This window comes from Sceloporus occidentalis, unplaced genomic scaffold (genome assembly GCF_023333645.1).
Source record: "Sceloporus occidentalis isolate IW3139 unplaced genomic scaffold, rSceOcc1.0.p SCAF_8, whole genome shotgun sequence".
NCBI classification, from domain to species: Eukaryota; Metazoa; Chordata; class Lepidosauria; order Squamata; family Phrynosomatidae; genus Sceloporus; species Sceloporus occidentalis.
This window is the reverse complement of record NW_028316988.1, coordinates 26,837,232-26,909,320: the sequence shown is the minus strand read 5'-3', so window position 1 is coordinate 26,909,320 and position 72,089 is coordinate 26,837,232. Positions and strand designations below refer to the sequence as shown.

Genomic DNA, 72,089 nt, shown 5'->3' with positions numbered 1-72,089 from the left:
ACAGTCCAAGCCTAAAGTAAACAGAACTCAAGTGAGTGGAATCCAAGCCAAGTGGATGGTGTCCAAGTATAAAGTGGGCAGAGCCTAATACAAGTGGGTGGGGCCAAAGACAAGTGGGAGGAGACTAAGCCCAAAGTGGGCAGAGCCCAATACAAGTGGGTGGAGACAAAGGCAGGTGGGAGGAGACTATGCCCAAAGTGGGTGGGGCCAAAGACAGGTGGGTGGAGCCCAAGCCCAAAGTGGGCAGAGCTTAATACAAGTGGGTGGAGACAAAGACAGATGGGAGGAGGCTAAGCCCAAAGTGGGCAGAGCCCAATACAAGTGGGTGGAGACAAAGGCATGTGGGAGGAGACTATGCCCAAAGTGGGTGGGGCCAAAGACAGGTGGGTGGAGCCCATGCCCAAAGTGGGCAGAGCCTAATACAAGTGGGTGGAGACAAAGACAGATGGGAGGAGACTAAGCCCAAAGTGGGCAGAGCCCAATACAAGTGAGTGGAGACAATGGAGACTATGCCCAAATTGGGTGGGGCCAAAGACAGGTGGGTGGAGCCCAAGCCCAAAGTGGGCAGAGCCTAATACAAGTGGGTGGGGACAAAGACAAGTGGGAGGAGACAGCCCAAAGTGGGCAGGGCCCAATACAAATGGGTGGAAGCAAAGACAGGTGGGAGGAGACTAAGCTCAATGTGGGCAGAGCCCAATACTAGTGGGTGGAGCCAGGCCTGAAGCAGATCAAGTGGTTGGAATGCAATACAAGTGGGTGGAGCTAAAGCCCAAAGTGTGCAAACTGTGCCCAAAGTGGGTGGAGCCCAATCCCAAAGTGGGTGGAGTCAAAGTCCCCAAAAAGAGTGCTCTCAGTAGAGTGGCAAAATCCACCTTCAAAAATCAAAGTATAGATTTTAAAAGCAAGTGTCTGAGCACTTAAAAGAAAAATACCCTGAAGAGCCCAAAAGACCAGTCATCCCAAAAATGCACAACACCTGTTTCTTACCCTTTGCAATAGTGAACCAATGGGATCCTTTATTTGTCATCAGGATTTCTACATTTTGTTTGCGCAAATCCCATCTTTTACATGAAACAAAGTGAACACAGGCGGCCTGGGCAAAAAGACCAGCTGATGGATTGAAAAGGTAAAAAGCATCCATCTAATCCGCCCTTTCAAGCCATCGATTTTACATTCCATGCAATGAGGCAGCAACAGCAATCCTAATTTGTGGGGAAAGAGTTTGCGCCATTCGCAGCGAAAAAGGTTCTTACAAGTGTGAACACACAAAGAACCCCCAGAACGGATGCTGTCTTTTCACCATTTCACAGGACAGGTCAAAATTGGCAAGACTTTCCGTTAGAAAGAATGAGGAAAACGTGGATCTGAATCCCTATTATAATAAATGCAATCACATTCTTTCTGTTAGTGACACATGCGTGTGCAACAGACACATTCTGCGGAAAGTAGACGAAGCCGACTTAGTCGCACAGCAATGGTGCGCATTCTACGGATGAAATAAAGGCACGTATTTATCTGCTATTTAAAATTGTCTGTATGTGAACCATTTGTGACAGACATAATGCAATTGCAGAATTTTAGAGCTGGAAGGGACCCCAAGGGCCATCCAATCCAACCCCTGCCAGACAGGAATACACAACAAAAGCTTTTTTTGTACTTATGTTACTTGTAAATCATAATCCCCATATACCACTGAATGTGATGCTAATACATCTGACATAAACAACTAGCAAAATCAAAACTACAGTTGGCCCATGGAACAATTGGGGGATCCGTTATGGACCCCCTCGCAGGTCCCAAAACCCGTGCATATTCAAGACCTATAGGCTTGACTGGGGCACATGGGGCACACACCATGAGTGCCTCCCCATTGCTGTTAATGGTTGTCCCCCTCCTCTGTGGATTTTCAAGTCCTCAAATCTCAAGTCCGCAGACTTAAAGGGGCGACTGTATACCTTCAAATTACAATATCATATGCACAACCTAAATGCATGTACATATACACAGTGAAGATGTGGTTAAAATGTGATGTTGTGGGCTAAAATGATGGATTTTGCCATGACCCATGGATAAGTTGAGGGCAAAACTTAGGGGCACATAGCAAAGGATCTAAAGGATGAAGCAAAGTAAAACAATGTCAATGAACTTACAAAATTCCAGCAGACATAACTCTATGTGCTGAGCCTTAAGGCTGGATGGATGAGAGAATACAGAGGGAAAATGCTTCCAGGACAGATTATACTCCTGCTTTTCACCAGAGGATGGTTCCTTCTTTAAAATAAGAGTTAAGATTAAGATGCTTACATTGACCCATGGATAAGTCAATTCAGGTTTTTGGGGTCAATTTTTTTGACCTAAATTTCTAGACTTATACATGAGTCTATACAGTAAGTGTGCTGGGTTGAGTCCCTTCCAACTGTAAAAGTCTATGAGTCTAAGGAGTTCATCAGACAAGGGAAATTGGAAGTATAATCCAATGGCAATCTGAACGCAATCATGCGGTTTAACGTTATTGCGTGATAGACTACCACATGCAATTTCGGGCCATGAGAAGTCAGTCCGAACGCAATAATGGGGTTTCACATTATTGTGTGATAGACTGCCACACGCAATTTCGGGCAATGGGAAGTCAATCCGAATGCAATCATGGGGTTTCACATTATTGCGTGATAGACTACCACATGCAAATTCAGGCAATGGGAAGTCAGTCCGAACGCAATCATGGGGTTTCACATTATTGCGTGATAGACTACCACACGCAATTTCAGGCAATGGGAAGTCAGTCCGAACGCAATCATGGGGTTTCACATTATTGCGTGATAGACTACCACATGCAAATTCAGGCAATGGGAAGTCAGTCCGAACGCAATCATGGGGTTTCACATTATTGCGTGATAGACTACCACACGCAATTTCAGGCAATGGGAAGTCAGTCCGAACGCAATCATGGGGTTTCACATTACTGCGTGATAGACTACCACATGCAATTTCGGGCCATGAGAAGTCAGTCCGAACGCAATAATGGGGTTTCACATTATTGTGTGATAGACTGCCACACGCAATTTCGGGCAATGGGAAGTCAATCCGAATGCAATCATGGGGTTTCACATTATTGCGTGATAGACTACCACATGCAAATTCAGGCAATGGGAAGTCAGTCCGAACGCAATCATGGGGTTTCACATTATTGCGTGATAGACTACCACACGCAATTTCAGGCAATGGGAAGTCAGTCCGAACGCAATCATGGGGTTTCACATTATTGCGTGATAGACTACCACATGCAAATTCAGGCAATGGGAAGTCAGTCCGAACGCAATCATGGGGTTTCACATTATTGCGTGATAGACTACCACATGCAAATTCAGGCAATGGGAAGTCAGTCCGAATGCAATCATGGGGTTTCACATTATTGCGTGATAGACTACCACACGCAATTTCAGGCAATGGGAAGTCAGTCCGAACGCAATCATGGGGTTTCACATTATTGCGTGATAGACTACCACATGCAAATTCAGGCAATGGGAAGTCAGTCCGAACGCAATCATGGGGTTTCACATTATTGCGTGATAGACTACCACACGCAATTTCAGGCAATGGGAAGTCAGTCCGAACGCAATCATGGGGTTTCACATTACTGCGTGATAGACTACCACATGCAAATTCAGGCAATGGCAAGCTATTTTCAGGCAATGGGAAGCCAGTTTGAACACAATTCGAATTCACATAAATTCGCTAAACTAGCAAATTCAGGTGAATGCCTTCTGGCCCCACTTTCTTTTCATTCGAAATGAAGAGAAATTCCTCCAGTGTGATAAACTCCTAAGACTTTGCCGAAATTTGCAGATTTCTCTATGCATATTCAGAAAGAAAGGTCTGAAAAAATCGGAACCCAGGAGCTCACAAAACTGGCCTTTTTTTCTTCTCACATCTACATGATGCTGTTGCAAGAAGATGCAATCTCCTACATGTCTACTCAGATGTAAGTCTCATTGATTTCAACAGACCTGAATCCCAGGCAGCCTTAAGGATGTGATAAACCTGGCTATAAACCCCACTGAACCCAATGGCACGTTCCGACGAGTAGACGTGCGCAAGGTTTTTTCTTTGCAGTGTAAATGTAATGTAATGTAAATTACTCCAATTAACAGGCTTCGTATTCCAGCATTAATTTGCAAGAATGAGACCAAAGCAGGGGGGAATCAAAGCGTACTATTGTAGAGTTTTAAAAAACCTAAATTTGCACGCAGGTCTGCTCAGACAGATCTTTTTTTTTTAAAGTGTCTGGTTAAAAAAAAAATTAGAGAAAGAAACACCAATGTTTGATCTCACCACGTCCGCTCACCTTTATTAAGGTCATTAATTTAAGTTGTTCACAATAATTCCTTAACCTCTGTTTAATTACTCAGTAGAACAGCGATGTGTGTGTGTGTTTTTTAAAAAAAGGACTCGTTTCCTCTATGAAGTGAGTCCTTGTTTCTCAGGGCATGGAGACTGCTCCTCTCGCAGGCGAGCATGAGCCATTGCGCACTATGTTTAAATAAAACATACATGAGCTTTATCACAAATATCGGTGAGAGAAATGAGGTGGGAGGATCAAAGGAAGGAAAACTGGGAGCCTGATCAGCTTGCAGAGGGTTCAAAGCGCAGTGTCGGAGTTCAAACGGTAGCAAAATGTCCCCCGAAATACCATAAAACAGGAGGAACCGGACTTTTGGGGTAACTGCAAAGCAGGGGAGACTTCTGAGATTGCAAACAGAAGTTGCAAAATTGGGAAACAGTGAACCTTTGAAAGGCAGTGTGTTTGCTTTCCGTGCCCCCATTGCATATGGTTGCGCTGTGGTTTGTTTTTCAAATAGCATTTATGTGTTGCTTGCCAATCAAGTCCTTTTTGTGGGCAGTTTGGGGGCCTCAGTTTATATTGTGGTCTTAACCTAAAGGATGTACCGAATCATGAATTCCCAGTTTTCATTTAAAAATAGATATTCCGTTCAGCTATTCAGGTCACAGCGGTGATATGTCCCATCGTCCGTGGTGATGTTTATTTCTTTCTGCCTCTAGTTTTACGTTTGGTGACATCCAGTTGCCCATTTTGTTCCCAATTATTATTATAGACAATGTGCTAGACTTTTTTGTGTGCTTGTGGTTGTTCAGTTAATTCAGTTTTTAATTGTTGTACGCTGCCTTGTGTCCCCCCACCTGGGAAAAAGGCAGGATATAAATATAATGTAGTGCTGTGGTGTGTCTTTAGGTTTCCAACCTATAGTAACTTTAAGGTGACCCTATCACAAGGTTTTCTTGCCGGGGGGGAGGGTTGCCTTTGCCTTCCTCTAAGGCTGAGAGAGTGTGACTTGCCCAAGCAATGATGTTCCTAGTAACCATAAGGGTGGTATAAAACAACAGCCTAAATTATCTTTGAATCCAGTATGGAGTAGATCTACTGAATCCACTAGATTTATCTACATGTTGACTCAACATGGAACAGTTGATTGGGTGGCTTTCTACTCTGGTTGTAACCTCGAATATGAAGATCTAAATGTAGGAGCTAGATACAAACTGATGTCGGATTTGTTGTTCGTATTTGCAATCAAGTCATCTTTGACACATGGCAAACCTATGAATGAGAGACCTCCAAGAGACCTTGTTATCACAGACTTCTAGAGTTGGAAGAGACCCCAAGGGTCATCCAACCTCATTCTGCCATGCATCAAAGTACTGACAGGTGGCCATCCAGCCTCTGTTTGAAAACATTCAAAAATGGAGACTCCACCACCCTCCAAGGCAGGGTCTTCCATGTCCAAAAGCTCTTACTATCAATACGTTCTACCTAATGCGGAGGTGGAATCTCTTTTCCAGGACCTTAACTCAATTGCTCTGTGTCTTTGTCTCTGGAGCAGCAGAAAACAAGCTTGCTCCATCCTCAATATGACATCCCTTCAACATGAACAGCCCTGCTGAGGTCCTCCAAACTCAGGGCAACTAGGGCTTCCTTGGTTGAGTCAATACAGCTTTCATGTGTTCTCCCTCTTTTCACAGAGTTATCGAGTTGGAAGGGGTTCAAGTCCAAACCCGTGCCTTGTGGGAATACCCAACTATGGCATGGCCATAGAATCATAAAGGGGGAAGGGACTACAAAGTACATCAATCCAAGCCCTTGCCACATAGGAACACACAACTAAAGCACTCCTGAAAGATACCTATCCAACCTCTGCTTCAAGACCTCCAAAGAAGGAGAGTCCACCACTCTCCAAGGCCATCCGTTCCACGGTCAAACAGCTCTTAGAGTCAAGAACCTCTTCCTAATGTGAAGTCTAAGACTTTCATGTCTGGCATCCATAGTTTTTGTGGGTTTTTTGGGCTATGTGGCCATGTTCTAGAAGAGTTTATTCCTGACATTTCGCCAGCATTTGTGGCTGGCATCTTTAGAGATCGTCCGTGGCTGGCATCTTCCTAATGCCTAGGTGGAATCTCTGTTCAAATTCCAAGGAAAGAGAGTGGAACGGACTGCCTTGGATAGTGGTGGGTTTGTCCTTTGGAGGTCTTTAAACAGAGGTTGGATGAACATCCCATGCTTTAGTTGTGTGTTCCTTCATGGCAGGGGCTTGGATAGATGGACTTTGTGGTCCATCTATGAGTCTATGGCATTGTTTCCTTGACTGCGGAACAGTGGGGTTCATGATCCCCCTCCCCATTTCTCCAAGGTGCCTTCAACAAGTTGTCAAGCAAGGTGCTCCTTGACCTCTGTGTTGTAGACAAAGCCTCCGCCACTGTACCACTTACACGAGAGGTCCATGTCCTTCCGGCCCGACCCGCGCCTCCCTCGTTCACCATCGCCGTGAGATTGGCAGGGTACAAGGCTCTTTCCCACAAGGGGGCACCCGGAAATGCACTCTTCGCACCGCGTGGCAGGCATAACATGTCAGCTCTCATTTGCACCTGTCAAACAGCGGGCAAATCTCAGAAGGGGGGCAGAAGAGGCGAGATCAAGGGGGGGAGGTAGGATGGGGGAGACCACAAAGCGGCCCACTGTTTTTGAGCTTGGCTCGGACTTAGCTATACATGGCGACGGGTTCAAAACTCAACAAGAAAGTCATATTCTCCAAGCAATGCCATTGGGCAAATGGAGGAAAAGATGGAAACGTATAGCTGGATAGATGCAATTGGAACTACAAAAACTACAGATAAATACTTTTTTTAAAGAGAAGAGAAGTCTTCCTCTCTTTCGGCCTTGTCAGAGCAGTGTCCACTGTCACTCATGCACCCTTCCAAATTCTCCTTCAAGTTGTCATAGCGAGACGGGTGGGGATTATGCTAACTCGGTGTCCAGAATTGATTCAAGTGGAACGCATGTTTGACTAGCGGAACCGCGGGTGTGAGCGCAAAGCGTTGAGACCCACAATTTTCCCACCTTCCCGAAACAATTCCGTATTGTTTGGTTCCAGACTCGGTGAGCTCTGTCCCGGAGCTCTGAGTGACAGTGCTTTGAGGCCTGGGCAAAGCTACTTTGAATTTCTAAGCATCTCTCAGGAAGTCCCCATGGACTCTCCTCTCCCTTTTGACTCCCCCTCGCCCGCCCTCCTGCCCCGTTTATCCTAATTTCAAGGCTTTAGATCCCTAACATACTTTTCTCCCCCCCCCCCAACCCCCGGCCCGGCCTTCCTTTTCTCTACCCAGAATTTCAATCTCCTCTCTGAGGTCGATTGCAGAGATTCTTCTCAAAGAGAAAAAAAGAGAGAGAAAGTGAGAGGGGAAAGATGGAAGGCCAAAAATGTTCTCTTGGTTCTTTCCTGAAAACGGCAGATTCAATTTTGTGTCTTTCTGTTCATCTATGGCTATAACTATATTTCTCTTTGTGCATGTGTCATTCATATACATATACATATATGAACAACATACATACACAATACACACGGAGTAGGCCCTCCATATCCACGGATTCTTTATCCACAGATTCAAGAATCGATGGCCTGAAAAAATATTCTTAAAATACCGGTATACATTCTAGAAAACAAACCTTGATTTTGCCTTGTTATAAGGGACAACCATTTTACTGCGGTATTGTATTTAATGGGACTTGAACATCCATGGATTTTGGTATCCACCAAAGGATACTAAGGGCCCACTGTGTGTGTGTGTGAGTGTGTGTGTGTGTGTAGTAGCAGATCTTGAAAGAATAGATTAAAACTAACATATAGTATTTGAACCGGAGCTTAAAAAGTACAGTGGGCCCTGGGGACTGAGTCCAGGAGCCCACCATGGATAACAAAATAAATGGATGCTCAAGCCCTCATTATACACAATGGCATAGTAAAATGTAGTGTCCCTTGTATAAAATACCAAAATCAAGGTCTGCTTCTTGGATATACTTTTTAAAACTATTTTCAAGTTGTGGATGGTTGGATCCATGGATGCGGAATCTGTGGATATGGAGGGCTGATTGCACTATTATTGCTGCTATGACTATGATGATTATGGTGATGATTTTGGTCTCATACTGGGAGAATGGTGGGACAGAATTTAGATAAAGGGAAAAAATGTTGTTGTTGTTGTTGTTGTTGTTGTTGCTATTATTATTAATATAGCCCCGTACCGGGAGCAAGGTGGAATAGAATTCACATAAAGACAAAGTAAATACATTTTAATTATTATTTTTGAAAGGATTTAAATACAAAATTTTAAATACAAATTTAAATACAGATAATAATAATAACACTAATGGATGATGGGGATGGTCCTATGAGATCCCATTTGGCACAGTGGTTTGAGCACTGGACTAGGATTCTGGAGGTCAGGGATTCGATTCCCCTCCTGGTAATGGAAACCCACTGGGTGACCTTTGGCAAGTCACACTTTCTCAGCCTCAGTGGAAGGCAAGGACAAACCCCCTTGGAAGAAACTTCCCAAGAAAACCTCATGATAACAGCTGCCGTGAGTCAGAAACGACTTGAAGACACACAACAACAACAACCTTAAACTGGGAGAATTATGAGATAGAAATTAAATACAGGTGGGAAAACATAACTGGCATTGCTGAAAGGTAGGATAGGATTTAAATAAAGAACCCATAAACAAGAGCATTGGTACAGTGAGCCCTTGGTGTCCACTGGGATCTGGTTCCAGGACCCCCGTAGATACAAAAATCCGTGGATGCTCAAGTCTCATTATATACAAAGGCATAGCAAAATGGTGTCACTTATACAAAATGGCAAAATCAAGCTTTGCTTGTGGGAATGTATATATTTTAAAAAATATTTTCAAGCCATGGATGCTTGAATCCATGCCTAAAGAATCTGTGGATACAGAGAGCCAACTGTATGATTATTTAGTGGCATTGTTATTCCCTTGCCCCACTTTGAGAGGGCATTTTCCACAGAAGCCCAGGTGGCAGGTCTTGTGCCAGTCCCTGCCAGTTGTTTTATGTTTCCTGAGATGGATATTGCCTTGGTGTGCCACTGATGCCAGAGGAGCTGAGACATTTCAAGAGCCCTCTTCTTTTCCAAGCTGGAGTCCTCTGTCCCTGGGCAGGAGAGAACCCCACTAGTGCCACAGGGACCAACATCCCTCCTTTAATCTCGAAAGGGGCAAAGAAAAGAACGAAAGAGAGAAATATTGAAAATATCCTGTCTCCAGCTCTCCAGCAGGATCAGCCTTGCAGTCTCTATCTCGCCTTTCCTGCAAATATATATATACTGTAGCTTATAAATATATGAATTTATTGGTGGAGAAAAATCCCTTTTTTACCTGGAGCGAAATGCTAACAACACAAGAGCCCTTCTTGCACTGCGGCTGACAACAGATCCAAAGTGTTTTGAGTCACAGGCTGAGACAACTCACTTCGAGTCAGGAAGAGAGAGATATATAGAAAATCCAGCGGATGAAAACACGGCAAGAGAGATATGATGGCGGAAAATAATCTTGCCTAGTGGGCAAAGCCGCTGGTTCTTTGCTCCCTGGAGGATCACAAATCATTCTTTGAATACCTGGCCTACCTCCTAGGGCTGTTGTTAGGACCAAAACGTGGCAGACCCAACTTGATTGGATCAATCAATTGGGATATTTAAGATGTTTTTAAAGAGAAGAAAAGTGGGATAAAAATTGTAAGAGTTTTTTGGGTGGTTGGTTGGTTGTTGTTTTTTTTGCATTGCAGTGCCCAGAATCCCCAGCCAGTTTGGCTACTTCTGTCTGGGGGACTCTGGGAGCTGTAATCCAAATAATAACTTTCCCAAGCTCCAAGCAACTTAAATTATATTTCCTATTCTGCTGTAAGGGCTTTTCTTATTATTTCCAGCAAAATGACTAACCTAACTACTTTTCAAAGATGTCTTTAAAAGAGAAATTGACCACATCACCTAGAGACAAGCCTACCAAAGTCAAAATGGGTCTTCTATAGTCAGACACAGTCTACCTTGGACAGAGTGAGAGTAACATAGTCCCTTGATGCTACAGCTATTCGAGCGCAAATTGGAAAGTTACCGTAACTTTTTTTTAAAAGGAATAAGTTACATGCATAATCCAAGGTCCTCCAAAATAACTATACTCTGCTATAGTTACACATTTTTAAAAGTAACTTGAACTTTTATGCTCTCAAAAGTAACTATAATAATAACATCTTTAAAAGAGGAATGCTCCAAAATTCTGGTCTGTGGTGTAAAGCATGCTCTCCTGCTATTCACCACATTGACACCTCAACACAACACAAAGTAATAGTATGGGTCTGCATTCATGCATTGGGTGATATTTCTCCTCCACCAGTGAATGAAAGCTACACCACAAAAGGAGCGAAGCTCTCCATCATTAATTGACAATAGTAATGTGACTTAATATGTAACAAAAAGGAATTAATTACAAGTAAGTACTTGTTTGTAATGAAACCACAGCCCCCAAATCACGTTTAAAATTGATGTGATTATGTATTTGTTTTAAATTGATTTTATTGTAAGCCACCCTGAAGGCTTCAGATATAGGACAGGAAATAAATATTTTAAACAAACCGAATCTGGCAAGGCAGAGCCAAGATATCAATATCAAGGCCCTGCGTCTCCAGTTTATCTCTGGGCAGGAGATAAGAGTACAAGTTTTCCAATTTTGAGAGGGCTCAGTACTGGTCTGGGTGCAGATCTTCAGCTCTTGCTAAATTTGCAAGGCTTCACATACATCCCTGCAACTTGCAAAGGAGCCATTCTATTGCCATTCTATTCCCTTGTGCCAAGCAGAAAGAGTCCTGAGTGTTACACTCATCCCTCCATATTTGCAGCTTTGATATTTGCAGATTTAATTATTCATGGATTTGATTAATATGTTCTCTCGAGGAATATCTAGGTCCTCCAGCACAACTCTATTGTCAACTTGAACCAAAAATCACACTGAAAGACCTAGAGATTCCAAGAGAGAACACTCCACTAGGCATTTGTAGCTCCGCCAGCGCAATTCTATGGTCAGTGTCTGGCAGATGCTGACCACAGAGTTGCACTGGAGGACCTAGAGATTCCTAGAGAGGTGTTCTCTCATAGTGTTTTTGTTATTTGTGGTTTTTCCACATTCATGGGGGTCCTGTGTCCCTAACTCCAGTGAATGTGGAGGGACAAGTGAAATCCTCTTGTTTCCTCTTGATCTGGGAACAGCCCTTGAATTTAGATTTCTGTCTCAATTTCCAAACAGGGCATTATGTTCTCTCTGTGTATGTGGATGTTTTCAATAACACACTTGAGAAACTGTGGTGGGTATCTCATCAAGGTGTTAGGTTTTGCCTTGGAAACCTCAGGGCCTGGAATGATCCTGAACTGGCAACGCTGGGGCATCATTAGTGTTTAAAAAGGACCAGTTCAGGTTTTGGAAGAATCTCTCCATTCCAAAATATGTGAGAGAATTCAAGGACCAGATTCCAGTTCATTGTTTGCATGCATAAAAGAAGGGTGGGCAACGGTCATGTTCCTAGTAACATCCCAAAGCCCTGAGACTTGCGAAGGAGGAACTTTGCCACTTTCAAGCCTAAGAAATAAAGAATTGAGGAGCAAGTGATGTCACAAGAGGGCCTTGGTAGTGTCATAAGACACATCATCATGAGAGCATAGTCTCTTCGGTATCAGAAAATCTGACATCTGAGTTTGGACTTTCCAGTTCTTTCCATAGCATGGGGATTCTGCTCCCATCCACTGCCATTCATGGTTGGTCATAAGGAGATTAATTCTAACCTTCTAGGCATGGTTTCCTTTGAAAGGTGGAAACGCTCCTGAAGCCAACTTCAATGGCCACCAAGATCTTTGACCTCATGCGCAAACTTGGCTTGGGGCTGGTAGCTGCTGGCGGAGTGGCTAACCTGACTCTTTATAATGTGGATGCAGGCCACAGGGCGGTCATCTTTGACCGATTCCGAGGTGTCCAGGACGTGGTGGTAGGAGAAGGGACCCATTTTCTCATCCCTTGGGTGCAGAAACCCATCATTTTTGACTGCCGTTCTCGCCCACGCAACTTCCCCGTAACCACCGGGAGCAAAGATCTCCAGAACGTAGACGTCACACTTCGCCTGTTGTTCAGACCAGCGATGTTACAGCTTCCCCGGATTTACATGACCATTGGGGAGGACTATGATGAGCGAGTGTTACCGTCCATTGCAATGGAGAGCCTGAAGTCCATCGTGGCCCGTTTTGACTCCGAGGAGTTGATCACCCAGAGGGAGCTGGTCTCGGGGCAACTGAGCGCTGACCTCACCGAAAGAGCCGCAACCTTTGGGATCATCCTGGATGACGTTTCCTTGACGCACCTGACATTTGGGAAGGAGTTTTTGGCGGCCGTGGAGATGAAGCAAGTGGCCCAGCAAGAAGCGGAGCGGGCCAGGTTCATGGTGGAAAAGGCAGAGCACGAGAAGAAAGCCACCATCATTGCCACCGAGGGAGACTCAAAGGCAGCGGAGCTCATTGCAGAGGCCCTGATTTCAGTGGGAGATGGGCTGGTAGAACTGCGTAAGCTTGAAGCAGCTGAAGACATCGCTGCTCAACTCTCGCAGACCCACAATGTCACCTACTTGCCACTGGGACAGGCAAAGTTTCTTCCTCCATCCCAATAAGCCTCCTTCCTCCTTCCCTGTTCCCATTTTTCATCACTAGCTGAAGTGGGGAATGTCATGACCTATCTAGCTAAAGGGTGGAATACCATAACCTATCAGAGTGGAATGCCATAACGTAATAAAGACAATTGATCGCTCTCATGTTCTGTACATAGACAGAAGGATAGAAAGAGGATGTTGTTGTTGTTGTTGTTGTTACCTGCCCTCAAGTTGACCTCATGGTGACTTAAGACATCTCCAAGACCCACCTCTCCTTTGAATCCCGATGTAGCCATATAAACCAGCTGAGTGACCTTGGCCAAGTCACACTCTCTCAGCCTCAGGGGAAGCCAATGGCAAACCCCATCTGAAGAAACCCTTGCCAAGAAAACCCTATTATAGGGTCATCTTAGGTGGAAAATGGTTTGAAGGCACACAACAACATCATCAACAACAACCTAATCTTATTATTTCATTGCTGCTCTCCCAATTCCTAGTCTTCTTCTGATTCCTTGACTCCCATCTCAGTTCTCAACAATGTTTGATCCAAGCCACGGGAACTCTTAAATTATTTCAAGAAAGGAGATCCAAAGGAGCTCTGATGGCGCAGTGGTTAAATGCCAATACTGCAACCACAACGTTGTGACTTTGATCCCTAGGCTCCAAGGTTGACTCAGCCTTACATCCTTTCATAGGTCGGTAAAAGGAGTATCCAGCTTGTTGGAAAATTGACTAACAGATTGTAAACTGCTTAGAAAGTGCTGAGTTCACTATGAAGCGGTATAGAAAAGTAAATCCTATTGCAACTGATTTCATTCGAGTTTATCAGACAAGGGAAATTGGAAGTACAGTCCATCCTTGCCTTACGTGGCGGGATCCGTTCCGGATCCTGCCGCGTAAGGCGAATTCCGCCTATGCTCGAGCCCCATTGGAAACAATGGGGCCCGTGCGTGGCGGTGCGGGAGCGCGCGGGGCGAACGCGCGCCCATTCAATTGAATGGGATGCGCCTCCCCCTCTGCCCCGCGCGCGCCCTGCGGCTTGAGCACATATGCTCAAGGCCGCGTATGGTGAGCCCACGTATGGCGCGGGCGCGCTGTATAATCCAATGGCAATCCGAATGCAATCATGGGGTTTAACGTTATTGCGTGATAGACTACCACACGCAATTTCGGGCAATGGGAAGTCAGTCCGAACTCAATCATGAGGTTTCGCGTTATTGTGTGAGAGGAGATCACATGCAATTTCGGGCCATGGCAAGCTATTTTTGGGCAATGGGAAGTCAGTTCGAATGCAATTCGAATTCACGTAAATTTGCTGAACTAGCGAATTCACGTGAATGCGTTCTGGCCCCACTTTCTTTTCATTCGAAATTAAGAGAAATTCCTCCCATGTGATAAACTCCATTGTGACTGGTCATCCCCATGTGTATGCAAACTGCAATGATGCCACTGTGCTCTTTTTTGCCCAGTCATCTCCTAGTGGCAACCTTCTGGTGGTGGTTGAGCCTCTCCATCTTTAGCCCCCACACTGGTGCCCAGATGGCACACACCATGAGAGCAATGTCCAAACCTCTACCAATCTGGGAGAAGCTTATAGAGCTTGATCTCCACTGGTGTAACCTTTGAGAGCCCAGGCTCACCTCCACACCACAATGAGATGGGATTGAAGATTTTATGGAAGAGTCGATCGATAATTGGAGCAGAAGCTGCAAAGATCTGAGGAGCTGGTGGTCTGAGGCTGTGGTACTTAGGGTGGTAGGTTGACTCAATGCTTTCCTGGGAGTGCATCTGAAGGGCTGTTAGAACACAACAGAAATGCCACCCTGTCAAAGGAGAGGGAGATCCATCAGTGGAACAGCATGCTCAGTGGTAGGCATCCCTACCCACAAAGCATGGTTCTGAAGAGCATCACTACTGTCAGTGTTCTGCCAGCAATGCGGAACGGGATGGCCCTTGGGGTCTCCTCCAACTCTATGATTCAGTGATTCAAACCCTAAGCCTCATTCCTCCAGCATGTCTGCAGATGTGCCTGGATGCCAAATTTAGACCAAGGGGGACAAAGGACATGAGGGTATGACACAGAAAGATCCACACACCTACACTCTCTCACACATATACTCCCTATGTATAAACCTCCTACAAGTCAGAAGGACTGTGACTGTGGCAGTTCCTCTCTCATTGTACCATTATTTTCTTATACCCTCCAGTTTGGCCAGGGCTTGTTGGGTGAGGCCTTTGGGAGATAAGGGTTCAAATTCCCTGCTCACCCATGGAAACCCCATTGAATGGCCTTGGGCAGGTCCCACTCTCTCATCCTCAGAGGAAGGCAATGGCAAACCTCCTCTGAAGAAACTTTGCCAAAAATCCTGAATTCACTCTCAGCACAAAAAAGTTAATACATTAAAGGTAACTCATTTCCAAGCTCTGGTGGTTTCTACAAATCCGTCTTGTTCTTGCACCAAGGATTTTGTCTGGGGCAAACAGGCATTTCTAGTCCTCAGGAAACAAAAACCTCCCTATAGCAGGATCTTTAGAAAACTTCTGAATATTTCCTCATATCTGAGACGACGCGCAGCTTTATTGATGTTTCCTGCCAAGCAATAACTCCTTTCAAACAGACAGAAGCTGAATACATTGACTCTTCTGTTTCGCGTCCTTCCAATGTCCTGTTGAATCCTTGAGATTAAAGCTGGCTTTGCAACTGGTCAGTGGGGTTATTATGGGATGGGAGGAAGAGGAGGAGAGAGGAATAATTATTTATCCCGCTTTCATCTTCATCACCAGGCTTGCCGGTTTCTTCAAAGCAAAGGAATAAAATGCATTTAAACAGAAGATGCTGCTGGCATGGTTTGCAAACAAGGAAATTGCAGCTCTATTGTCGCTTTTTCACAGTTCTGTTTTTGGGCCGGGAAGCAACGATACGCTAGCATTGCCCCTGAAAATGAGAATTCTGCCCTCCAAATGAAATGTTCCTTCAGTCCTTAGATTTCTAGCAGAGAGTGAAACACTGTAAACTGTTTACACCTTGACTTAGAAGCTGGCGCATGATCAACCCACACCCTCAGGTTTCTAGGACAAGACCTGAGACGAAAAGGCATGTCATTTATCATCATATCATTTATATAAACCATGTATAAATATCTCATGTATGTGTGCATTCAAGTGTATTGCCTACAAGTCCTTTCTGACTTATGGCGACCCTAAGGCGTCTTTCAGGAGTGCTTCTGTCTTCTTGCAAGGCAGAGGATCAGTTTAGATGACCCTTGATGTCCCTTCCAATTCCAAACGGGGAAAAGTTGTATCAAACTGGTCCTCTGTCTTTTGCAGCAGTCCATTCCATCCAAGTCAACTCAAGAGGCCTGTCTCTGTCCTTGGAAATTACATTTACCATGCAAGCAACCTCTGAGCTAAAAAGACTCACTACACAACAACACACATCCCTTTTCACAGCTCAGTTGGCATAAGTGGCTGAGCGCCAAGCCGGTGTCATCTCCTAACCAGATCTTCCTCCTCCAGGGAAGACCGCAGCATTGTGGGACCTGAGTTCCAAGTCTTCAGCCCAGCAAAAGGGCACAGATGTAACATTGCACCATTGTGCGACAATTGCGAGGAGGACGACAGGAAGAACAACCACACAGGTCGCAAGGCCTCGGGTCTCCAAAGTTTGGTCCGTCCACAATCAGCAGAGATCTGGAGAAGGCAAGAATCCTTTCTCCTCGACTCCTCACTAGCCAGGCGAAAGAAATGGAGCATGTTATTAAAACCCCATTAGCATGCATCTCGCATATTCAATATCCCGAAATGCTGTCAGAGGACCCCGTGGGGCAGCGTGACCTCATTCGCCGCCCCTGCTGGATCGCTAATTTCCTCTCTTGTCGGAACAAGAGAAAGAGCGTGTCGGAATGCGTCGCCGGCGCAAGGACGGCCTTCGCCTGTGGGAGCCCACAAGCTGACCCCCCCACACACAGGTGGCACATGCCCTTGCGTGGTGGAGAATGCTAACACTCTCGCTTCATGTGTGCCAATATAGCAAATTTCAAAACCTACACACATACACACACAGAGGCAGGACAGGCTGAATTAAGATGGATGCTTGAGGCATCAAGGATGAATGTTATACCCACCAATGGTTCCGATTTTGCTGGGACACTTGCAATTACTCCTCTGCTGTCCCACTTTTTCAGCTGCTTTTAAAATGTCCTGGTTTCTCTCTCTCCTCCTCCACCTTTGTCCTCGGTTTATTTCAATTGTTCCAAACTGGGTTCGCAGAGCAAAAGCAGTTGGCGCTCAACATGGCAGGAACTGGAAGGAGAGAAGAGGAGAGGAGGCAGAATTGTGCCCTTGCTGGTTTGTTTTTCTTGTGTGTCTTCAAGTTGTTTCCAACTTGTGTAGTGTTGGACTAAGACTCTGCAGACCAGGGTTTGAATCTTGGCTCAGCCATGGAAATCCACTGGGTGACCCTGGGCAAGTCACAGCCTCAGAGAAAAGAGATTTCGGCAGGCTGTGTGTATTTGCAAACATTAAAATTTCCTTTAGAAATACACTTACACAGATGTCCATGTTACCAAACCCAACAGGGCTTATGTCTGAGTAAGAAGAAGTGCCCTGTTCACCGGTTGTTTCTGTCTACTTGAATTCTTCCTTTATTGTTTCTTTTTCCCAGGGCTTTCTAAAACTGCCCCCCCCCCTTTAAAAATATTAACGTTGTAAATAAGAACTGAGAAAACAAAACTGCATCCAGAGCATCATTAAAAGAGTAACAGTGCTGTAAGGAGGGTAATGTTGACTTACTACAGTGACATTTGTTTGGTCTGTTTTCTTTTGGCGTAAACTGAAAGGGAGAAATGCTGATTTTGTGCAAGTTAGTGTATCCAGTGGCTTGCAATTCCTAGGCCTGTCCTGGATTTTAATCCAAACTTTAATGGTGCTATCCAATGTGTGTTTGTGTATGTGTGCCTTCAAATTGCTTGTTGATTTATGGTGACCCCATGCATTTCTTAGGGTTTTCTTAAGCAAGGAAGACTCAGAGGCAGTTTTGTCAGTTCCTTCCTCTGAAATACAGGCCATCGTTGTTGTTGTTGTTGTTGTTGTTGTGTGCCTTCAAGTCATTTCCAACTTATGGTGACCTTAATGGGGTTTTCTTGGCCAGACTTGTTCAGAGGGATTTGCCATTGCCTTCTCAGGCTGAGAGAGTGGGACTTGCCCAAAGCACCCAGTGGGTTTCCATGGAGGAGCTGGGATTCGAACCCTGGTCTACAGAAATAATAACTTTCCCCATCTTGTCCACATTCATGGAGGGGATGTCCCAATGTTGCAACGTTGGGGCCTTCATTGCACAATGGAAGCCAGTGGAATGAATGATGTGCCACATTCTGCTGTGCAAAGGACACCAATGCACATTGAGATGCTCCCCAGTGCATATTCTGACACCATGTGCCCCATATGCATCAGAAGTGACTCAGGTCTCATCTGAAGTATCCACTGTGCATGAAAAGTATCCAATGTGCATCAAAAGTATCCAGTGTGCATGAAAAGTGTCAAAACTCTCATCTGAAGTGTCAATTGCGTACCCAATGTGCATCAAAAATATCCAGTTCTCATCAGAAGTGCCTCAATTCTCATCTGAAGTGTCCCCTGTGTATCAAAAGTACCCCAGTGCTCATCCAATGTACCCAATGTGCATGAAAAATACCTAATGCACATGAGAAGTGTCCCCTGTGCATCATAAGTGCCTCAGTTCTCATCTGAAGTGTCCACTGAGCATCAAATGTACCCAATGTGCATCAAAAATACCCAATGTGCATCAGAAGTGACCCAATGTGCATCAGAAGTGCCCCGATGCTACTCAGACATGCCCAATGTGCATCAAAAGTATCCAGTGCATATCAAAAGTACACAATGTGCATCAGAAGTGACCCAAAGCTCATAAGAAGTGTCCACTGTGCATCAGAAATAGCCAATGCACATCAGAAGTGCCCAATGCGCATCTGTGCAATTCACATCCAGAGTTTCCTTACACTTCTGTGACATAGCTATGGGTTTGTGAAGTTACAAAAAATGGACTGTGTTGTTAGCATCTCAGCCCATATTTCTATGAACTGATTTGTACAAGTTGCTCCTGTTTTGCTAGTCCTCTGAGCATCCTTGCTGTGAGGGAACAGACTTCACCAGAACTGTTTACCAAACTCGCCTCTGCCGTGCTGCTTTAAAAACAGGACATGTCTTTATTTTGCTGTATGTTTGCCTTTTACTATAAATTGCTCAGATTATTATTCAAACAGAAAAGCTAGCTATAAATAATAATGATATTTTTTTTAAATTCAGGTTTCACTCATCTGGGAAAAAATACTCCTATATTTATAAAGAGAGCAATAGCTCCACATTGTGTCCAAGAGCTGAAATGACAAGTGGAGGTCCTGAACTGTTCTATAAGAGCTCAGGTCCATTATGAGGGATGTTGGGCAAGTCACACTCTCTCAGCCTCAAGAGAGGACAAAGGCAAACCACCTCTGAACAAATCTTGGCACAAAAAACAAAAACATAATAGGATTGCCTAAGGGTCCCTGTACGTCAGAAATGACTTGAAGGCACACAACATACACACACACACAAAGATTATCTTAGAATCATAAAGTTGGAAGAGACCCCAAGGGCCATCCAGTCCAACTCCGTACCATGCAGGAACTCTCCATCAAAGCACCCCGAACAGAATGCCATCCAGCCTCTATTGAAAAACCTCCAAAGAAGGAGACTACCACTCTTTGAGGGACTGTGTTTCATTGTCGAACAGCTCTTCCCATCAGGAAGTTCCTCTTAGGAATCTCTCTTTTCCTATAGTTTGGATCCTTTGCGCCAGGTCCTATTTTCTGGAGCAGCAGAAAACAAGCTTGCTCCCTCCTCAATATGACATCCCTTCAAATATTTTTAAAAGGCTATCATATCACCTCTTTACCATCTCTTCTCCATCCAGGCTAAACATCCCCAGCTCTCTAAGTCGTTCCTCATGGGGTTTTATGGTTTCCAGACCCTTCACCATTTTAGTCACCCTCCTTTGGACACATGGCTCCAGTTCTCAATATCCTTTCTGAATTGTGGTGCAAAGAACTGGACACAATATTCCAAGTGAGCAGAATAGACTGGCGCTATGACTTCCCTCGATCTACACACTGCATCCCTACTGATACAGCCTAGAATTGCATTGGCTTTTATCTGGATTTCAGCAAAGCATTCGATAATGTCCCCCAAAATATTTTGATCAGCAAGCTGACTAAATATGGAATAGATGGCAACACCATTAGATGGATCCATTGTTGGCTGGAAAGCCATGTTCAGAGTTGTCATCCGCTGCTGTACTTTAAAACTGAAGAAGGTATCAAGGGGAGTGCCATGGGGTTCTGTCCTGGCGGGGAGTCTCCCGTTCAGTTCTGGGTGCCCCATTTTAAGGATGGAGACAAGTTGGAGTGGGTTCAGAGAAGGGCAACAAGATGGTAAGTTGTGGAGGGCTCTCTTTCCCTAAATGTCTTTAAAAAGAGGCTGGACAACTACTTGCTGGGGATTCTCTAGCTGGAGATCCTGCCCTGAGAAGGGAGTTGGATTGGATGGCCTCTGGGATTGCAACTATGAGTCTATTTAATTGGATTTTAAACAAAACGTTTATACTATAATATAAGCTACTAACTGGATTTTTCAATGACTGACTGGTCAAACCCAGACACTGCTCACCAATAGTTGTTGTTCATCCTGGAGAGAAGGGACTAGTGGGGTGCCACAGTGTTCTCTCCTGGGCATGGTGTTGCTCAACATCTTTATAAATGACTTCAAGTGGATTAAAATTGTAAGGAAAGAGAGCATTAGAAAGAACCTCTTTACTGTAATAACTGTCTGACTGGAACGGATGATGGAGTCTCCTTCTTTGGAGGTCTTTAAGTTGGCTGGGCATCTTTCCAGAGTGCTTTAACTGTGTATTCCTACCTTGCAGGGGGGTTGGATTAGATAGCCTTGGAGTGCCTTCCCGAGCTTTTATTCTAGGAGTCTAGATTTGGAGAAGGGGGCTGACATCTGGAACTAAAGATCTTTCTATATCTAACTCCTCTGCATCCAATTCCTCAGAGTCGGACCCCACAGGGTGAGTTACGACAGGGCCCCCATCTCAGTTTACATTCAGCCCTGATCCAAACCAGACATGATCAGCATTAGCCCAAATCAGTTTGGGTTTGGGCCAAATACATTGCCATCCCATCTCAGAAAACTGAAGCCTCGTGCTTTGAGCATTGGACTATGGAGACTGGGGTTCAAATTCCAGTTTATGGAAACCCGCTGGGTGACTCTGGGGAAGTCCCACTCTCTCAGCCTCAAAGGAGGGCAATGGCAAACCTCCTCTGAACAAATCTGGCCAAGAAAACCCCTTAAGGTTGCCATAAGTTGGAAAGGCAAGCAATGTTTGAAATTTGAAAGCAAGCAATGATGACAACAACAATTGATGGGTTGTGGAGAAAACCTACAGATTAATGAAAGGAGATTTGCAGAAGCAACAAATAGAAATAGAGAAAACCACCCTTAACTGTGAACCAGACTCTCAGTCCATCAGGTCAAAGTGTTTGGGCTCCTGGATAAGTTATCCATTCAAGGCCCACCTCTACTTGGCGTCTGGAAACAGACAAGATCAAGTGAGTTCAGGGTGGTATGGAGGATACAACTCCCATCATCTGTCATATCTTTGGACGACAACTCCCATCATCTTTCATATCTTCCATCATTTAACAGATCAAAATGGGGACACTGTGTCAGAGCATGGACAAGGTGGAAAAAGTGATTAATTGTGGAGCAGTGTGATACTGCAGCGAGGAAGGCAAACAATATTTTAGACGGCATTAATAAAACCATAGCATCAGAGAGAGCATAGTGTAGTGGTTTGAGCGTTGGATTCTGGAGACCAGGGTTCAGCTCCTGGCTCAGCAGTGTAAACCCACTGGATGATGCAGGGCAAGTCACAATCTCTTAGACTCAGAAGATGGCAATGGCAACCCTCCTTGGAAGAAACTTGCCAAGAAAGCCCCAGGACAGGGCCACCATAAGTCAGAAATGACTTGGAGGCACCCAGCGACAACAGTGCAATGACTGATCCTGCTTAGCTTCCAAATGGAGAACTATGGTCCAAAACACACTGCAGAAATCATTCTGTTTGAACCCACTTTAACTGCCCTGGCTCAGAGCTAGAGAATCCTGGGAACTGTAGTTTATTAAGGCACTAGAGCTCTCTGACAGAGAAGGCTAAACGTCCCACAAAACTACAGATTCCCAGAAATCTCTAGCATTGAGCCAGGGCAGTTAAAGCGGTCTCAGACTGGATGATTTCAGCCGTGTGTTTTGGGCCTACAAATGAAGAGATGGATGAACAGACAAGTAGGCTCTCCATCCTTCCCTAATGGATCAAAAACAAACTCAAGCAGAACTGAGCATGCTCAGGAGTTATGAATACTGTTATGGTGTGGGGGGGAGTATACAAAACAGGGAAGGGGATGGAAGGGATGATACTGGGGAAAGGCCTATCTCTCCCACTGGCCACCAGATCCTGAAAACAAGAGCATGCTGCTTCCTGAGAGGTGAGGGGATGCTGCCACACATTTGGTTGCAATTTTGGCAGAGCATCCTTCCAGGTACTGTACTGCTTGCTGGAGGGAGCTGCAGTTCCCACTCGCGCCCGTTAGGTGGCAGGAGCGAGCCAGGTTTGAAAGCCAGGTTGGCAGCAGAGCATCCTTTTCCCAAATAGAGGTCACTGGGAGATGTGGGCTGCCTGCCTCCCTTGGGTGTGGTGGAGGCTGTGTGGTCCCAGCATCCCCTCCATCCTTTGGGAAAGCCACTGAAAGAGGCTGCCACAGGAGGAGGGAAGCCTGGGCTTGAGGCCGATGTGCAATTATTGCAAGAGCCCAGCCTTCCTAGCATTGGAAAACAAAGGCATCTGGATGCTGCTGCATTGATTTCTCTGTAAGCCTAGGATGCTCTGTTTGTATCACTCTCCTGATCCATTGGAAACCTGAAGCCAAGAAGGCCCAAGCCTTTGGACCTCACCAAGCCGGACAGATCAAGCCCAGATCTAAAGATCCAGAAGGAAAAGAAAAGGAGAAAGCAGAGACAAAGGAGATTTTGGGCCTGTGGTCCTCTTTGCTGAGGTGGCACAAGGAAAGTGAACGCGTGGCCTGCCCTAACTTGCGGGGTTTTTGTTCTTCTGGTGCCAAGGCAACACCTGGACATCTATCGGGAAAAGGCAGAATAGAAATAATAATTATTATTATAATTATTATTGGACAAGGTGGTCCTTGGCATGAAGCGAATGCCAATTCTGGAGAGAAGGGGGCACAGCCTTCAACCCCAGACCATTTTGTAGGCAGTCCCCCCTCTTTCAAGAGGATTTCCCTCGTGCCATGAATGTGGTGAGCATCGAATAGGGGGTCCATCACCATGAGAAACAAGTGATGTGGTAGCTTTTTGCATTTTGCCAGGAGATTTGGGTATGTTTTGAGCCTCCACAGGTTGCCACTTGTCTCCAAAAAGAAGACAGGACTTGCCTCTGGACCAGGGTCGTGTGTCATCCTTATGCCAAGGATGCCCACCACCAAGCCTCCTGAGGAGGAATATTGGATCGAAGGCTCCCGGAAGGATTCATCTCTCCAAGATTTCTACCTTGTGGGTCCTGAGTTGGGCAGGTACGGTCAGGCCGAGTTTTTCCTATCCTCTGTCCCATCATCCCCACTCTTCCTCTTTTCCATCCCTGGGCATGCCAAAGACACTGTTCCCCCAGTATCCATGGAGTGGAGGATCCCAATTTGAAGTTTAAAGGTGTTCCACAAGGGTCTGAGCTCTGTCGAATGAACCTCATTAGCCAAAGCCTAATGATTTAATGCAGTAACTTTAATTTCTGATTTCTTTCCCCCAAATGCTTTGTGTCGGTCCATGAAATTCAGAGTGAAACCAGGAGCGGATGCAGCGTTCCACTGGCATGGAAGCTGCCAGCTGCCAGGGTGGGCATGGGGCTTGGCAAGGCTGCATCTGCACTGCTGAAATAATCCAGTTTGACACCACTTTAACTGTCATGCCTCAGTTCTGGTGAATTTTTAGAACTGTAGTTTATTGGGGCACCAGTTCTGACAGAGAAGATTAAATGTCTCACAAAACTAAAATTTTGTGAGAATCCTATAACATGGAGCTATGGCAGTTAAAGTGGCGTCAAACTGGATTATTTCTGCAATGCGGATGCAGCCAAAGTAACAAGGAGTGGAGTCTCTATCTACTCCAGAGAGCTTACAATGTAAAATTCAACACATTTGATTGTGTTGATTTTGGCCATAAGCAACAAGGGAAAAGGCACAGAGCTTTTAGTGCAAACTTTATATATATATATATATATATATATATATTTCAGATTAAAAGTGTAATTATTCTTCTTGAATAATCCATTCACATTCTACATATCCAACATACATAAAAATTAAGATACGGTAGACAACATAACATACATATTAAAGAAAAAACATACGTAAAGGTTAAACATGTTATATACTTCTTCCTGTTATAATATAAAATTATAACGTCTGTCCTAGCATAATTGGAATTCTTCTTTACCCCCAAAGATAATCATATTTTGAATTGACCTAAATATTTACATTTATTACTCCAAATGACTTTTTTGCTGCTTATAAGATGGTAAGGATCTCTGCCCTTCTTTAATCTTCATCCTCCATTAATCATACTTTAATTCTTTCCATAATAATAATTTAGTCTCCTTCTTCTCCATTCCTTTCTCAGCGCTTAATTTAGAAATCTAGAGTTCATTATTATTATTATTATTATTATTATTATTACAGTTGGCCCTCTGTATTTGCCAATGTAGCTTTTGCTGATGTGATTATTCACGGATTTGATTACTATAGTCTCTCTAGGAATCTCTAGGTCCTCCAGCGCAACTCTGCCAGAAATTGACCACAGAGTCACACTGGATGACCTACAGATTCCTAGATGAAACACTTCTTTATGCATTTGTAGGTCCTCAAATGCAATTCTGTGATCATAGCCATAGAGTTGTGCTGGAGGACCTAGACATTCTTAGAGAGGTTTAAAAATTGCTTTTTTGTATGTGGGTTTTTCATTTTCCCAGGGTCCGAAACCCCTAACCCAGTGAATGTGGAGGGCCCACTGTATTTTAGTGTGGACTTTAAAAACATCAAGATGTGGCTTCCTCTAAAGCAAAATTATTTTATCTGTAAAGGTTAGCTATAACAGGTTGTAGGGCAACTATGCTAAATCAGAGGGGATATGTTTTTGCCCTCCCGGGGTCCATGGGAGGCTATACAGATTGCCCCACAAAACACAGAGTAACTAAATGTTTTGAAAAAGGAATATTTGAAATGTGAAACAATGGCCCTCTACTCTAAGAGTGAATAAAAAAAGCATTGCTGCATCCTGATGTGGCTAAGGCTGTATCCGCACTGCAGAAATAATCCAGGTTGTCACCACCATGGCTCCATGCAACAAAATTCTGGGAATTGTAGTTTGTTGTGGCATTGGAGCTCTCTGACAGAGAAGGCTAAATGTCTCACAAAACTACGCATCCCAAAATTGAATAGCACTGAGCCATGGCAGTTAATGTAGGGTCAACCTGGATTATTTCTGCAGTGCAGATGCAGCCTACGAGAAGAAATTATGTCTTAACTTTTGGCTGGGGGGAAAAGGCAATCTGGGGATTTAGAAGCCACAGAATAAGTTCCATTTATGCTGTATTCTGTTTTCATAGAATCTCAGAGTTGCAAGGGGCCACAAAGGCCATCTAGCCTCTGAGCAGGTTCAAAGAAGGGCAACAAGGATGATAAGAGATTCCACTCAAACATTAGGAAGAACTTCCTGATGGTAAGGGCTGTTCAGCAGTGGAAGATGTTGCCTTGGACTATGGTGGAGTCTCCTTTGGATGGCCATCTTGCTGGGAATGCTTTGATTGTGTCTTCTTGCATGGCAAAATGGGGTTAGTCTGGATGGCCCAGGGGTCCCTCCCAACTCTATGAGTCTATCTATGGAAACAGACCATATGAGGATAAGTGAAAGGAGCTGGGTAATGGATAAGGGAGACTCAACTTGTACCTTGGTTTCGCAGTCTACCAGGTGTTAAGAAGGCAATTGCTGTTATAAAAATAACGACAAGTTGGAGCAAGTTGGAGTTCCTCTGAGGCTGAAAGCATGTGGCTTGCCCAAGATCACCCAACGAGTTTAATGGCCGAGCTGGAAATCAAACCCAGGTCTCCAGAGTCGTAGTCCAACACTCAAACCACTATGCCACACTGATACTCTCCAACTATCCCAGTTTGGCAGGGACAGTCCCGATTAATGCTCTGCCATTTCACTTTCTCGGCTTCTTTTGAAATGCCCTGTTTTCTCCTCTCACTTCCCCCTTTGCCCACAGTTTAATTCGGCTGCTGTAAACGGAGTTCAAAGTGCAAAAGTAGTTTTCACTCCATTAACTCAGCAGGGATGGGAAGGAAGAGGAAGGGGCAGAGTCTTGTCCTCCCCTATAGGCTCCGGCAAAAGCGAACTCTGCAGCCCCTTTGAGCTTGTCTGTTAATGACTTTTGCCATCTTGACCGCACTCGGATGTTGTGACTGGGTCCCCTGCGTTCTGGTTGTCATCTATCTATGCAATGTTGGAGGGTGTGTGGTTATTCTAAAAGAAATGAGAAAGTTTGTTTTGCTAAGTGGAGTTTTGCAAGACGTAGGTAAAGCATGGGTTTTACTGCTCGGGTGTCAAACACACACAACTACCTTCTGCTGAGCAGAAATGATGAGCCTTAGTTGTGAAGCCGAAGGCTTTCATGGCTGGCAACCATAGTTTTTTGTGGGTTTTTCGAGCTATGTGGCCATATTCTAGAAGAGTTTATTCCTGACGTTTCGCCAGCATCTGTGGCTGGCATCTTCAGAGAGTGAAGAAAAGGAAAAGTGTAGGTGTTCAGGATTACGTGTGTGGGATAAAATCATCACAGTGATCATGATAATTTCTATGAGTCAGTTATAACTATTATTATTATTATTCTACTATTTATTTTATTTGTAGCCCACATTTGTGTCAGTTAAAGAACGAAGTGAATTAAGTCAGTGCAGGCTAAACCATTTCTAATACAAAACTTTCCATTTAAAAACAACCTACTAATAAGTAAGCAATTTTAAAATGATAATTATTGTTACAGGCCAAGTCTCCCTTATCTGTAATTCCAGAATACTCCACAATCCAAATCCTTTTCATGAGCGGCTGAAAGAGTTACACCTTTGCTTTCAGACGGTTCAGTGTCCACCAACTTTGTTTCATGCAGAAAATTGTTAAAACATATTATGTAGCAAATCTCTTCATGTATATGTGTATAAGGTATATGCAAAATATAAATGACTGTCATGTTAGACTGGGAAGGTATTCCAGATGTTATGGAGCAAAAATAGTTTAGAGGCCACATGTGGCCCATGGCTTGGGATGTTGTAGGTTGGGACTACGCATGGTCAACAGGGTTGCATGTTAGCATGGGTCACATGTGGCCCATGAGTCAAAGGCTCATGTGGTTGTATGCTCTGCTGTAAACAGAGGCTGGATGTATATCTCTTGGGGGTGTTTTGATTGTGTATTCCTGTATGGCAGAGGGCTGGGCTGGATGACCCTTGGGATCTCTTCCAACCCTAGGATTCTGTGCTTCTATGCATTTCATGTTTTGGGAGAAACATCTGTGGCCAATGAATTGAAGCCCTGTAAGTGGCTCATGACTCTTAGTGGGCCACATGTGGCCAGTGGCCCAGTGAGCTGTGTCCAGTGTTGCCCTTGGGAAGCTAACCAAACTCCCAGCTCAAAACTTCAGCATCTTAAGCAGGGAGAGGGATAGGATTTAGCTCACTAGCATGTCTGTAGCAAAAGCGGTGGTTGTTTAATCCAATCCTGATCATTCACAAGTCAGCAGTCAGTCTGGTAAAGCAGTCCAAAGAATAATCTAAAAGAATACTCAGCATTCAAAGCAACAGGCAATCGATGAAGGAACAAGACACCAGTGTGGCTTTCTCCCAAGGAAGATGGATGATTGTCAGCCATTCTAGACCGAGAGAGATGCTGGCATCTTTATAACTCATCCTAATCTTGCAGGTGGTCCCTATTAGCAGCCTGCCTCTTACTTAATCCCTGGGAACGTCGGCTTCTCTGGTTAAATCTGGCTCTTTGTCTGTGGGATTGTGATTGTAATGCACTTTGCTCCTGTGGTTGCTGGTAACACAACCCCAGTGCTTGCTGCAGTTCATCTCCTGGACTGCTGCAGTCCTCGCCTGTCCCTTAGGCTCTCAGCCTCTTCATCAGAGCCTTCAGATGCTGAGGACAAGCCTGGATCTGGGAGGTAGGGCATAACAGGCTGCATGTGGCCCATGGCTCAGTTGGATGCATGTGCTTCATGATTCAGTAGTCCATATATGGTCCATAACTTGATGGGCCACATGCAGCCAACAGCTTTGTGAAGCCCCACACATGGGCTGTAGTTCAGTGGCCACATACAGCCGGTGGCTTGGGATGAATAGAGTTGCCCAAGTCCCACATTGCACAAAAGTTCTGCCTTATAGTTCTCTGTGGTGTAGTGGTTTGGGTGTTGGACTTAGGGCTCTGGAGACCAGGGTTCAAATTTTGGCTCAGCTGTGGAAACCATTGGGTGATCTTGGGTAAGTTGCACTCTCTCAACCACAGAAAATGATAATAGCAAACCCCGTCTGATTAAACTTGCCAAGAAAACCCTATGATAGGTTTGCCTTAGGGTTGTCATAGGTAACAAATGACTTGGCACACAACAACAACAACAACAACAACAGCAACAGGTTCTGCAGTGGGAAGAGTAATTGCTTTCCCATTTCTGCTTCCTTTTGCTCTTCTTTCAGCAGGTGTCCCACACCGAGTGCTGCCTATTATGGTTATTAATTCATCCTTGATTTATTATTCTGATTTATTTGACTTAAACTTTGTCTTTCTCCCAAGCTTGAGATGGCAAGGCGGATGTACGATGTAATTAAAAAGGTCCCAGTAAAAAACACTATGCACTGTAGGCACTGAAATGCAAATTAAACCAGGTATGCTATTAAAAACCAATCCAAACAGTTTAAAAACACCCGGCGTAGAATAAATAAGTAGGGACATAATTAAAAAGTTCAGCCCATCCCTTTTCAAATGTCAGACCACTATTATTAGGCAATTCACACATTTTTATGTCCCTACCGGTGAGCTCAAAACAAACGGCAAGCGGCTGACAGTTAAAATAGAAAAAGCAAGGAAGGCTTTATTATATGTTATAAATGATGCATAAATTATAATGTTAAACACACACACCCCAAAAAAGCTTTGGAAAGTCAAAATGAAATCTGTTCATTAGCCCTGTTAGCTTGTTCTAATAAAAAAAGAAGCCAGGTTGCCATGGATGACTGACTATTTGGGGACCAAAGGTATTCTTTGCATGCTCAAGGGCACGCAGATCCATCATTTTAAGAGTGTAGAAAAACAGGATACAGATTTCTAGCAACCAACTGAGAATCTTTCCTTCCATTTTTGTAACCATTGGTGTTCTGTGCAGGTTTTATGAATCTCAGGCCTGTTACAGACTGCCAAAATAAAGCTGCTTCAGGTCTCTTTGGAGGTATGCTATTTAAATGATGCATGGGTCCTAAGAGTCCAGAGGTCACACCAAAGTCACACTCCATTCCTAAGCACTGGAGTGCAGCTTTGGTGCAGCTTCCAGATTCTTAGGATGCATGCATCATTTAAACAGCATACCTCCAAAGAGACCCGAAGCAGCTTTATTTTGGCAGTCTGTAACAGGCCTCAATTTCTTTTGTAAAGGGTGAGAAATGGAACCTTTCTCTATTTTGAAGTTGGTTCACCTAATCCTTCCTATTCATCCTAATCTGATGCCAACTGCAAATTTGCTTTTGAAGATGTTACTGTAAGAGATGTCCAACAGTAGAATGGACAGCCCCAGAAGGTTGCGGACTCTCTATCTTTGGAGGTCTTTCAGCAGAGGTAGGATGGATGTCTTTCAGAAGTGCTACAGTCAAGTATTCCTGCATGGCAGAATGGGGTTTTATCTAGATTGCCCTTGGGGTCCCTTCCTGAACAACACCAGACCCAGGACAGAACACAATCCCTATTACTCTCCTGCCAATGTCCTACCATCTCTTTTCACAGAACTTTTTCACTGTTGCTTGTGTTTCAATTTTCCATCCCTCGGAGACTGACCAGCCGGGCCGATTTTTATGGCTGGCTAAAGGGCAGAGAAATAAAGAGAGAGAACAACGGTCACATTTCTTGGAGGTATTAAAGAGACCAAAAAACTCTCCAAGTTCTAGTAACTGTCAGCAAATTAATATTGCGATGTGCAGTGTTGGTAGCAACCTTGCATTGCTTTTTGCTGTTGTCAATTGTCATCATGTCAGCTCCGATTTAGGGCCACCCCTGGAATAAAAGACCTCAGAAACCTGTGGGCATCTGCTGCCCTGCTCAGATCTTGCAAAGTTAGGACAGTCGTGGCCTTTCTTGACTAAATCCCTCCACTCTAGGCCAAAAGCAGAATTGTCGTTGTTGTCGTGTGCCTTCAAGTTGTTTCCAACTTATGGCAACCCAAAGGCAGCCCTATAATAGGGTTCTCATGGCAGGTTTCTTCAGAGGGGGGTTGCCATTGCCATCCTCTGAGTCTGAAAGAGTATGACTTGCCCACGGTCACCTAGTGGGTTGATATGGCTGAGCCAGGATTTGAACCCTGGTCTCCAGAGTCATAGTCCAATGCTCAAACCAGTACGGCTAAGTTCCTTTTCTTTATCTTTTTAGCAGTCCTGGCATCTGTTGAACTCTCTTCTGGCACCACATTTCCAGCGAGATGATTTTCTTCCTTTTCCAGCTATCTTGACTGTCCAGCTTTCACATCCTTACTTTGGAAATCGGAAACACTTTGACATAGATCACCCTGATGTTGGAATTCAATTATACCTCTTTTCCTCACAAAGTTCTTATGTTCTTCCTTCATAGCTGTCCTTCTGAGTTTTAGCTTTCTTCTGATTTCTTGACTACGGCTTCCATTTTGATATTGCCATTGTGCAGAAAATCTTTAATAATTTGGATGTCAAATAGCCTCGGTCTACTCATTTTGGGAGAGTTCAGGCTGGATTTGCTCTTGGACTGTTTAGTAGTCCATGGTATCTGTAGCACTTTCCTCCAGTGCCACAGAATCATAGAAACACAGGATCTCAGAGTTGGATGATCCAATCCAACCCCATTCTGCCATGCAGGAATACAGAATGAAAGCACCCACAAAAGATGGCCATCCAGCCTCTATTTAAAAACCTCCAAAGAAGGAGGCTCTACTCTTTTCCTGGAGTTTGAACTCACTGCTCAGGGTCCCAGTCTTTGGGGCAACTAAAAGCAAGCTAATCTAACATGGCTCCAGAGTCACTAAGCAAGCTTTGGCATGACTGAGAGGTCTTAGCCTGTGGCCACTCTGACAACTGGTTTAGGAGCCAACCTGGTGTAGTGGTTCTACAGTCACACTACAACTCCGGAGACCAGGATTTGAATCCCTGCTTGGCCATGGAAGCCCACTAGGTGTCTTTGGGTGAGTCACACTCTCTCAGCCTCAGGGGAAGGCAAGGCAAATCCCTTCTGAATAAATCCTTCCAATAAAACTCTGCCTTAGTGTAAGGGTCACCTTCTGAGAACCAGAGTGGCATAGTGGCTTGAATGTTGCCCTATAACTCTGGAGGCCAGAGTTTAATTCCCCGCTCGGTCATAAAACCCACTGAGTAACCTTGGGCAAGTCACACTCTCTCGGCCTCAGAGGAAGACAAAGGCAAACCCTCTCTGAACAAATCTTGCCAAGAACACACCGTGACAGCTCCACCTTTGGGTCAACATATGTCGGAAACGACTTGAAGGTACACAACAACAGCAAAGTATTGATTGATTGATTGACTGACTGATTGGTTTCATATATATTCATCAATATTTCTTAGTAGCAGACACAGGTGTGCAATTCTATTTTATGTGTCCATAAGTCGCTTTTTAAGTTAACTTTTCCAACAGGGTCAGAAAAGGAGGGAGAGGGGGAAAAGGAAATGTGGCGGCAGTTTTAAGACTAACTGGCTTTTATGTTTACGGGAGGATTTGTGGATATAAACCACTTCATCAGACGCATTACTGAGTGGTATTAAGGCCTAAGGTATAAAGCCTATTTATGCAATTGTGGTCCTTGAATGAGGAAATTTCAGAGGAAGACTAGGAAAAGAAACTGCTAGTTTGAAAAGGGTCATTATTTGCATTTGGATCTGGTTAAATTCCATCCCATTCCCACCACTGTGCAAATATGTTTTGTGCCTGACAGCCAGCATGATGTTGTGGTTTGAGTGTTAGACTATGACTCTGGAGACCAGAATTTGATTCCTTGTTTGGCCATGGAACCCACTTGGTGACCTTGGACAAGTCACACTCTCTCAGCCTCAAGGAAAAGCAATGGCAAGCCTTCTCTGGACAAATCTTGCCAAGGATAGGGTCACTGTAAGTTGGAAACAACTTGAAGGCACACTACAACAAACAACAACCCTCCACTGGGTATTACATCCAAAGAAGTGGGTTTATATCCATGAAAGCTCATGCCAAAATAAAACCCAGTTAGTCTTAAAGGCCCTGCTACATTTCTTCCTTTTTTCTCCCCCCTCCTTCCTTCCTCATTTCTATGCTGCAAGAGACTAACATGACTACGTCTTTCAAAACTATCCCAACAGAGTGCTGACCGATATTTTTAATGGATTAAAACCATTTCAATTTTAACTTTTAAAATCCGTTTTTTTAAAAAATGAGAAGCCATATGGAATAATCCGGTTTTGAACACCAGCCAGAAGCTCAGCAAAGATGGACCCAGCTTGATTTCCCTTGCGGGGGCGTTCTGTAAGAACTATAAGCCAAGGAAGACAGATGGATGTTAAAACCCTCGGTAGGCAGGCAGAGATGGGCTCAGGCCAGATAGTTCTCAGTTAGAAATTCTTTAGGATAGGGAAGGATTGGCACAGAGGAGACGTCTTGTTTCTCTTGGCAATGCTTGGAATAATGGGCCCGCCATTATAGTAGTGTCCCCTCCAGGTAAAGAAAGGGTTAGTGATGTGTTGGGTTCAAGTTACATTTCGTGGAGGTCAGTGTCCCAACTCAGCCATTAAACCCACTGGTAACCCTGGGCAAGTCACACACTCTCAGCCTTAGGGGTAGGTAATGGTAAGCCTCCTTGAACAATTCTTGCCAAGAAAACCCCATGACATCCAGAATCCACTGGCAGCGTGAGTAGAATAGGACATGTTTTCTTAGACACATTAGGGAAATTATATTTATTTCTAACTTTGGCTGACTTTGTAACTTCAAGTCACTGAAGGAAGGTGCTTTGATGCTGAGATACCCTTTTGCTTCTGGGCCCTTGGTATCCGCTGGAATTTGATCCCCAGACCTTCTGTGAATACCAAAATCCATAGATGCTACAGTGGTGTAGTAAGATGGTGTCCCTTACAGACAATGGCAAAATCAAGGTTTGCTTGTTGGAATTTATATATATATATTGAATATTTTCAAGCTATGGATGGTTGAATCTGTGGATTAAAAAAAATCTATGGATATGGAGGGCCAATTGAAGGTTACAGTGGACTCTTGGTATCTGCTGGGTACCAAAATCCATGGATGCTCAAATCCCATTAAATACAGTGGCATAGCAAAATGGTGTCCCATATATAAAATGGCAGAATCAAGGGCCTGTTACAGACTGCCAAAATAAAGCTGCTTCGGGTCTCTTTGGAGGTATGCTGTTTAAATGATGCATGCATCCTAAGAATCCGGAAGCTGCACCAAAGCTGCACTATGGTGCTTAGGAATGGAGTGTGGCTTTGGCACGACCTCCGGACTCTTAGGACCCATGCATCATTTAAATAGCATACCTCCAAAGAGACCCAAAGCAGCTTTATTTTGGCAGTCTGTAACAGGCCAAGGTTTGCTTTTTGATGTGGCCAAAGTAGGACAGCCTCAATTTGATCCTCTTGGTTTCCAAAGAGAGTTCAGGCTTGATCTGTTCCAGGATCCAGTTATTTGTCTTTTTGGCTGTCCATGTGATCCTCAGCAGTCTTCTACAACACCGCATCTCAGATGAGTTGATTTTCTTTCTGTCTGCTTTCTTGACTGTCTGGCTCTCCCATCTGTACATCTTTACTCCAATCAGGGTGACCAGAGGTCCTCCTTCTCCAGGACATGTCCTCCATATCAACCTTCTGTCCAGGAGGAATTTCAAAATGTCCTCAGTTTGGAGCATGACTAAGAAGCATGTATTTAGATGAGTGTTTTGAGCTTTTCTTTGGTAATGCCCGACATTTGTCATGAACTTCCTACCTTTTGCACTGCCTTGTCCTTCTTGGTGGTTAGGACATCTGGTCACCCCAATTCCAATAGCCAAAAACAAAAGTAACAAGCTTTTCATTTTTGGCTGGGAGGGTTCCTCCTTCTCCTTCTCTTTCTCCTTCTCTTTAGCTGGAATTCACAATCACAATTATAGATGCATAAACCAGAGTTGTTTAACTGATCCATATTCACATTTCCATGTATTCAGTACTGTAGGGAACATGTAGGAATCGTAAATAGAAATGGCAATAGTATTTATATTTCTGTACTGCTTATCAGTGAACTCGGCACTCTCTACAATTAGCTTACAATATGTAAACTAATTGCCCCAAACAAGCTGGGTACTCATTTTTCTGACCTATAAAAGGATGGAAGGCTGAGTCAACCTTGGAGTACTGGGATCGAACTCACAACCTTGTGGCTGCAGTAGCGACATTCCTGACTTACCAGGCAGCAGCTGCTGTGCGCAATGGGAGTCTGTCTTCTTGTTGATCCCCTTCCTACTGATATCCTCTGGTATGAGGAAGAATTGCAACAGGGATCCTGCTTCTGATTTTCACACTGGATGCTGCTGGTGGAAGAAGAGTGGAAATGTCAGTTGACAGGACAACAGACCCCTATCACTTGTAGCAGCTGCTGCCCATAAGTCAGTATTAGGAGGGGGGGGGGGTCAGGCCAAGAGATGCTACTAGGATACAATGGAACCACACCATCCGCAGGCTTGCCATCATGGATCTAAGCATCTGCAAACAGCAATCCCAGTTGTCCAAAAATGGTTTGAGGTCCCACATTTTTTTCATATCCATGGAGAGGTCCAGCATGCATCCCCCATGGATACGAAGGTCCGACTGTATACTTAACTAAGTAGTTGATCTAGAATTGTGGCTATTATTATATTTATTTCTATCTCACCTTCTCCCCAATTCGGCATTCAAGGCAGCTTAGAAAATGCTTTTTTTTAACAGTAAAAAAATTGACAAAATAAAAAGTGATTAAACTATTAAAAAAAGAAAGAAAAGCAACTCAAGATGTAAACCGTTAAAATGAAAACACAACAGCACTACACAAATAACAGACAGAAAGTCCATCTCATTTGGACCATCTGCACACTTCCACAGTCTGAGCCACCCCAGCCTTCCACAGACAGGTAAATATAAGCCCATTGCAACCCCTAAATCCCTACTATCCCCTTTCCATATTTCCATTTCAGTTAGCTTTGTATGCTGTGTGTGTTTGCTATCTTGTGTGTATGTTTTCTAAATAAAGATATCTCAATTCACTAATAAAATGGAATCCTCCCAGTTAGTAATGGTATATATGGGTGCTTCTCGGTCCAAAGGTTACTCAGCCCTCTCGCAAGCCAAAATATCATTCCCTCAGTGACTCTGGAGATCAGGGTTCAATTCCCAGCTCACTCATGAAACTAACTGGGTGACCTTGTGCAAAGTCACACTCTCTCAGCCTCAGAGGAAAACAATGGCAAACCACCCTCTGAACAAATCTTGCCAAGAAAAACCCAGGATAGCTTTAGCGTCGCCATGAGTCGGAAATGACTTGAAGGAACACACAATAAAAACAACAAGATTTTAAAGATAGATTGCTGTTTTTAGTGGAGGCTTTCCAAACCTCACACCTTTGGGGGGTAACAAGATGTACAGAGCGAAGGGCCTCATTTTCCAAAGAATTGGGGGCACTCTTAGGTTCCACTCCTGGAAGCTTTAGTAATTTGGGGGTTTTATTCCCAAAACGTGGGCATGCATGAGCTCAGAGAAGATTTGAAGGATCTGCCCCCCCCCCCCCCATGCCTTGTGGCCCATAAGCTGCAGCTTGTCCACCCACTCTCAAGTCAAGTCAAAGGAAGGAAAAACAAGAGATTATTCTCATCACTGGAGTGGGATAGAAGAAAACGAAAGAGGAGGCGGCTGGAAGAAGGAAGCAAAAAGGTGCAGGGGATCTAATTTTGTTTTCCCATCCACCTGCTGTCACCGTTAATGAAGTTCAGAAGCAGCAACGCCAAAAGCACGGCTATTCTTAGTGCGAGAAAAACATACATAGCGTGGACAACGGTGTGCCATGGAGATGCGGCTATTTTAGTCCTCCTATAAGGAAGCCGGCGTCTCCTCCCCAGTTGCCAGGGAGCTGTTTTGAAGAGGAGAGTGGCCAAGACGTTTCTTGCAGAAAGACTCCAGTGCTGCCTTTAACACCAGGGAGCAAGGAATGGCCCTGCTTCCTTCAGCCAGGAAATGTAAAATTATATACACGTTGCATTATTGGTATAAAATTATCACCAGTTTGGTCGGGGCGGGGGGGTCAATTCTGTTGATTTTTCAAGTCATTGTAGAATAATAGAGGAAGAAGGGGTCAAGAGTGACCCAGTCTCACCCCCTGCATTGCAACCTAGGCCCTATACAAACAGGCCAAAATAAAGCTGCTTCACGTCACTTTGGAGGTATGTTGTTTAAATGATGCATGCGTACTAAGGGTCCGAAAGCTGCGCCAAAGCCACAATCCAATCCTAAGGACTAGAGCGGCAGAGCGCAGCTTTGGCGCAGCTTCCAGACTCTTAGTACACATGCATCATTGAAACGGCATACCTCAAAAGTGACCCGAAGCAGCTTTATTTTGACCTGTCTGTATGGGGCCTAAAGCACTCCTAAAAGATATCCATCCAATCCCTGACTAAAGACCTCCAAAGTTGGGGAGTCTTACCACCCTCTGATCCACTCTAAAAAGGGGGCTTTCTCTCTAGAAATCCTTCCCTTCCTATCAAATATAGGGGTTCCCTTCAGGAAATCCCACCAGTCAGGCCAAATGTGGGGTTTCTACTCCTTAATCTACCAAATAGGGAGACATCCCTGGTGCTCACTGTTGCTACCAAGAGTGAGGACTGATCCCCACCTCTGCCACCAGTGTAAGGACTTCCTCTTGTGTGACACTAACTGTGGGGACCATCTAAATACCCTCAAGGTTCCTACGTGGAATTATATAACTTCTCTAATGGACACATTCCCCTTTATTCAATGCTGCCATTACAAACATCTTATCTGAATCCATGCCTTCGGTTAGTCTGAATCCATGCTTTCAGTTTCTTCTTGAAACAGCAGGCTGTGATGCAAGAATCGTAGAATCCTAGAGTTGGAAGAGACTCCAAGGGTCATCCAGTCCAACCCCATTTGCCATGCAAGAATCAAAGCCTTCCTGACGGCCACCCAGCCTGTTTCAAAACCTCCAAAGAAGGAGACTTCACCACCATCCGAGGCATCGTCTTCCACTGTTGAACAGCTCTTACCATCAGGAAGTTCTTCCTAATGTTAAGGTGGAATCTCAAGACGACTTGGGCAAGTCACAGGCTCTCAGCTTCAGGGGAAGGCAGTGGCAAGACTCCTCTAAACAAATCTTGCCAAGATAGGTTCCCATCTTGCTCCATGATAAGGGTTGCCATAAGTCAGAAACGACTTGAGGGCACACAACAACAACAACAAAGCGGCTGTTTCCTTAGGCTAGGGAAGGTTTGGATCTAATGTAACTTGGCCTCTCCTTTAATTTGTCCTTTCTTTGTCTCCTTTTTGGCTTTTCTACTGTTTGATCCTCACCAGGAGAACAGTTGTGATCCAAACTGACCCACCTGTGATAGAAATGGAACCAGATGTGTAGCATCTATTTTGGATGCCCCAGTGACTTCTAGATCAGGGATCCAGTAAACTCATTCTGGGTTTTATCCTAGATTTTCAAATAGATTCTGCCCGTTAGACAGCTCCTTTTATGTCTCTGATAAAACCTGGAGTAGATTCACCATCCCCCTGACATGGAAGACCCCAGCTGCCCCTGTGTGAGAGGGTTTTGTTGGCCTGTGCCAGATCAGGATGTAATCTTTGTGTAAACACACATTTGCCAATTCACTTGGCAGGGAGGGAGGGAGGCCAAGGAGGCACAGGTCAAAACAGTGCCCTGCTTCGCAGCCCCCAAAGCCGCTTATAGATTTAAATCCCTTTAGTGGTCTGATTTTAATTAAAATATTTTGACCAAAAGCGAGCCAGGAGCACATTTGGGGAAGACGATATCAGGGAATAGAGGTCTTTTGTGCTACAGTGTGCTGGGATCCCTTGCAGATGGTCGGACTTGTAAGCTTGCTAAGACACAACATGCCCTCTGTTATTTTACGTGCCCTTTTGCACACACAGAAAACTACCCGGGAGAAAGATTTATATACTGCTCCACTTGGACTGCAGCGCTCAGCATCCCCCTAACCTTCCCAGCCAGTGGTAAAGAATGCTGGGAGTTGGAGTCCAGCAGTATCTGGGAGCCGCATGATTCCCAACTCTGTTTTATATCCCATTATTGGGCCTAAGTTTAGTATGACCCCCCCACCGAAAGAGAGTGTTCCCCCCCAACATAAGAATTGTGCCCACCTAAAATGACCTTTTCCTTGTAGACCAGGGTTCGTTTCCCTGCTTAGCCATTATATAGCCCTTGCGGACCCTTCCAAGTCTAAGATTCTGTGGTCCTTTTTATAATGTAATGATATGTACAGTATTGTGTAGTTACTGCATTTTGCAACTGTATAGATTTATCTCTCTGCATCCTTTTTTAGGGGAGCCACATCGGTTGTGTACAGTTGTGAAGAGAAAGGGACGCAGGCCCAGTACGCAGCCAAGATACTGAAGAAAACGGTGAGTAGAAAGCCCATCTTCTCTCCTTCTCTTTCCTGTTTTCTTTCTCTCTTTTAAAATAAAAGCAGTTCAGCTATACACTTCATTGGGAAACAAAGTAAATTAAGTTTGTAGTCCTTGTGGTCTATGTTTCATAGCTTTGTGAATCCTTAGCTACATTTGTTGTTGTTGTTGTTGTTGTTGTTGTGTGCCTCCAAGTCACTTTTTTAACGTATGGCAGCCCTAAGGCAAACCTAACATAGGGTTTTCTTGGCATGTTTCTTTAGAGGAAGGTTGCCATTGCTCTCCTCTGAGGCTGAGAAAGTGTGACTTGTCCAAAGTCACCTACTGGTTTTCCATGGCTGTGCAGGGATTTGAACCCTGGTCTCCAGAGTCCTAATCCAATGCTGAAACCACTACATCAATGCCGATTCGCAACCCGGAAGCATTTTAAAGTGCAGGAAATACATTTTAAATTCCATTAGAAATGCAAAAAGGTCCTCCTTTTGAGATCCAAGGTGCCTCTGTCCTTTGTGAGGTTGCCAGACATTCCCTCCTTCTGTATGATTTTTAATACCTTTGCCTGGTGAAGAAGCCAGCAGAGCTTCGAAAGCTTGCAAGATGTCTTTTGTGCATTTTGGTTGGCCAACAAAGGTATCACTGTTTATTATTAAAATTATAAAAAATAAACTATGTTGTTCTGATTTATATTTCCTTTTTTTTAAAATGTTTAGATTGACAAGAAGATTGTCAGGACCGAAATTGGGGTTTTGCTGCGGCTCTCACATCCAAATATCGTAAGTACAGCCGGTCTTGTTAAAGGAGGATGAATTTTCTTGGGAATCACATTTGTTTGGTGGCTGAAGGCTAGGCATGATTGACAGCAGACCTGTGAAAAATCCTGGAATCCAAGAATTGGCAGGGGCTGATGGGCCTTGGAGTACAACCTTCCCGCTCAGTGTTGGAACTCCAGCTAGAACATTTCCATCAGGTAGCTAGCGAGCCTCTTCTTTTGGCAGAAATTCCCCCCCCCCAAAATTGCATTTGTTGCAAATATTTTAGATGCATGCAGGGTGACCAGACAGCCGTCTTTTCCAGGACTTGTCCTCCATTTCAACCTTCTGTCCAGGAGGAATTTCAAAATATCTTCCATATTGACTATGAAGCATGAATTGGCATTTATATTCATGTTTTTAGCTTTTGTAATGTCCTTCAATGTCCTAAATTTTGCGATGCTTTGTCCTCCTTTGCAGTTAGAACTTCTGGTCACCCTGGAAGCATGTGTGGAGAGTGTAGTGATGGTCCTCCAAGATCTCTTGGAGGGTTAATGCAGTCCCCTACCCTTCCACAGTTGCTTGCAGTGGTTCCTCAACTTTGGTCTTCTAGATGTTTTGGACTTCAGCCCCCAGAATTCCTGTTTGTTGGCCAACCTGGCTGGGGCTTCTGGAGTTGAAGTCCAAAACACCTGGAGGACCAAAGTTTGGGAATTACTGCTTTAAAAGCAGTGATTCCCAAACGTTGGTCCTCCAGATATTCTGGACTTCAGCCCCTAGAATTCCTGTTTGTTGGCCAACATGGCTTCTGGAGGACCAAAGTTTAAAGCATCATTACTTTAACGGAATTCTCCAAGGTTCTCATCCCCTCCTTTGAGGAATCCTCCTCAGACTAGAAGGGCGGCTTACCCTTCCAGAAGGGAAGGGAGGACACCCAGTAGAGACCTGGTCAAGGAGAGGAGCAACATCCAGGCCGTTCTGCTATCCAGCAAGCCATTCCAGGAGAAGAAAAATCCATCCATCCCCTGACAAAAGCAGAGGCAGAGAGGTCCCCCTCAGATGCAACATCTTCTGCTGTCATCTCATGAAGAGGCCATCTGAAGATGCTAGAATTCATTTTGTTAGTTGTGGCCCAGCTTTCTAATCCATTCAGGTCATTTTGAACGTTGATCCTTTCCTCTGAGATGTTAGCTACTCCTCCTAATTTGGTTTCATCTGCAAATTTGATAAGCATGCCCGCTGTTCTTTCATCCAAGTCATTGATAAAGATGTTGAATAGCACTGGGCCCAGGACCAAACCCTGTGGCACCCCACTGGTCACTTCTCTCCAAGATGAAGATGAGCCATTTCTGAGCGCCTTTTGGGTTCGGCTGGTCAGCCATTTACAAATTCCCCTATCAGTTGCATTGTCTAGACCACATTTTTTGCACGACTATCATGCCGAGGGGGGGGGAGTGTTTCTTGTCAAAGGCCTAACTGATGCTAATATTTCATTGGGAAGATGTTGGTCTCTGCTACATGCCCCCTTGCTCCTGGGCATCGGGATCTTTTGATCACTATGATGGTTAGGTCATGGAGCCACAAAGGCTGTTCTCTTGAGGTCATCCCAGCATCCCAACTTGCTCCTGGACCTTATCACTAACGCCATCGACATCCGCACAGCCTCGCAGCCTGCCGGATGCTGGATAATCCTCCGGGAAGCCGTTTCTAATCCCTAATAGGTTGCCTTTAAGCTGCAAAGCGTGCCAATGTGAATAACTTCCCCTCGCCTGGGGTTTACACGGCACATTATGGAGAGGCCTGCTGAGTTGTAAGATCTGTCTCTTCTGGGAATTGGATGCTACTCTACAAAGGAGCAGTTAATTTTCTTTTAGCGGCAGGATATTGTGGTTATTGAGGCCTGGGAGGGGTGACTGAGACAGAGCTTGAAAAAGGTACTGGCGGGAGGGATATAGTGCTATTGAGGTACATAAAATCATACAATGATAGAGCTGGAAGGAATCTCAAGGGTCATCCAATCCAACCCCCTAATGTGCAGGAACACATGAATAAAGCACTCCCAAAGGCTGGCCATCCAACCATTGTTTAATCCTCCTTTCCTTTTTTGAGTCCACCAGCCTCTGAAGCAGTCCATTCTACTACTGAATGGCTCTTATAGCAATAGCAATAAAGTATATTCCTGTACCGCTTTTCCGTGAACTCAGCACTCTCTAAGCCATTTACAATGTGTAATGTAAGCCAATTGCCCCCAACAAGCTGGGTACTCTTTTTACTGACCTACGAAAGGATGGAAGGCTGAGTGGACCTTGGAGCCCTACTCTAGGAATGAACTTACAATGCTGTGGCTGCAGTACCAGCATTTAAACAGGGCGCTTCTCTCATGGTAAAAAAAAAAGTTCTTCCTAATGTTTAGATTGAATCTGTTTCCTTTTAATTTGCATCCAAATGAAACAATGGATGGAATCACAGGCTGCTTGTGGAGTTAGTGGGTTCTCCTTCACAAAATATGTTTGTAAAATACACTGGACGGGCATCAGACAGGAATGCTAAAGCTGTGAGATCCCTGCCCTGAGCTTGGGGCTGGACTACATAGCCTCTGGAGTGCCCTTCTGATTCTCTGTTTCTAATTTTCTTCTGTGAAACTTTGGGTAATGGATGCAAAGATGAAAATCCGCAACTTGGCAGCTCTTTACTAGGACCAAGGCGATCATCATTCCCATTCTTCTGAATTCTATAAATAAAGCTGAATACTAAAATAATAATTATGGAGGTTGGAAAAGTTCAGTTTTTTGGACTATACTAGTGGGCTTTTGGTATCCGCTGAGGTTTGGTTCCAGGACTTCCCATGGATACCAAAACCAGTGGATGCTCAAGTGCCATTAAATGCAATAGCATAGTAAAATGGTGTCCCTTATATAAAATGGCAAGATCAAAGTATGGTTTTTGGAATTTATATTTTTAAGAATATATTCAACCAGTGGCTTGTTGAATCTGTGGATAAAGAATCCAAGGATACAGAGGGCTGTACAATTCCCCAGATCCCAGCCAGCATGCAGAGGTTTGCAGTCAAACACAAATAATCTGGGCTGGAAGTCAGTAAATGGATTTAAATCTGCAGGACATAAAATCTAGCAGTTTTACAACCCCTGTATTCAGCAAGGGAGTGTCATGGCAGTGCTATATAGGGGCGCATGTGAATTGACCGTTGTGCATCTGAACACTGGCTGGCGACTGTCAGTACACATTGCTAGAGTCCGATATACTACTACTACTATTAATCCTACTACTTATTATTATTATGTTCTTTATTTTCCATTCTTTCATGCCTTTACAAAATCTTTCCATGTACCTTTACATCTTCAGAAACACAAACGTGTGACCTCTATTATCCTCTTAAACCTTAACTAAATATCTATTATTCCATAAAAATGCTTTATACAATAAAGTAAGACATGCGTTTCTGCTGTAATCTTTTCCAGTCCTTCCTAATCACTTAATTCCTACGTAATCTACAACTTTACTTACTTTACTACGATATAAATTGGCCTTACTATGTGTCAATTCAAGAATCTTTGATTATGAATATAAAATAACACATTATATACTTCAGAGTATTTTATCCAAAAATATACATTACATTCAAACTAAATTCAATTATCCCCATATAAATCTTTGCGTTAGTCTTCTGTACTTCAAACTGCTTTCTCCTCTCATTGCTCTTTCAAAAATAATGTCACTTCCTTCCAATGGTTCACACACTTTGTCAGATAGTTTTCTTTTCTTAATGTAGTTAATTTGTCCATATCCATCATAGCATAAAATCCTGTGAACCCATCACCTATTGAGGCTATGTCCTTTATCCTCCATTTCTTAGCCTATGGCCTGTTACAGACTGCCAAAATAAAGCTGCTTCGGGTCTCTTTGGAGGTATGCTGTTTAAATGATGCGTGCATCCTAAGAATCCGGAAGCTGCACCAAAGCTGGACTCCAGTGCTTAGGAATGGAGTCTGGCTTTGGCGCGACCTCCGGACTCTTAGGACCCAGGCATCATTTAAATAGCATGCCTCCAAAGAGACCCAAAGCAGCTTTATTTTGGCAGTCTGTAACAGGCCTATGTTAATCTGGTGGCAGTTACCAAAGGAACATGGTTTTGTGGATCTTTATATCAATTTTTATACCTATTATGTTGAGTAGATGTACCATTTATACTCGACTATAAGTTGGCCTCATGTATCAGTCGAGGGCAGGTTTGGGGGCCAAAATTAGGGATTTTGATATGACCCATGGATAAGTAGAGGGTAAAACTTAAGGGCATGTAACAAGTCCCATTATATGGAGCAAAGTACAGTACTTACATTGACCCCGTAGATAAGTCGATTCAGGTTTTTTGGGTCAACTTTGTGACTAAAATTTCTAGACTTATACACAGTATATACAGTACTTCAGGTCTCATTTCGTAGTTCATTTAGATACTTTAGTTATCTGGTCATGGATTTGTTTCCAAAAAGCCTTTGATTTGGGGCACGTCCACCACATGTGAGATCAGGTCCCCTTCCGTTCAAAGCCAGATCTCCTTTTGACAAAGGATTCTGTCCCTTTCAGCTTGAAATCCAAGTTTGGGGTAATAACCCAAGCTGCTCCTGACCTAATTTCGTACAATAACATGCACAATCCATTTTCTTTTTTCCGGCGCTATTACAGATATAAAGGGGGGGACGTGTATGTGTGTATTCTCCCTAAAACATCTTTTGTTGGCTAAAAAGAAAGAAGAGGAGGAAGAAGAGGAAGAGGAATCTAATTTCATTATTTACCCTTGCGACGTCTATCTTTTCCCCTCCCCTGCCAGGCCTTCTGGCTGATAGGAAGTGATAATAGGATTGTAAACTTTTGAAGTTAATAAGAAAAAGATCACGCCGCCACATCTTAGAAGAAAGTGTTAAGCCTGGCACGGCGTGTCACTAGCGCTGCAGGGTCTCGTGCAGCCAGTCACCCGAGCTGCAGGAGTCATGATTAAAGTGGCGTGAAACTCACAGTGTCACCGAAATCTTCGGGAAGCATAGCTATTCAGTAAAATCAAATCCAAAGTGCATTGGCAAACAGTCTCTGCTCCCCCCCCCCTTCCCCACAAAACCCTCTAATTCTCTTGCATTTCTGTTTAAAAGAAAAAGGTACAAATCTCTTTATCCATAAAGGTGCAATTTTCTTTCTCTTCCAAAGCCAGGGATGTATTAATCATATTCATAGAATCTTAGAGCTGGAAGGGACTCCAAGGGCCTAAACTAAACTAAAGAACTCTTGAAAGATGCCCATCCGACCTCTGTTTAAAAGACCTCCAAAGAAGATCCATGATTTTCCAAGGCAGTCTGTTTCACTGTTGAACAGTTCTTCCAGTCCAGATGTTCTTCCTAATGTTCAGGTGGAATATCTTTTCTTGTAATTGGAACCCATTCAATTTTGTTGTAGTTTTTGGAGCAATGAAAAATAATCTCACTCCACCTTCTACATGACATCCAGTTTTTTGTGGGTTTTTCAGACTATGTGGCCATGTTCTAGAAGAGTTAGTTCCTGTCATTTCGTCAGCATCTGTGGCTGACACCCTCAGAAACCAACTCTTCTAGAACATGGCGTCATAGCCTGAAAAACCCACAAAAAACTATGGATGCCAGCCATGAAAGCCTTTGACTTGACATTGACATGCAGTTTGTCATCTTTATGATGATTACACAGCAGTTACACACAATATAAAATCTACATACAACACAGTATACATCTATACAAACTAAATAAGACTGTAACCCACCATTGTTTATCATCAACAGATGTCAGGGATGATGGGAGTTGTAGCTCTTCACCTCTGGCTCGAACTCACCACCTTGTTACGCACCGGCGCTGACCAGTTTTGGCCAGTGGATAAAGCTTTGCTCTAAAGCAGCAGAGTTACAGAGAATAGGCTGAAGACCCTGACAAACTCTCCAAGCCTTCTCACTCTTGCTTCCACAGAAGTCTTCCCACTTCTTCAGGATCCAGCTGGCTCTTGTATCTTTACCCAAGACACCAGACAACTCAGTAGTCTTATATAAAAGATCTACTTTATTCTACTATATACAGCTCCAAAACTATCCAACACAACTCCAATAATACTCCTCACTACTATCCACTACTACCCACAAAATACATTGGGATTCATAGTCATTATTATAGTCCTTGGATCATACCACCCACTCTTGTCAGTATCCACCCAGTGGGCGTGTACATCCACTCTCATTGGTCCTCTTGTTTCAACCCACAATTAATGATTTCATCATCTCAGCCTTGACCACTTAACAATTCTCAGGTGTGTTCAATTATCCACTTTGCATTTCTGTCCTTGGCATTTAGGACTTTTTAATTCCATTACCTTCTACACCTGTGTGGCTCTTAATTGCTTCTGCTGAGTCACCCTGACTCTCACATACATGTTTTATTTCATTCACTGTATATCCCATGTTGCATTTTCCTTAACAAAAGATGCATCCCTTCAGATATATTTTGAGCATCCCTCCAGATGTTGAGCCTATGGGTAGCTTGGATGGAGCCCTCCAGATGTTGAGCCTATGGGTAACTCGGATGGAGCCCTCCAGATGTTGAGCCTATGGGTAACTCGGATGGAGCCCTCCAGATGTTGAGCCTATGGGTAGCTCTGATGGAGCCCTCTAGATGTTGAGCCTATGGGTAGCTTGGATGGAGCCCTCCAGATGTTGAGCCTATGGGTAACTCTGATGGAGCCCTCTAGATGTTGAGCCCTCCAGATGTTGACCCTATGGGCAGCTTGGATGGAGCCTTCCATATGTTGAGCCTATGAGTAGCTTGGACGGAGCTATCCAGATGTTGAGCCCATGGGTAGCTTGGATGGAGCCATCCAGATGTTGAGCCTATGGGTAGCTTGGATGGAGCCCTCCAAATGTTGAGCCTATGGGTAGCTTGGATGGAACTATCCAGATGTTGAGCCTATGAGTAGCTTGGATGGAGCCCTCCAGATGTTGAGCCTACCTTGTGCATAGGTCAGAGGAGCTCTCCACTTATGGGTAGCTGTCCATTTTTAAATTGTATTGTGTAATATTTTTCGATTGTATGTTTTTAATATGGTTAATTGTTTAATTTTATTTTAACGTTAAAAAATGGTGTGTTTTTAATTGTAATATTTAAATATTTAAATACGTAAGCCACCTTGATTCCCAGTCTTGAGTAGAAGCCAGAATATAAATGATGGTGATGACTGAATATTTTTGAATATTCATTCCATCCCTACTGTGTCTACACTGTCACGATTTAGCTTCTGCCTGCTATAATTTACCACCATTCAAAAGTAGAATATGAAGTGAAACCTGGAATTTCTCCATTCTAATTCATTCCCCCGTCGTTCCTGGACAAGTTGGTCCCAAACTCATCCGTTCTTTCCTCCTCCTTTTGCCCCGTCCTCCTTTTTTTCCCCCTAGATCAAACTCAAAGAGATCTTTGAAACCCCCACGGAGATCACTCTCATCCTTGAGCTGGTGACAGGTGGCGAATTGTTTGACAGGTAATCTGTGAGAAACCTTTGTTTAACTGGCAGGTTCTTAATAAAAGGTGACTAATTGAGCAAAAGAGGGGAGGAAATGAATGTGAGTATGGAAATCGGTGTCAGCAATGCCAGAGGGGAACAGGGGTGTCTCAGAAGCCTCATTTTTCTCGTATTTTCTATCCTCAGATCTCAATGCTGAGACCTTTACACCAACAAGATCTATGTATTGGGGGACAAGTGTTTTCAGCAGAGCAGTCAAAATGATTTCCAGCAATATTACTGTACTACATTTCCCCCCTATAGATCTTGGGTATTTTGCAGTCACCGTTTGCAGTTATCGTGTGCCTTCACAGTCGTTTCCAATTCATGGTGCTCCTAAGGCAAACCTATCACAGGGGTTTCTTGGCACGTTTCTTCAGAGTGGGGGATTGCCATAGCCATCCACCGAGGCTGAGACAGTGTGACTTAGGTCACCCAGTGGGTTTACCCTATCATGGGTTTTCTTGTCAAGTTTTGTTCAGAGGAGGTTTCCCATTACCTTCCCCTGAGGCTGAGAGCCTCAGATATGGATGACTCTGGGAGACAAGGGTTCAAAGCCCAGCCATGACAATCCAGTTGGGGACCTTGGGTAAATCACAGCCTCAGAGGAAGGCAATGGCAAACCTCCTCTGAAAATACCTTGCCAAGAAGAGGACCTTATGAAAGAGGCTGTGTCAGGTAGTGATGTGTTAAATTAAGACTCCAGGAGATCAGGGTTCAAATCCCTGCTCGGCCATACAAACCATTGGGTGACAGTAGGTATGCCATACCCTTTCTCAGCCTCAAAAGAAGGCAAAGGTGACAAACTCCCTTGCCCAGAAAATCCTGCAATGGGGTATCATAAATCAGTGTTGACTTGAAGACATGTAACATGGAACCCACCGTGATGCTGAGGTTTGAGTGTTGGACTAGGAGACAAGGGTTCAAATCCATGCTCAGCCATGCAAACCCACTGGGTGGCTTTGGGCAAGTCATACTCTCAGCCTCAGGGGAAGGCAATGGTGGCAAACCCCTCTGAGGAAATCTTACCAAGAAAACCCCACAAGAGGTACACTTTGCCAAGAAAACCCTAGGAGAGGGTCACCATTAGTCAGAGTCATTATCATCATCAAATGTAGTAGTGTGGTATGAGAATAATAATGACTAATAGTCATCATCATGATTATATTTCCCCACAGGATTGTTGAGAGGGGCTTCTACAGCGAAAGAGATGCAGCCCACGTGGTGAAACAAATCCTAGAAGCTGTGTCTGTAAGTTGCCTCTTTCCCTTCCAAATTTTCCAGTTCTACATTTAACCCAAAATCTCCTCCACTTCATCTGCACCAGTTCTGGCGTTCCATTCAAATCTCTGAAACTGATTTTATTGCAAAAGCCCTGAGATCCTGGGCTGTAGGTCGGAGTCAGTATATCTTATTCAGTCAATCAACCAACCAATAACCAATAAATTCCAGCTCCTTCCGGATGTAAAAAGTTAGATCAGCCTCCCTTGTAGAAGATGGACTAGAAGGAATCCTTAGCAACTTTTCAACATTTACAGAGCTGGGATGGGTATCTAACACATTGGAAGCCAGGGACAGAATTTAGAAGGACCTTGATAAACTAGAATATTGGGCTGACGTTCAACAGAGACAAATAGAAAATTCTACCTTTAGGCCACAAAAACCAAATGCAAAGGTAAAGGATGGGCAATACTTGGCTTAGCAGTAGTACATGTGAAAAGGATTTGGCATTATTGTTGATCATGAATTGACATGAGCCAGCTGTGTGATGCTGCAGCAAAGAAGTTGAATGCTGTTTTAGCTGGCATTACTAGAACCATAGTTCCCAAGACAAGGGAAGTAATAATCTCACTATATTCAGTGCTAAGAAGGCCACCACTGGGATGCTGTGTTCAGTTCTGAGCACTTAATTTTAAGGAGCATAGAGAGCAGCTGGAGTGAGTTCAGAGAAAGGCAACAGGAATTAAAAGTATTGAGAACAAAACATATGAGCACAGGTTGAAGGACCTGGTGAAGAGAAGATGGAGGGCTGACATGATTGCCCTCTTAAATATTGATCAGAATGGAGGCTGTGGTCAAGAAACAAATAAGAAAAGAAGGACAGCAATGAAAGACCTAGACATGATCCTAAAGAGTAAAGAGATACAACTGAACATTAAAGTTAGAATCATCCAAGCCATTGTATTCCCCATCACCATGTTCATCCGCAGTGAGAGCTGGACAGTGAGTGAAACAAATAAGAAAATCAATGCATTTGAGATGTGTTGCTGGAGAAGAGGGCTGAGGGTACCATGGACAGTGAAAAAGACAAACAAATGGGTCCTGGAACAGATCAAGCCTGAAATTTCCCTGGAAGCCAAGATGTTCAAACTGAGGCTGTCGTACTTTGGCCACATCACGAGAAGGCATGAGTCATTAGAAAACACAATGCTAGGGAAGGTGGAGGAAAGTAGAAAGAGAGGAAGACCACACGCTAGAAAATGGATAGACTCAACCAAGGAGGCCACAGTCCTGAATCTACAAGGCTTAAGCAGAGCAGTGGATGACAGGGGATCTTGGAGATGTCGCATCCACAGGGTGAAATCCATGAGTCGAGGTCTACTCCAGGGCAGTTAACAACATATAGAATCATAGAGCTGGAAGAGACCCCAAGGGCTATCCAGTCCAACTCCATTCTACCATGCAGGAACTCACAATCAAAGCACCCCCAAAAGATGGCCATCCAGCCTCTGTTTAAAAACCTCCAAAGAAGGAGACTCCACCACTCTCTGAGGCAGCGTGTCCTACTGTTGAACGGCTCTTATTGTCAGGAAGTTCCTCCTAATGTTGAAGTGGAATCTCTTCCCCTGTAGTATCAAGGATTGTCTTTTTTTTTAAATCTTAAGGGCAGTCACAGAGAGATTTCTTCTCTGCTCCCCAAAGGGTTGGACCAGGTCTAATGGTTTTGACATTACAGAAGGGTAGATTGAGATTGACCATGAGAAGGGATATCTTGACAGCAGGAGCGGTTGGGCAGTGGAGCCAGTGACCAAGAGAGGTGGTGAAGTCTTCTTCTCTGGAGGTCTTCCAAAGGAGACTGGACAGCTACTGCCTTGGGTTGCTGTAAGTGGAGTCAGAGGGTTGGACACATTGACCTCTGTGGCCTCTTCCAACTCTATGATTCTAAGACACATTCTCCTAGAAATGGCATTGTGCTCTCCGATTCTGTGCCGATTCTCAGCGTTCCTGTTAGCATAGAGCTGCGCGCCCTCCTTCTCCCTTCCCTGTCTGAATGTATGGATGCAAAGTTGTTGTGTTTTTTCTTCCCCTCACATATTAACTGTCAGTATCCTTTAAAGCTCCCCATCTCCAATCTCTAAAACCGGCAAGCTGTGAAATTAAGATTGGCACGGGCATCTCCCTCGACTGGTAATACAATTTGCGAGGCATCTGTTGTTTGTTTGGGGCGAGAGGAGCCAGTGAAAGCAGCTGCCTGGGGACGCTGGGCCATTCAGAAAGATGGACGGGGAGAGAGATTTTGTTCTCCTTTGTTCTTTGGGTGCGGAGCAGGGCAAACTGGTCCCACAAGGGTTAACCGTCAGCATCCCACTGTTGTGGCTCCTGGTGATAATTGGCCTAACCACTGACCAATCAACCTCCAGCACCAAGGGTCAGCTGACCTTGAAAGAGATCAGCTGACCATACTATTATTATTATTATTATTATTATTATTATTAAGATTTGTTTATAAAGCACTGTGGGTTTACACTGTAGGTTTACACAGCACTGTACATACGATCAATTAAAATCAATTCAAATTATTATTATTATTTAAGCCACCTTGAGTCCCTATATCAGGAGAAAGATGAGATACAAATAAAATAATAAGCTACAGCAATGAGCAGTGTCTAAAAATCAAAGTTTGCTTTTGGAAATTTAATTTGTTTTACCATTTTCAAGCCACGGATGGTTGAATCTGCGGACAAAGAATCCGCGGATAAGGAGGTCCGACTGTAGTGTTCAATGGGATATTTTTACACTTTAGGGTATTGTCTAGTAGCTTCATAGCTGCCTTCCCAAGTCCTAGCCTTCTTCTGATTCCTTGGCTGCAGTCTTGTTTGGAGTAAGGACTGAGCCACAGGATAGGAAATCTTTTGACTGTTTCAATGTCTTCACCATCTGCTTTAAAGTTGAGTAAATCACGATGCCAGGCGTGGTGTCTGAATTCAGAAAAGGGGAGCCAAGATTCAGAGTGGGCAAACTTGAGCGTTTTCCTTTCTTCCATGTTTAAATTTTGTCAGCCCCAGTCCCAAGTGTCCTGTAACAGTATTTCCATTCATCCCTAAATATGCTAAGCATGCATCATTGTGTCACTATGAGGCTGTGCTATTTGTTATGTTTGGGTATCATCAATCAATAGGCAGGTTGGTTGATGCCCGGACTAGTCAGGTTGCCAACCTGTATGCAGTTGTATCGATAAATAGTTGTGGCCTTTCTTTTCTTCCAATAATCCTCGTCGGTTGTGGTGTTTTTGCAGAGCGGTACTCACCCCTGGATACGCAAAAGGGGCCCTGGTTCACGTTGTGTGTCTACTTTGGAAGGGCTCTGAATTCTCTCCAGGGTTGATCTCTGGTACTGTGGCTTGTTTGCATTGCTTTGGGTGAAATTTCTGAAATCATTGACCTAGCAAGAGTTCTTACTCTATGGCTCAGTGCCATTTCAAATGGTTTTTGACTCAGCTGTGTTGCAAAGCCTTTCCAAAACCACGTAACTGCTCCTGAGGCATTGCTTTTCTTCCATCAGCTGAAAATGGAATCAAAAGAATGGCTCCACGCTGCACTGAGTGCAGCATTAGGTCCTTCTCCCCTGCAGCCAAGATCCTGGTTTAACATTAATTTTGTTCTGCTGAGGCTCCCAGCAACTTTAATTACAAGCTTCCTGCTTCCAACACAACTTTTGTGTCATCACAGCGTTAGAGATATAACTGGGGCTGCATCCAAACTGCAGAAATCATTCATTTTGATGCCGCTTTAACTGCCAAGACTCCAAGCTATGGACTCCTGGGATGTGTAGCTGGTTGTAGCACCAAAGCTCTCTGACAGAGAAGGCTAAATAGCTCACAAAAAAAACCAAATCCCAGAGTTTCATAGCACTGAGCCATGACAGCTAAAGTGATGTCAAACTGGATTGTTCCTGTTCTGTTGTTGGATGCAGCCAACAACCAAAACAACAACAATATTTATTTCTTACCTGTTTTGAATCAAGATTGGGGAGGGAAAGATTAAAATACAGAAACGTATTTCTCCTCCGTTGGTCAGTTCCTGCTTCTTCCACAGGTTGTTCCTTTCGTTAGCATTTTCAATCACAAAATAAGGCTCTTCTACATTTTAAATAAGAAAACAAATGAGGTGAAATCAAATATTAAATCCAAATGAATGGGGATAATCCAATTATGGTGTAATTTGATAATGATAGCTCATTATCGAAGCAAGTACAGGTAAGAATAGAAGGTGGAAACTATTAACAAAAGGTGCAGTATCACTTTGCCAGTTTACACTGAGACAAACTGGAGTGAAAACAGCATTTTGGGTGTTGTAAGAAGAGGTGCTCTCAGTTAAAATCTGGAAAAGGCTGGAAAAGATCATGGATCTGGAATGAATGCATTTGAAGGTTGTTCGCTGTGGCAAATTTTCACATGCTTTTTCTTTCTCTGTTTCTTGCAGTACTTGCATGCAAATGGCGTGGTCCACCGCGATCTCAAACCAGAGAATCTTCTCTATGCAGATCTCTCCCCAGATGCCCCTCTCAAAATAGGTATGATGGGACAACGTTTTTGACAAATTGCACTAAGACCGAGCTTTAGGTCTCACTACCCCACTATCACCCAGGAATGCATTAGTGCCCCCCAAGAACTTCAGAGGGCTGCATAACCATCTTGATGTGTCTCCCATATTTGTGTGAGAAAACATTTGGGAGGGGGGTGTTACTAGAAAACCTTGGGACCCCCAGAGGTAGGCTTGTGCACCACATCTGGCTTACTTTCCCCATCACCACCATATTACTATATGACTTCAAGTTTATGGTGACCCATAACCTAATCCAACAGTTTCCTTGGCAAATTCTCATCCGAGGAGATCCTCTAACAGTACATCTCCACTGTAGAAAATAATGCAGTTTGAGCTGCCATTGCTATCTTCATAAAACCCAGTGGGTGACCTTGGGCAAGTCACACTCTCTCAGCTTCAGAGGATGGCCATGGCAAACCCCCTCTGAAGAAACTTGCCAAGAAAACCCCCTTAGGGTCACCATAAGTCAGAAATGACTTGAAGGCACACAACAACCACAGCAGCAACAACAAAACCCCTTAAACTATAGAGAACCCCACCCCAAGAGGGGTAACACCCAAATAATATCATAACCTACCACTATATCCCCCATGCCCCCAATGTCTCTGTTTTCCTCTAAGAGCCAATGTGGGGTAGCAGTTTGAGTGTTGGACTATGTCTCTGGAGATCAAGGTTTGATTCTCAGATCAGCCATGGACCTTGGGCAAGTCACGCTCTCTCAGCCTCAGGGGACAGCAATGGCAAACCTCCTCTGAAGAAATCTTGCCAAGAATACCCCATGATCAGTTAGCCTTAGGGTCGCCATAAGTCAGAAATGACTTGAGGGCACACAACAGGGACAACAGCAATCCTTTCAAAAGGATGTCACATTTTGTTGCCTTTTTGAAAGAAACCGTAGAAGAAAATAGAAGTATTTGGGTTTGTGTGGAGTGGGGAAAGTCCTCAGCAGAGAGGTGGAGAGGAATTATCCTCTGGCCCTCATGCAGTTACCACCCTCCATAAGATGGAAGAGAGGCAACTTAAAGACACACAAGTACTTATGCACCATTTCTCTTTGTTTCTTTCCAGGTGATTTTGGATTATCGAAAATTGTGGATGAGCAGGATACAATGAAGACCGTATGTGGCACCCCGGGATATTGCGGTAAGGGATAGCGGGTGAAAGAAAACAAAGAAAACCAAAGTCCGCAAGCATGACCCATGTCTCCACACACAGAGAGAATATAGATGAGAAGAATGCTAGCAACCGAGGAAAATGCATGCCTCCCCAATCCATTTCCAGCATTCACATCTTTTTCCAAGATGCCAAGCTAATGCAAAAATGTATTTAACAAAGTCACTGAAAAATGTATTTAACATAGTCACAGTTAACCCTTTCTATATGACCAGACAGCTGCTAATGTTTGGCTCAACACTAACAAGTAATCTATAACCCATCTGCCTCGTGGCAGAGGCCCAACTCACTAGACCACTTATTGCACCATTTGTTGTTGTGTGCCTTCAGGTCATTTGCAACTTATGGCAACCCTAAGGCAACCTATGATGGGGTTTTCTTGGCAAGATTTGTTCAGAGGAGGTATGCCATTGCCTTCCCCTGAGGCTGAGAAAGTTGGACTTGCCCGGTTTACCCAGTGGGTTTCATGGCCATGCTGGGATTCAAACCCTAGTCTCCAGTCATAGACCAGCACTCAAACCACTACGCCATGCTGGCTCTAGACCACATACGGCACTATCTATCACCAGTAAAAATTGCCTTATGGCCATTATGGGTGTCCAGTTTGGGTACCAAACAAAATTTGGGGAGGTTTAGAATTGTGGCAGACAAAGATCTTATTCAATCCAGTTTTTAATGATAACTTGGTGGCAGGGAGCTATTTATGAGGAAGATGCACTGTATTTTTAACTTCATTATTACATTATGATTTTATACCTTTTAAATGTAGTGATTGTTTAATCGTGTTTTATACTTTTTATTATCACTTTTTAAAGCTAATCTTGTTTTCACTCATTGTAAGCCACTTTGAGGGTCTTCTACCAAAGGGAAAGTGGCCTATAAATTCAATCAATCAAATACAGAACCAAGGCCTTGCAATGAAATGCAAGCTTGGGCCACATCCTTCCTCTGTACTGGAAATCAAGGCTCTGTCACTTTTCTGAATCTTCCTCTCTTTTCAGCTTCAACATTCCCTTAGGAATAAATGGCAAATTAGCAATATGCCACCTCCTCTTTCACTTTTCTCCTCCTTCCCCAGATTGCTAAATCATTTCTTCACACTTGCTTCTCCCAGGTATGGCAGGAGGCAGGTGTGAATGGGCCGAGGATAATGGCCAGTCATCCAAAAATGTTGTGAGGATGAGAGTGCTGTGTTCAAAGTAGCCCTTGGCAGAGAAGAGGGTGAGAGAAGGCAGGTGGTGTGGAAAGATGCCAGCCATCTCAGCTCTTGCACTGATTTTATTCTCCTCTTTCTTCTTTGAATGCCTTTAGCCCCTGAAATTCTCCACGGCTCGCCTTATGGTCCTGAGGTGGATATGTGGTCTGTAGGCGTCATAACATATATCTTGTAAGTAATATTAAAGCGCTTTGACATACAGGCAGAGCCTCCAACTTGCCTGCTTCCCCCTCTCTCTCTTTCTCTCTCCCTCCTTCAGACATTTGTCTGCCAACAGCCAAGGTGGGAATCATCTACCCTGCCTTTTGCTGGATTCACTTTTGTTGTGTGTCTTCAAATCGTTTCCGACTTACAGCAACCCTAAGGCAAACCTATCATGGGCTTTCTTGGCAAGTTTCTTCAGCGGGGCTTTGCCATTGCCATCCTCTGAGGCTGAGAGTGTTTGCTTGCCCAAGGTCACCCAGTGGGTTTATATGGCTGAGCCAGGATTCGAACCCTGGTTTCCAGAGTCATAGTCCAACACTCAAACAACATGCTGGCTGTTACTAGATTCACTATCAGCATCCTTTTAAAATTTAAGTCAGTGTAGGGCTCCTTGTTTCTGCCTTTATTCCCCAACAAGGGGAGGACAGAACCATTGTTGCTCACTGAATAGCACTGACACAGGACAACGGGGGCTGTCCCTAATGGCAGTGTGGCCATGTGCATGCGCCGCCATTGGGGACAACTTGAACTGGCCGTCCACCGATGCTTGGATCCTCAGATGGGAACTCCGCAAGCACTGAGGACTGGCTGTGTTATGAGCCTTCCAGCCAACTCTGACTTGTAATGGCCCTATCCTAGGGTCTTGTCAGAGAAGGTTTACTATTGCCTTCCTCTGAGGCTGGGAGAGTGCGGCTTTCCAAGTGTCATCCAGTGTGCTTCCATGGCTGAAGGGAGATTTGAACTCAGGTCTCCCTGAGTCCTAGTCTAACATTCAAACCACTGCACCATGATGGCTTTCCTTTCTGTCCTTCCTCCCTTTCTTTTCTTCCTCTCTTTTTCCCATTCATTTCTGTCTGTCTTCTTCTTTTCCTTCCTGTCTCTTTTCTTTTTTCTGTTTTTTCTGCCTGACTTCCTTTCTGTTTTCTTTTCTCTGCCTTTCCTGTCCTTTCCATCTACATTTTCTTCCTTCTATAGTTATATATAACTATACATCTATAGTTCATGCGGCTACAGAGGAAGAAAGTGTGTGTGTGTTGCCTATTCCTTCTCCCCCGCAGTGGATATCTGTTTCTTGGCACAGGTATTTGCATGTTGAAATACCTGCATTGTGCACTATTTTGCCTTCAGTACAAATACACATAACGGTTGCCAACAGACTGGAACGTTCAATATTCATCTCCGTCCACAAAAAAGGAGACACAAAAGACTGTAGCAACTATAGGACCATAGCATTAATCTCCCACACAAGGAAAATTATGTTTAAAATTCTGCAACTAGACTCCATTCATATATGAAGAGAGAAATCCCAGAGGTCCAAGTTGGGGTCAGGAAAGGAAGATGCACTAGGGACCATATAGCAAATATACAATGGCTAATGGCGCATACCAAGGAATCCCAAAAGCAAATCAGCATGTGCTTTATAAACTATAGCAAACCTTTTAACTGCACAGATCACAAAAAGCTATAGAACACTCTCAAAGACATGGGCGTCCCAATACATTTGATAGCCCTGGTAAGAAATCTGTACCTAGGACAAGACTGTCAGAACAGAATATGGAGAAACAGAATGGTTCCCAATTGGCAAAGGGGTCAGGCAAGGCTGCATTAGATCACTCTACTTGTTCTACTTGTATGCATGAACTATCATAAGAAGATCAAGTTTAAATAGAAGCAGGAGGAGTAAAGATAGGAGGAAGAAACGTCAACAATTTAAGCTATGCAGATGACACCATACTACTGGCAGAAAACAACATGGACTTGGAACAATTGCAAAGAAAGGTCAAGGAAAAAAGTGCAAAGGCAGGATTGCTGAACAGCTCTTTATAATAAATAAAGTATATAAATTCCAAAAAGCAAACCTTGATGTTGCCATTTTAAATAAGGTACACCATTTTGCTAAGCCATTGCATATAATGGGACTTGAGCATCCATAGATTTTGGTATCCACAGGGGTTCCTGGAACCAAACCCCAGCGGATACCAAAGGACCACTGTACTGCTGTTGGCTTGTGGCAGGGATTTTAAAGCAAGCTCTAACCTCCTTTTTCCTCCCTGTTTTTACTGTATAAAAATGAACCTAAACGACACAGATGGCAGTCATGACCATTGGTTTGTATTTATGATTGGGCAGATTCCATCTTCTCCTCCCTATCTCCATTCATGTCTAAACTAATGGAGCCCCAAGGCTTTTTGGTAAATATTTCTGGAGCAGATTTTATTGTGGATAGGCTTTTTTTTCTCTTCTGGCTGAACAGACATCCATAAGGAGGGCAGCGAAGTGGCAGATGGTGTGTGAATCTGTTTCCGTGTGGGTTTAATCTGTGTCGCAGGGTCAGAGAAGAACGATGGCTTTGCAAACATATTGTAGACTGCAGGTTTTGTGAGATATTTTGCCTTCTCTGTCAGAGAAGACAGGAAAAGAAAAGAAGACAGAAACGAAATATATATAATTATTAGTAGTATTAATATATCATCATCATCTCTGTCAGAGAGCTCTGTTGCCCTAGCAAACTACAAATCCCAGGATCCTATAGCTCTGAGCCATGACAGTTAAAGCAGTGCCAAAGTGCATTATTTCTGCAGAGCAGATGTGGCAATAGGCATTACTTCCTTAACAAAACATGGGAACAACTCCAGGCATGGGGACTGCAAAAATAATCCAGTTTGATACCACTTTAACTTCCATGGCTCCTTGCTATGGAATTCTGGACATGGTAGCAGCAGTTAAAGCGGTATAAAACCAGATTATTCCTGTAGTGCGGGTGCAGCCCAAGGTTCTATGATTCATCTGAGAAGAGGTATCTCTGCACAATGGGAGAGAGAATGAGCAATATACCTTTCTTTAGTCTGATGCAGAAACACAATGGGGAGATTTTTCAAGTATTTCCGACACATGGGAGTGTTTTGTTCACATGAAGCACTATTGCTCCTGTTGGGGATTTGTGATTTTTAAAAGCATTGTGCTTTTATTCTCCCCAGGCTATGTGGCTTTGAGCCTTTCTTTGACCCAAGAGGGGACCAGTACATGTACAGCAGGATCCTCAATTGTGACTACGAGTTTGTCTCTCCGTGGTGGGATGAGGTGTCTCTCAACGCCAAGGATCTGGTGAGTTACAGCCAGGGCTGAATACAGAACTGTTTGGAGCTAGAACTGGCTGGAATTCCAGGCTTTTCCCAGAAAATGAAAATGGACATTCGACACGGATAGAAGATGACTTTCAGATGCACCAAGAGGTCCACATAGCAGAGGAAAGCATCACAGCCCTGTAGTTAATGGGCTCCAGTGTAACTCCATGGCAAATGGTAGAATTGAGTCCTTAGAATCATAGAGTTGGAAGAAATGCACAGATATAGGATGGGGGACACCTGGCTTAAGGAGACTTCTACATGTGAAAGGGGTCTAGGAGTCCAAGTAGACCACAAGTTGAACATGAGTCAACAGTGCGATGCGGCAGCTAACAAGGCCAATGCAATTTTAGGCTGCATCAATAGAAGTATAGTGTCTAGATCAAGAGAAGTAATAATACCACTCTATTCTGCTCTGGTCAGGCCCCACCTGGAATACTGTGTCCAGTTCTGGGCACCACAATTCAAAAAGGACATTGAGAAACTGGAGCCATGTGTCCAAAAGAGGGCAACTGAAATGGTGAAGGGTCTGGAAACCATGAAGCCCTATGAGGAACAACTTAGGAAGCTGGGGATGTTTAGCCTGGAGAAGAGAAGGTTAAGAGGTGATATGATAGCCCCGTTTAAATACTTGAAGGGATGTCATCTTGATGAGGGAGCAAGTTTGTTTTCTGCTGCTCCAGAGACTAGGACCCAGAGCAATGGATGCAAGCTCCAGGAAAAGCGATTCCAGCTCAACATTAGGAGGAACTTCCTGACAGTGAGGGCTGTTCGACAGTGGAACACATTCCTTCCTCTTCTCCCTCGTTGGAGGTTTTAAACAGAGGCTTGATGGCCATCTGTTGGGGATGCTTTAATTGAGACTTCCTGCATGGCAGAATGGGGTTGGACTGGATGTCTCTTCCAACTCTACGATTCTATGATTCTGTGATTCAAAGGCCACCAAGTTCAACCCCCTGCCATGCAGGAATACACTATCCAAGCCCTCCCTGTGACTGATGGCCATCCAGCCTCCCTTTAAAAATGTCTTGGGTCCAACTATCTTGCCTCCATCCATATAATCCGCCCCATGAATTCAGGTCCTATGGGAGGAATCTTACAGCCTTTAAAAACGAGTTTGCCTACGACCGCTCAGAGCACCTTTTCGTCTATTGCTCCCAGATTATGGAACGGCCCGCCGGATGAGATCCATCATATTACTTACTACTCTAAACAGCTTTAAGAAAGCTGTGAAGACGGATTTCTTCCGGCAGGCCTTTCCTGAGTAAATCCTCAGCCACCAAAATAGGGGTTCCAACTTGGATCCGATCTCGCTACGGCCACTGTCCTTTGTCATTTATAACAGTTACTTTTAAGGATGTTTTAATTCTAATATTGTTTAATTGTGTTTTAAGGGAGGTGGGAATGGATGGTTTGGGGAATGTATAATTTTAATTTAATAATTTTAATGCGTTTTGTAGAGGGGTGGAATATATCATCATCATCATTATCATTATTATTATTATTATTATTATTATTATTATTACCTCCAAAGAAGGAGACTCCACTACTTTAGGCAACTGATTCTCCCGAGTCTATGCTAGAGACAGCATTCCAGATTGCAGTCCCTGGCAAGATGGACTCCAAAGGGCTATGTAATACAAAAGCAAACAAAGGAGACTGAACTGCACACGCATGATGACCCATCTCCCATCATAACAGCTATAAGAACATGGAATCATGTCATGGCATGAGAAGGAATATAAACCATTGAGTCCAGCCTCATACTCAATGCAGGAACCGCAGCTAGAGCAAGTAGTTCCCAATCCTCTTTCGGAAGACATCCGGTGAAGAGACCCCAGCATCTCTCTAGTTCATTAGCTCCATTGCCCAGCCGCTCTTGCCATCAAGATGCTCCATCTCACAGTCAGTTGAAATCTGCCATCCCTCCATATTTGCGGCTTTGATATTTGCAGATTTGATTATTCACGGATTTGATTAATACGTTCCCTCTAGGAAGATCTCGGTCCTCCAGTGCAACTCTATGGTCAACTTTAAACTAGAAGTTGCACCGAAAGACCTAGAGATTCCTAGAGAGGACACTCCATTAGGTCTTTGTAGCTCCTCCAGTGCAATTCTATGGTCAGTGTCTGTAGGACGTTGACCACAGAGTTGCGCTGGAGGACCTAGGGATTCCTAGAGAGGACACTCTACTAGGCATTTGTAGCTCCTCCAGTGCAATTCTATGGTCAATGTCTGGCAGATGTTGACCACAGAGTTGTGCTGGAGGACCTAGAGGTTCCTAGAGAGGCATCCTCTCAGTTAAAGACATGGTGTTTTTGTTATTTGCGGTTTTTCCATATTCATGGGGGTCTTGTGCCCCTAACCCTAGCGAATTTGGATGGACAAGTCTAAAACCATTCGATCTGGTCCTACCTTCTGGGGCAGCAGAGAACAGGCCTGCCCCCTCTTTCTCTGTGATGGCCTTTGAAATATTTCACTATTTCAATAAATGTTTAAAGAATGCACTCTTGTCACGCCTCAGTCTTCTCCTCGCTAAACTGAAGATGCCCAGCTCTTTCAACAGTTCTTAATGTTTTGTTCTCCATATCTCTTATTGCTCTTCTCTGAACCAGCTATAACTTGTCTATATCCTTCTTTTAAAATGAGGTGTCCAGAATCGAATGCAGGACTCCGGAGGAGCCATGACCAGTGCAGAATATAGCAGGATTATTAGTTCTCTTTACTTGGAAACTGCTTCTATTAATGTCTGCTGGAATAGCGTTCACATTATTTGATGCAGCGTCATGTTACTTTTTTGAGGGACAGTGATCCCAGAGTCTTCAAGCAGAGTTCTCTGTTGATGGCCTTTATATTCTTTTCATATTTGCCTCACTTAGAATCATAGAGTTGGAAGAGAACACAAGAGCCATTCAGTCCAACCCCATGTGGGATTCTCTCTGAGAGTCCAGATGTTATGGGAGCAAAAGCAAAAATAGATCAGAGGCCACATGTGTCCCATGGCTTGATATGTTGTGGGTTGGGGCCACGCTTAGCCGACAGGGCTCCATTTTGGTATCCACAGGGGCCCATGGGTCAAAGGCTCATGTGGTTTTCTGTTCTGCTATAAACAGAGCCTGGATGGCTATCTGTTGGGGGTGCTTTGATTGTGTATTCCTGTATGGCATGGCCCTTGGGGTCTCTTCCAACCCTAGGATTCTATGCTTCTATGCATTTCATGTTTTGGGAGAGAGATGTAGTTCTTGCTGACCCTCATATGGTCCATAGCTTGATGGGCAGTGTGTGGCCAATGGCTTGAAGCCCTGTATGTGGCTCATGGCTCTTAGTGAGCCACATATGGCCAGTGGTCCAGTGGGCTGTGTCCTGTGTTGCCCTTGGATTCTATGCTTCTATGCATTTCATGTTTTGGGAGAGAGATGTAGTTCTTGCTGACCCTCATATGGTCCATAGCTTGATGGGCAGTGTGTGGCCAATGGCTTGAAGCCCTGTATGTGGCTCATGGCTCTTAGTGGGCCACATGTGGCCAGTGGTCCAGTGGGCTGTGTCCTGTGTTGCCCTTGGATTCTATGCTTCTATGCATTTCATGTTTTGGGAGAGAGATGTAGTTCTTGCTGACCCTCATATGGTCCATAGCTTGATGGGCAGTGTGTGGCCAATGGCTTGAAGCCCTGTATGTGGCTCATGGCTCTTAGTGGGCCACATGTGGCCAGTGGTCCAGTGGGCTGTGTCCTGTGTTGCCCTTGGATTCTATGCTTCTATGCATTTCATGTTTTGGGAGAGAGATGTAGTTCTTGCTGACCCTCATATGGTCCATAGCTTGATGGGCAGTGTGTGGCCAATGGCTTGAAGCCCTGTATGTGGCTCATGGCTCTTAGCGGGCCAGTGGTCCAGTGGGCTGTGTCCTGTGTTGCCCTTGGATTCTATGCTTCTATGCATTTCATGTTTTGAGGGAGATATGTAGTTCTTGCTAACCCTCATATTGTCCCTAGCTGTGTCCTGTGTTGCCATTGGAAAGCTAGCCAAACTCCCAGCTCAAAACCTCAGCATCTATGCTTCTAAGGCTCTGATTCTGAGGGGAAATGTTTCCTTTGCCTCTCTCCTTTCCACAAAATCATCCATTACTCAAGATGATTTTGCCACTATCTTCGGCTGTTCTCTTTAGGAAATCCATTTCTGTTAGGGCCAGGGAAAACATTGATGTTGGTAATTTTAGGCATTAAAATTACCGTCACATCCATTCTCTTCAGTTTTTTTGTTATACATCTCCATTTCACGTGCCCTTTGCCTCTCTTTCCTCCTATTTTTGTTAACTTTCTCTCATATTCCTTTCCCAGTAATTCTTTCCAGTCATTCTTTTTCTGTTAATTCTCTCTTATGCTGTAGTTGTCTTCAAGTCAAGCTCCTTCTCTTTCTTTATTTTCCATACTTCCCCACTATCTTGTGGTTTCATGGCGGTGTCTAAACTACCCATTATTTTCTTCACTTACAACTTCCTCTTGTATTGGCCTCTACAAACTAAGTTTTACTTTCATGGGAGTCATACTAACAGTATTTCCCTACGTTTATCCAAAACTTTTACCTCAGGAAATACTTTATTTTGAGATCCAAGTCACTGCTTTTCCTATATTTCAAGTGATTTCTTTATTAGAGAAGTGATTCCCTACTTTGCCTCAGACTTTTACCTCAGGATCACTTTATAGCTTTGGTGATTTCTTACTGTACCTCTATTTTTTACCTCAGAAATCACCTTATTTATTATTACAGCCTGACAGTATTCCTTTTCCACATTAAGGAGGGAGTGTCACCATCTATCTCTTTTCAGTAAATAAAGTATATTATTCCACTCACAATGTTATCTTATTTCAGTTCCCTTTTATACCACCAACTTTTACTTCAGGGACTGTTACAATAAGCACTGCAAACTGCAGTCCTGTCAGCTTTCAAGCAAACCCCTATTTTACCATAATAGAGCTATACTGGGACCTGAAGTGCAAAACATTTGGAGGACCAAAGTTTGGGAACCAATGTTTGCAACTCTTAATTGAATCTCTGAATATCTTCGCTGACTCAGTGGAATCTAAATGGGGAGAATGGTAGCACATAAATAAAGTTTAAAAAATAAATATACTCTAATTTCATCAGCAGGGTTTAGGGACTTTTGACAAATCTCTGCAATTTCCGGAGGGTCCCGAAGAAGAGAACCACCTCCATGGCCCACCAAAGTCGCCCACCTCTGCATTAAACCTATTTCTGACTCAACCATAAGTGGCTGTGTTTTGCAGATTTCTTTAGGGCCAAGGAGACCCAGGAGCATGATTGAAAAGGAAATACAGTGCGCCCGCGCATACGCTCAAAGCTGTGCAGGAGTGTGTGGGGCGCAAGGGGTGGCGCATCCCATTCACATGAATGGGGCACACTCCTGTGGCGTGAGCCTCGCGTGTTGCTGCTGCGCTGCCACAGGCACAAGCCCCATTCATTTGAATGGGCCTTGAGCATCCACGTTTTATCTCTTACATGGGGGGGGGGGGGGGGTCCGGAACGGATCCCCCACATAAGAGAAGGGCAGACTGTAGTTTATTTATCTGCAGCCATCTCCAGAGGAAAAGCTTTCAAATTTTGGAGCCCTGATTTACAAGTGACCCAGTGTTTTATAGTGCTTTGAACAAAGAAAACTACAAAGTGCATCCATTGGTTATACATAAGACGATGATGATGATGATGATGATGATGATGATGATGATGATGATGATGATGATGATATGATTTACTGTATATATTCATGTAAAAGTCTAGAAATTTAGGTCGAAAAACTGACCCAAAAAACCTGAGTCGACTTATCCATGGATCAATGTACGCAGAGTATCTTAACTCTTATTTAAAAGAAGGATCCATTCCCTGGTGAAAAGCAAGAGTATCATCTGTCCTGGAAGCATTTATCCTCTGTATTCTCTCATCCATCTAGTCTTAAAACTAAGCACCCAGAGTTATGTCTGCTGGAATTTTGTGAGCTCTTTGACATTGTTTTACTTTGCTACATCCTTTAGATCCTTTGCTATATGATCCTAAATTTTACCCTCGACTTACCCACGGGACATAATTTTGGCCCCAAAACTCACCCTCTACTTTTTTATTTATATAGCGCTGTAGATTTACACAGCGCTGTACATACACACGATAAAATCGATAAAAATGAAACCTGCCGGTGGCGTACATTCTACAAAATACATATAAAACAATAGATAATAATACAAGATAGAATTAGATAAAAAAATAAGCAGGCAACAAATTAAAGACATCAAATATAAAATATCAAGTCAAAATGAATGATTCAGGAATGAAGTTAAACATATACACCCCTTTGCACTCTTTGGATGCCAAATGTACATTTCTCCATCCCTTGTGGATCAAACTGTTATCTCTACGTTTTCTTTTTACTGTCTCCAACTGTCCCTGCATTATAGCCTCTTATTTGGGGTAACAACTTGAATCAGGAGCCATTTCGGGGTTTTTACATTCCATAGCAGAGGATTTGACCTGATCTAATATCTGTCATCCGGGCAACCCTTGTCTTCAGTATATTTCAGCACTATAATTCTCTGCTCCTGAGCACAGTAAACATTTCAATTTGGATCTGTCCTCTTCAGCTGAGCATCAATCCATGTGCATGAACCAAGGCGGCTCACTCACAGTGACGTTGTTCTCTTGCTTTTCCTTGCAGGTGCAGAAGCTGATCGTCTTGGATCCCCAGAAAAGGCTCACGGTGCAGCAGGCGCTGGAGCACCCATGGGTCACAGGCAAAGCGGCTAAGTTCGCTCACATGGATAGCACCCAGAAGAAACTGCAAGAGTTTAACGCCAGGAGGAAGCTGAAGGTAGACAGAAATGGGCTTAGGGTGGGCAGAGGTAAAGGAAGAACAAACTTTAAAGGGAATATCAAAAGTGCTGATCTCTGCCCCAATAGGTCCAGCACCTTGGCTAGAACCTTTAAAATTTGGACTATATCCCTAAGTGGATTCACCTCTCCAGTTCACACAGGCACTACTTGCCACCATTCCTAAGCTAGACATGTATATTTTATTTCTTTGTTTGCTGGCAAGTTTAATTTTTTTAAAAAATTGGAGGAAAAAAGTAATGGCTAGCTAATAATGGCTCTATGGTTAATTTCAATCAGAGGTGATCCATTCAATTGATGGGGTTTTGCTATGTATTGCCTTACCATCAGCAACTGATTCATTGAGTCTGTGCTACTAGGGACTAATCATTGTTATTATTACTGATTTTATTTATTAAAATATTTCTTTCCAGATTTGTACCTGAGGAGCTCAAAGGTTGCATATATTAAAGCTAATTAAGAGCAATAACGATACTTCTAAAAGTCTAAAAATATTTGAATGGTAAGAGCTGTTTGACAATGGAAGAGAGTGGTGGACTGCTTTAGAATCATAGAGATGGAAGGAGCCCCAAGGGCCATCCAGTCCAACCTCATTCTGCCATGCAGGAACTTTCAATCAAAGCATCCCTGACAGATGGCATCCAGCCTCTGCTTAAAGACCTCCAAGGAAGGAGACTCCACTATAATCTCTGAGGAAGGAGTGTGTTCCACTGTCAAACTACTCTTACTGTCAGGAAGTTCTTCCTAATGTTGAGCTGGAATCTCTTTTCCTGTAGCTTGCATCAATTGTTCCATGTTCTAGTCTCTGGAGCAGCAGAAAACAAGCTTGCTCCCTCCTCAATATGACATTCCTTCAAATATTTAAATAGGGCTCTCATGTCACCTCTTAACCTTCTCTTCTCCAGGTTAAACATACCCAGCTCCCTAAGTCTTTCCTCATAGGGCATAGTTTCCAGGCCCTTCACCATTTTAGTTGCCCTCCTTTGGACACATGGCTCCAGTTTCTCAATGTCCTTTTTGAATTGTGTGGCCCAAAACTGGACACAATATTCCAGGTGGGGCCTGACCAAAGCAGAATATAGTGGCATTATTATTTCCCTTGATCTAGACACTATACTTTTATTGATGCAACCTAAAATTGCATTGGCCTTTTTAGCTGTTGCATCGCACTGTTGACTCATGTTCAACTTATGGTCTACTTGGACTCCTAGATCCCTTTCACACATAGTTTCATTCAGCCAGGCATCCCCCATCCTATATCTGTGCATTTCGTTTTTCCACCCTAAGTGCAGTACCTTACATTTTTCCGTGTTGAATTTCATTTTGTTAGCTTTGGCCCAGCTTTCAAGTCTATTCAGGTCATTTTGAATTTTGATCCTGTCCTCTGGAGTATTAGCTATTGCTCCTAATTTGGTGTCATCTGCAAATTTGATAAGTATGCCCCCAATTCTGTCATCCAAGTCATTGATAAAGATGTTGAATAGCACTGGGCCCAGAATAGAGCCCTGTGGGACCCCACTGGTCACTTCTCTCCAGGATGAAAAGGTGCCATTGTCGAGCACCCTTTGAGTTTGGCTGGTCAACCAATGATTGTGTCTTCATGCCTATCAGAATGGGGTTGGACGGGATTGGCCCTTGGGGTCTTTTCCAACTCTGTGATTCTACGATTCTAACGAACCATGTCTTCTCATGTCTTTCGCAGGCCGCCATGAAAGCTGTGGTTGCCTCTGGGCGCCTGGGCAACCACGGCCACCATGATGGCTCAAAAAACGGCCGCCACCAGGATGCTGCTAAAGAACCAGGCCTGCCTCTGGGTGCAGAAAGCACTCCCCTTTACCAGGGGGAACTCTCCAGGTCCAGCATGCAAAATGCGGATGGCGTGACATCAACTCCTCCAGCTACGGTGGAGAAAGAAGATGGTTTCCAAAGTGATTGTCAAGTTGTGGTCAATGGCTCCAGCTGCAACAGTTAACCCTTCCAGACTCAGGCGCTTGATCTAAGCCACAGTTCATGGGGTGAAGTCTCCCCATCATGAAGATGATGTTGAGGATTACCTGCCAGGTTGAGAGAGCATTCAGACAGAGGAGAAACCGCTACTGAAAGCTTCTGAACATGAAGAAGACTTCTGACAGTTGTTTCTAGCTTTCCATACAAAAATTCCTTTTCATCAGACTTCTGTCCCATTCTGCAGATTTCCCCCAAACATTTTGGCATCTCGTTTCCAGCTACATATTTTCAAAATTCAACCCACCTCCAAAATTTAACCCAGCTCGTGCTCTAAACACTTCACAATCAATTTTCAAGCAACATATTTTTAAAATTCAGCCCATCTCATGATGGGATTTACAGTACTTAGAGCAGGTTGTCCATCGTCTTCATCTCACATTGTGTGTGAGCATGGCTTATCCAAGATCACTCAGTCCGTTTTCCATGGCTAGATGGAGATTTGCAACAAATGCTCCCGATGTCCAGTCCAACAATCACACCACTACACCATGCTGTCTCCTCTGGGCGTTGTAGTCCAAATAATTTACTCTGCTCTTATATGATTAGTCCACCTAGCTCAATACTGTCTGCTCAGACTGGCAGAGATTCCCCAAGATTTCAAGCAGAGAAGGTCCATTTCCCAACATCTTCCCATCTTTTTATTTTAAAAAACCCTGGAAATGCTAGAAAATGAACCTGAGACCTTCTCTGTTTGTAAAATACTTCCATGAAAGATCCAGCAAGATCCTAGTTCTCATGATTCCAATTAAAGGGCTGATTTAAATAGGAAGCTGTATCATACTAGACCGGACTAGTGGCCCATTACATCCAGGGTTGACTGGCAGCAGACCTTCAGGATCTTGGGCAGAGAAGAGTCTTCTTCCATCCCCTTTCTCCCTCCTCCTTTTAACTGGAAACACCAGGGATTAAAGCAGTAATCTTCTGCAGAACTATGTGTTCCCAACTTAACGTAGCCTTAACTTTGATACTCGTATTTCCCTAGGTGTAAGGTGCTATTTTACTAAATTAATCATATTCAAACTATTTTCAGACACAAACAACCCAGAAGGAATAAATGAATTAAATAACAAAAGGCTGCTGGGAGTTCCAACACTTTCCCCGCAAAAAAAGAGACGAAGAGGGGGTTGCCTGCTGCTTCTCTGAGTGATTCCCTGTTCAGGCCATGCTTATTCTCCCTCCAAGGGCTGGTGATTCACTGCATCTCTCAACTTGGCATGCTACTCATTAATCGTTCTGTTCCCTTCAGTACAGGGACCTATCTGCCCTGAAAAGAGCTTTCTTGTGGTCTGTACAGACTCTGCTTGCCTCCTGCCAAGTCTGCTAAGTCTGTTCCATATCTGTCTGGTGGATCCATGGATCTTTCTGCAGCACAGAGGTGTTGCAGTCCCAAAAAAGTCACTTTTTTCGCAGCTGTTCACAATACGCATGTACAGGATTCTGGGAGATGTAGTCCACAAAAAGTAAAGTAAACCTGAAACAAAGGCCTGTTACAGACTACCAAAATAAAGCTGCTTCGGGTCTCTTTGGAGGTATGCTGTTTAAATGATGCATGCATCCTAAGAATCCGGAAGCTGCACCAAAGCTGCCCTCCAGTGCTTAGGAATGGAGTGTGGCTTTGGCACGACCTCCGGACTCTTAGGACCCATGCATCATTTAAATAGCATACCTCCAAAGAGATTCTCCTCCCCTCCCCACGGCATTGATGTTCAGCTATGTTGTTAGACCAAAAAGACATGTTGTCAGGCACGCCACATTATATTGTTAACCATTTTATGGAAATAGAAGTCAAGAAGGGAAGGAAATGTTGTGGAATGGGAAGTCAAGACAATTTTAAGACTGAGGAGGCGCACCGAAGGAAACTGGCAAAACTGTGGACTAAAACTAGACCTGAGAGACCAGTGGACTGCTACCAATGCAAGAGAATCCATTTGGTGCAGAAGCTAGTCCTAAATTGTGACTGGGACTCTACACAACTCCACAATATTCACTGCAGGACCTGGGGCCAAGACCTAGCTTGGTCTTCTAGCCTACCCCACAAGATTGTCATGAAGGTAAAACAGAAGAGCACCGAGCACACCACGGATGAGTTAGGATCAATGAGTTAGATCTACTCACGGGATACTTAAATCTCATTACAAGTTCAACCAAAAGTTATTAAAGGAGGTACCTTTTTGGTAACGTTTGTATCCTATTGAGACCATAATATCAAAAGGGCTTGTGAATAGGATGATGTTTTTTCACATTAACCAATGCAAAAAAATATTTAGAGAAATGCAATTTTTTTAAAACAAGAAAAACCTGTCAAAGTTGCATGAGATATACGTGACGAAGTTGACTTGATGAAAGTGCATTCGCACTAGGTTTGTTTCCTGATTTTTAGTAGTAGATGTATATGGGGGGGGGGTGTTTTTCACTGTGCAATCCTATGTGTTCTTACTCAACTATGAGTTTTCACTGTGTTTGGTCACTTCCAGGAAGATATCCCTTGAATAGCAGCCTAACACGCAAGCTAATACATATTTACTTGTGTTCACCTTACCTTACTCCTAGGTAGATGTGTATAGGATTCCACTGTAAATATGCTTTGTGTATATGCTTATGCACCTTTCCTTAGTGGTGTAAGAGGGGTGCTACAGTACACTTGTTTTCTGCACCTGGGGATGGTCAAAAGTCTTGAAGCAAAGTATAACAGGCGAGGACAGTCCCAATTAATCCTCATTTTTAAAGCTTAATTTACAATCTTCTGGTTTCGTCTTCCCCTTCCCACTTTCCTCTTTCGTCCTCAGCTTGCTTCCATTGCTGCAGACTGAGTCCGGAATGCAAAAGCGGTTTGCAGCTTTGGATAAAACTAATCTAAAACAGAATGCAAAAGGCATTTGCATTCAATTCAGCAGCAGAGAGAAGGAAATAAAACCTTGCCCTTCCCAGTCACCTCAGGCAAAAGCAAACTGCTGCAGCCTCTCCTTGCTTGTGGCTTCTTCCACATTCACAGCTCTTGCCATGTAGACTCCGATGCTGCTTGGCACACATGTCCAGGGTTTTTAAACTGAAACGTTGGAAAGCATGTGAGCGTATTTGGCCCTTGTTGGGTTTATTTAGAGGGCCCCCACCCCTCAAGGATTTTTAAAGCTGCTTTCTTTCCTACTTCTGCAAACTTTGATAACCTGCTTTTTGTATCTGCATTTCTGGAAACCTCCAGGCTGTTGATATACCTTTCCGTCCTACGAATGTGGTGATCTTTGGCTGCAGGAGCATCGGCATTCACACCTGAACATCAGAAATAGAGGGAAAGATCACACATTGATGGAGGAGAAAGAAATCGCACTAACCTGTACATAAAAACACATAGTGGTAGATGTTTCTTCTTGACCTCTTGGTTCTTAAAAACGTAGTCTAGCCGTGCATTACCCCACTGGAAGTAATTCTGGCGATGTCTGTGAGGCAGATATTGGGAAAGGAACAGGCGTGAGTCTCTAGATATGTGTGTTTCGGACTGGAATTTAATAACAGTTTAGCAATTCAACATTATTGTGACCTTTTTGTTATTATACAAACATATGGGAATACACATCTGTTAATAAACTATCTCGAATTATTGCATATTAATTCTCAGTGCTGGGTGTTTTCTTCTTGTTGTGGCCTCTTCCAACTCTATGATTCTATGATTTCTTTGGGATTGAAGGAAAATAACACGGGGGAACAGTATACTTGTTATGGAAAGACATTCTTTTTAAGGGAATCCTTATTAAAAGCTCTCATTTCCTTCTCAGATTCTGCCTTCTTCAGCAGCTCAAAATAGTCATCATATCATTTATTGTTCTGTACCATTATTTGCCATCATTTTATCCGGGTGCCGGAATAAAAGCGTACAGAGCCCAAAGGGGATAAACAAGTCCAGCTGAGCCAGCCTTGCTCTCAGCCTGCATGCATGGATTGCTCTCATGCATGCATGCATGCATGCACACTGGAGTGCCACATGGCAGGAAATAGGTGCATTGCAGCCTCGGTTATTCGTCTATACAATTAACCAGACCTTAAATAAAAGTTGCACTGAGGTAGATGTGCCATTTGGCGTGAAAAATTTGATCACCTCTCCATACACATCACTGGTGTACCTTCCTCACATGCAGAAGGTCCTGGGAGGACTGG

General features: G+C 43.9%; 1 protein-coding gene and 1 pseudogene across 2 annotated transcripts; both read left to right on the top strand.

Moving 5' to 3' along the window:
• Window positions 1–12,244: 12,244 nt before the first annotated feature.
• On the top strand, window positions 12,245–13,063 carry LOC149308404 (prohibitin 1 pseudogene; annotated as a pseudogene).
• Window positions 13,064–22,821: 9,758 nt separating this feature from the next.
• On the top strand, window positions 22,822–70,025 carry LOC149308403 (calcium/calmodulin-dependent protein kinase type IV-like). 2 transcript variants are annotated; one of them, XM_089535732.1, is made up of 11 exons: window positions 22,822–23,745; window positions 39,090–39,168; window positions 39,882–39,944; window positions 47,396–47,478; window positions 48,678–48,750; window positions 53,202–53,292; window positions 54,393–54,467; window positions 55,809–55,884; window positions 58,896–59,022; window positions 65,761–65,913; window positions 67,636–70,025. In XM_089535732.1, the coding sequence occupies exons 1-11, from the start codon at window positions 23,636–23,638 to the stop codon at window positions 67,903–67,905; spliced, it is 1,200 nt and encodes a 399-aa protein (XP_089391858.1). In that variant the 5' UTR covers window positions 22,822–23,635; the 3' UTR covers window positions 67,906–70,025. The 2 variants fall into 2 exon arrangements, with proteins under 2 accessions (XP_089391858.1, XP_089391859.1); XM_089535733.1 differs by lacking the exon at window positions 22,822–23,745 and adding an exon at window positions 36,694–36,743.
• Window positions 70,026–72,089: the final 2,064 nt, after the last annotated feature.

What these genes read in the sequence shown, in the direction of transcription:
- LOC149308403 (XM_089535732.1), top strand. Translation starts at nt 23,636, where the DNA reads ATGCCAAGGATGCCCACCACCAAGCCTCCTGAGGAGGAATATTGGATC. An exon ending in CCAAGATACTGAAGAAAACG is followed by an intron (nt 39,169 to 39,881) that starts GTGAGTAGAAAG and finishes TAAAATGTTTAG; the next exon opens with ATTGACAAGAAGATTGTCAG. An exon ending in GGTGGCGAATTGTTTGACAG is followed by an intron (nt 47,479 to 48,677) that starts GTAATCTGTGAG and finishes ATTTCCCCACAG; the next exon opens with GATTGTTGAGAGGGGCTTCT.